Source organism: Eschrichtius robustus, chromosome 1 (assembly GCF_028021215.1).
Source record: "Eschrichtius robustus isolate mEscRob2 chromosome 1, mEscRob2.pri, whole genome shotgun sequence".
In the NCBI taxonomy this organism is placed as follows: Eukaryota; Metazoa; Chordata; class Mammalia; order Artiodactyla; family Eschrichtiidae; genus Eschrichtius; species Eschrichtius robustus.
The window spans coordinates 3,954,216-4,019,933 of record NC_090824.1 but is presented as its reverse complement, the minus strand read 5'-3'; the positions used below and the strand labels follow the sequence as shown (position 1 = coordinate 4,019,933).

The 65,718-nt window shown below is 45.1% G+C and overlaps 1 long non-coding RNA gene across 1 annotated transcript; it reads right to left on the bottom strand.

Moving 5' to 3' along the window:
* Positions 1–21,474: 21,474 nt before the first annotated feature.
* LOC137767710 (uncharacterized) lies at positions 21,475–56,815 on the bottom strand. Its single transcript, XR_011074561.1, has 3 exons — positions 56,305–56,815; positions 21,992–22,031; positions 21,475–21,819 (listed from the first exon to the last, which is right to left on the bottom strand). It is a non-coding gene; the product is annotated as an uncharacterized lncRNA (long non-coding RNA).
* Positions 56,816–65,718: the final 8,903 nt, after the last annotated feature.

The window sequence follows — 65,718 nt, the reverse complement described above, 5'->3', positions numbered from 1 at the left end:
GTTCATCCGTTGTGTCACAGAGGAAAGTTAACCTTGGCCTGCCACAGTTAATTTTTACCAAGCCCCTTTTGGTAAACAGGGGATTTAGCAGAGTTGTATTCTTCTTTCTAGACCAGAAGCCTCAATATGTTTGTAGTATAAGAAATAAAAGCGTTTTTTGGGAACCTCCAGGAAATGAATGGCTCATTTCTCCTGGCCGATGGACGTGAGGGTACTCAATTACCTTACACTGATTAAAGACAAGCACTGCTGCCTCTAGGTAAACAGAAAAAGAAAAGAATAAACGAAGCCCATTAGCAAAAGGGGGCAGTAATGTTAAGTGATGATGAAAAAGGTGGGTCTGTTTTTCTACTTGAGTGTGGTTTCCAGATGCCACAAGATGGGATCTGATGGAGCTGAGACCACATTTTGTGAGGAGACTGCCTTCTGAGAGTTCGCCTAAGGACATAAAAAGCGATAGTTAATTTCTAAGGACCTACTGTGCATCTGACCCTTGCACCTAATTTCCTAGCTAATTACTCAGCCATAAAAAGAAATGAAATTGAGTTATTTGTAGTGAGGTGGATGGACCTAGAGTCTGCCATACAGAGTGAAGTAAGTCAGAAAGAGAAAAACAAATACTGTATGCTAACACATATATATGGAATCTAAAAAAAAAAAAAAATGGTCATGAAGAACCTAGGGACAAGGTGGGAATAAAGACACAGACCTACTAGAGAATGGACTTGAGGATATGCGGAGGGGGAAGGGTAAGCTGGGACAAAGTGAGAGAGTGGCATGGACATATATACACTAGCAAACGTAAAATAGATAGCTAGTGGGAAGCAGCCGCAAAACACAGGGAGATCAGCTCAGTGCTTTGTGACCACCTAGAGGAGTGGGGTAGGGAGGGTGGGAGGGAGGGAGATGCAAGAGGGAAGAGATATGGGGACATATGTATATGTATAACTGATTCACTTTGTTATAAAGCAGAAACTAACACACCAAATTAGTTAAAAAAAAAAAAAAAAAAAGAAGGAAAAAAAAATGCCCTGCGAGGTAGGTTGTGTTGTCATCAACTTGCAGCTTCAGGAACAGACGTGGAGAGCCAGTTTCCTCCCTGCGTGGAGAGGTGGGACAAAAATGTGCGCCCCTGGGCCTGCTGGAGTGTGAACCACAGCTTTCAGGAAAATTTGTGCCTGGCGGGGAGCTCAGCACCGCCCAGGTGTGGGTGGATTTATTAGGTCACTGGAAGTCTCTGGAGTTAGGGGTAGATTCAAGGGGTGAGGGTGTCCAGACCTGTCATTTCCCCATTATTTCCTGCCCATACCACTGACAAACATGCACACACACACACACACACACACACACACACCATGCACACAGGTGGAAATATCCTGGATAAGCCCCCCCACCCCAAGAAAGGAGGAAGGAGGCTGAATGGTATCAGTGGAAAGAAGGCCAGTCTCAGGAATCGAGGGCTGACTTCTAAGTCCCGCTCTGGCTCTCAACAGCTTTGCCACATGGAATAAATCTCTCTGTCCCCCCTTCCTCTCCCCGTAAAATGAAGGGCTGCCCAGGGTAATTTCCAAGGTCTTTTCAGTGTTACATTCTATGATTCTATTAATACTGAGAGTGGATTTTAAATGCTAAATGGAGTCCATGAAGGCTGAATAGTTCTCGAGATTTAAAATGTCTCTCTGCTAATTGAAACTAATTCTCCGAACCACACATTAAAAGCCCCAGGCTGATTTTTCTATCTGATGGGCCCTGACAAAGTGGTGCGTGGAGACGGAGTGGCCCCGGGTGGGCACTCTCACGTGAGCCCTCTGCTGTTCCTCCCCAGCGAGGCTTCTGCTCATTTGTATTAATGCATCTCTGCTTCCCTCCCACCACCACCCCCGCCCCCCGGCAAGCCCTCACCCCGGCCAGCCCCACAGCCTGTGTCACTTAAATCTCATAATGCACCGCCGCTTCTCTCCCCTTCCTCTCACATTTTCCCCCTCCTCTATCTCTCGACTTAGAGCTTGGCAGACTAATGGCCATAATCACGATGATGAGCATTAACAATGACGGGCAATGCTCTCAACAGAATGCAGCTCTTCCTCAAGAGAAGGGACATTAAAATCCCAACTAGGTAAGTGGGCTCCACAGTGATGTCAGCCCCGGAGCTGGGAGTCTGCAGGAGAGGCTACTGGGAGCCGGACGTGGCAGCAGGTGCATCCAGGAAAACAGCGGTGAAACAAGACAGAGAAGCAGGGCAAAGATTTGAGGTTCTGTGTTCACCTTCCCCGGCCCTCAGTACCAGAGAGTCTCCGAAAGTGGTACCTTCCAGCCTGGAGGGGGTTGAGTTTGGAGCTGTTTAAATTCATGAAGAACCAAAGTTCATAAAGCAGTGTTTGGCTTTGATTTATGTGCTGCACTCTTTTAAAAATTGTGCTGAAATAAACATAACATAAAATTTACCGTCTTAACCATTTTTCAGCATACAATTCAATGGCACTAAGGACATCCACGTTGTTGTACCAACATCACCACCATCCATCCCCAGAAGGTTCTCATCATCCCCAACAGAAGCTCTGTACCCACAAAACAGTAACTCTGCATTCTGCCCTCCCCACAGCCCTGGAATGTGATGGACTCTTAAGTTTTGTGATTATTCTGGTCTCTTCCATTGAACAAATGCTGGTCAGGACTCAGTAGCAACCTACATTTTGAAACATTGTACACCACTCTTTCCAGCTGCGGAAACTGAGACACGGAGAGGGAAGCAGCCTACCCCAACTAAGCAGAGAGCCAGGGGCCATGAAAGCAGCAAGACAAGTTGCCAACTCTAAACCTAACCCTAGTCTCAATGGTCTTTTGACTTTCACGGCACTTTTGATATGGCCAACACGGGTTTGTCCATTCCTTTCTTTCACAGGAAATTAAGAAGATCTACAAGAGTGAAGAGAATGACATGAAAAACACTTGGGTGGCCACCATCTAGAATTGAGGAGTGTTAATATTTTCTCACAGTTGCTTGATGTTTTTCTAAAAGAAATGGAATATTAGCGAATGCTGCCTCCTGGTCCCCCTCCCAGGGCATCCTCTCCCCGTAGGTAACCTGAATTTTTCCCTTCTGAATTTGGTGTGTGTTTTTTCAGTCCACCATTTCCATGTTTACACCTACAGAGAAAGAGATTCATGAATAATTCATTGTGTTGTTTGCAGTGTGTTTTTAAACATTTTCATAAACGATATTACACAGGAAGCTTGCTTTTCCACTCAACATTATGTTTTGAGATGTAATCACGTTGTTATGAGAGAAGGAGTGTGTGTGTGTGTGTGTGTACTTAGGTTGTTTCCAATTTATTTCCTTATTACAAGCAATGCTGCAATTATGCACGAGTCTCTCTAGGTAATAGATCTAGCAGTGCAATTGCTGAGTCTTTGCGAACATGCATTTCCAATTCCAATTTTGCTTTGGATATTGACAAATTGCTTTCCAAAGTGGTTGAATTAATTTACACTCCTACCAGCAGTGTGGGAGAATTCCTATTTCCCCTTATCTTCACTAACTCTTGATATTGTCGGTCTTCTAAAATTTTATCCATCTGATTAGTGTGAAATGTTCTCTTGTTTGTTTTAAATCACATTTATCTGATTATTAGGAAGGCTAAGCATATGTGCATTAATAATTTTCATTTTTTTCTGTGAATTGTTTATTCTATTATTTTATTGCAAGGATTGTCAAACCACAGGCTGTAGACCAGCCCATGGGCTTTTCATACTGCCTGTGAGCTAAGAATGGTTTTTACATTTTAAAAGGGTCATAAAAGAAAAAGGAGTGACAGAGGTTATATGTGTCCTGTGAAGCCTAAAATATTCACTATCTGGTTCTTTAAAGAAAAAGTTCACTGACTCCTGTTCTGCTGGATTGTTTTGTCTTTTTACTGATATATATTTTGGATATTAACAATTTATTTGAACTAGCCCCTGCCTCCGCCTCTCCCTCATCAGCTACCCTGAGCATGCCAAGTTTCTACTTCCCTGGGACCACGGTCTATGTTTTGTTAGAAGCAAAATGTTTTTTCAACATCTTGTCAAGTTTCAGTTACATTTGGGATGTATCATCTAACTTTATCTCCCTCTCAAATACTCACAGTAAAACCAATTTAACGCTCTTTACCTTGTGAAATGCATACTGTAGAATTTTGCTTCTGGCTCTGATGGAATGACTGCTACTGAGCTTGCTTTCCTCTCATAAATAACCAGGAAAGTGGATAAAACATATGAAACAAATGTTTTCAGATATAGGAAAACAAACAGCAAAGATGGTAATCTCCAAGAGCAGGGAAAGGCATGAGATAAGCCTGATTGTTTTGACTTTCTGTCTAGAGGAACTCTAGACCATATCCCTGGGAGGAGGACCCAAGTGCAGTATGAAGGTGTCACAGAGGTAAGGAAACAGAATTTGGAATTTAGGGAAGCTGAGGCAGCAGGTACCCGTGGGCCAGAGCACCAGAGAGAAGGTAGCTACACAGAGAGGGATGGTTCCAGAATCTGGATAGGGGCTCTCTTTAGACACCGATTGAATAGTAAAGTACACTTGTGTAGTGTGAAATTTCTTGAGGCCAGTTAACAAACAACTAAGGAAGTTAAACAATTCCCAGAGCTCATTCAGGATTGAGATAAATTTTCATTCAGACTAGTCAGAGTGGAGAGGCCTCAAGGAATACCTAGGACATCCAGGAGACCTCAGAATGGCCATGGCAAAGTAGTAAGGCTAAATTAGCTCTAGAAAAGCCTTCTTTAAATACATCTTCATAACACTTAAAAACAAACCTTAAAAAAACAAACCAACAAACTGATGCTCAAGCAACTTAGCTGCCTGCTAAAATAAACTTCACCACTTTTTGGGAAAACAACAAAATCTAGACACAATAATGTAGCATGCACAGGTTCAGCATCCAATCAAAACTTAGTCAACATATTAACAATGAGGAAAAGGTGACCCATAACCAGGAGAGAAATCAATCAAGTGGAACAGGCCCAGAAATGATAGAGATAATAGAACTAGCAGATAATCACTTTACAAAATAGCAATTATAAATATGCTATGGGATTTAAAGGGAAACATGAACATGATGAGGAAAGATATAGAAAGTATAAAGAATTAGCAGCAAATTCGATACTGAAGAAGTGATCAGTGAACTTGAAAGAACATAAATTAAACAAACTAAAACAAAGTGAAACACAGAGAAGAAAAAAACAAATGAAGGAGCCTCAGTGACCTGTGAGAAAGTATAAAAATCTGACATATGTGTATTCGGAGACCCAGAAACAGAAGAGATGCGTGGAGACAGAAAAAATATTCAGAAAAATTGGGCAAAATTTTTCTGAATTATATGTAAACCATTAACCCACAAAGCTAAGAAACTCAACAAACCACAAGAATAAGCATACACATGCAAATCACATAAGACACATCATAACTGAACAGCTAAAATCCAGTAACAAAGGGGAAATCTTAAAAGGATCCAGAAAAGGGAAGAAAGAGAGAGAGAGGAAGGAAGGAAGGAAGGAAGGGAAGGAGGGAGGGAGAGAGGAAGAAAACATACAGGGGAACAGATATAAAATTCCTGTTGCTAATTTTGTGTCAGAAATAATGCAAGCCAGAAGACAATGGAAAATTTCTTCAGAATAACATAATAAAAAGATATCCATAGAATTCTACATCAGTGAAAATATCTTTCAAAAATTGTGGTGAAACAGAAACATTTTCAAATAAACAAAATCTGAGAAAATTCACCACCAGCGAGTCTAAATTATAAGAAATATCAATAATAAAGGAAGTTCTTTAAGCTGAAAGAAAATGATACAAGTCAGAAACTCAGATCTATACAAAGGAGTGAACAGCAATAAAATGGTAAAAATGTGAATAAACATAAAAGGTACTTGTTCTCTCATTTTAATATTTCTTTAAAAGATAATTGACTCACCGTTTCTGGTTCAGAATGTAAGGAGGTAAGAGCTCTTTTTAGATCTGCAATGAGGTGAGGACACAGGGCAAACCACTGCCCCCAATACTGGAGACAGACAGCAAATGCAGGTAATCACAGCTTCTCAGAGACAGACTCACAATTAGAAACCACCATGGGAACTAAGGCTGGGATAGAAAAACCAGAACCATGATTGACAAATTGCTGGAGGCTCAATGTGGACAACTCCAAGATTTAAAAACTCCAGGGGAACCCCACAATTGTGAGATTTACCTCCAAAAGGAGCTCAACCAGGTTTCCTTGTAAATATCAGAGAAAAATCCCTCTTGCTTCCTGAAGGGAGGGGGGAAAAGGAACCATTTTGAAATATGCCAGAGCATTCTGTTCTTCCTAAAAAGGCCTGCCCGTGAGAAATTAGTTAACCAGAGTGTAGCCTGCTGAGGTGTTACCAGAGCCTAACTGACCTAGGGGAGGGGAAATACCTGACTCCAATCAGCTCTAGCCTTTCACATGGGATAATGAAAACACCCAACACCAGCCCACTCTAGCCATTCTCTCCCACCTAAGGGAGTAGAAAAAAAAAACAAAACCAAACCTGAGAAACACTTACGAAGTTCACAGTCCAGGACATAAACTCACTGAAAGACCGAGATATACTCACACAATTACAGAATGCTTCTCCCACCACACCTCACCACCACATTACTAAAGGCCTATTTACAGCAATTACTTTTACCTCGTATATCATGTCCAGCTATAAGAAAAATTACAAGGAATACCAAAAGGTAAAAAAACACACTTTGAAGAGATAAGAGAAAGCATCAGAATCAGACATGGAAGGAATGTTGGAATTATCAGACTGTGAGTTTAAAACAAATATGATTAGTATGCTACGAGCTCTAATTCATAAAGTGGACAGCAGGTGAGACAGATGGGCAATGTAAGCTGGGAGATAGAAACCCTAAGGGGGAAGAAAAGGAAATGCTAGAGATTTTTTAAAAACATGGACACAGAAATGAAGAAAGCCTTTGATAGGCTCATTAGTACACTGGACACAGCTGAGGAAGGAATCATTGAGATTGAGTATATTTCATTGGAAATATCCAAAACTAAAAAACACAGAGAATAAAGACAAAACACAGGGACTTCCCTGGTGGTCCAGTGGTTAAGACTCCACGCTTCCACTCTAAGCTCTTCCAGCTTCGATCCCTGCTCAGGGAACTAAGATCCCACAAGCCACACAGTGCAGACAAAAAAAAAAAAAAAAAAAAGACTGAAAAAACAGAAAATCCAAAGACTGTGGGACAACTACAAAAAGTGTAACATATGCATAAAAGGGAATATCAGAAGGAGAAGAAAAAGAGAATGGAACAGAAAAAATATTTGAAACAACAGTGACTGAGAAGTTTCCCAAGTTAATGTCTGACACCAAACCACAAATCCAGGAAGGTCAGAGAATACCAAGCAGGATAAATGCCCCCAAGTCTACACCTAGACATATCATTTTCAAAGCACAGAAAAATCAAAGATAAAGGAAGAAATCATGAAAGAAGCCAGAGGGAAAAAATACCTACCTATAGAGGACCAAAGATAAGAATTACATCTGACTGCTCTCAAAAACCATGCAAGCAAGCAAGAGTAGAATAAAATAGTAAAGTATTGAGAGACAAATGCCATCAACCTAGAATTCAGCATTGTGCAAAATCATCCTTCAAAAGTGAAGAAGAAATAAAGATTTCATCAATCAAACAAAAACTGAGGGAATTTGTCGTTAGCAGACCTTCCTTGCAAAAAATATTAAAAGAAGTTCTTTAGAAAGAAGGAAAATAATATAGGTCAGAAATTTAGATCTACACAAAGATAAAGAAAGGAAAATTATCAAAAAAGGAATAAGTGAAGTTAAAATATAAACTTTATTTTTCTTAATTGATCTTACAGGTAAGTTTGTTCAAAAAATAATAGCAACAATGTATTTGATTATGCATGCTTATGTATATATAATACATGTATATGTATATGTGTATATGTGCTTATTTATGCTAATATAAAGGTGAAATAAATGACAGCAATAATACAAGGAACAGAGGGGAGGAATTGGGATTATTTTGTTATTATAAGGTACATTACCCATGAAATGGTATAGTGTTATTTAGTAAATGGTTAAGAGACTTATTTGGATTAGTTGTAAATGCATATTACAAAATCTAGGGCATCCACTAAAAAAATTTTTTTAAGATGTATAACTGATATGTTTTAAAAGGAGAGAAAATTAAACCCTATAAAATTCTCAGTTGAAACCACAAAAGGCAGAAGAACAGTGGAAGGCAAAAATAGGAACAAAGAACCAGGGTAACAAATAGAAAAAAGTAACAAATGTGGTAGACATTAATCCATACACATCAATAATCATTTTGAACATTAATGGTTTAAATGCACCAATTACAAGACAGAGATTGTCAGAGTGGGTCAAAAACAAGGTACAGCAATATGTTTTCTATAACAAATCCACTTTAAATATAAAGATGCATATAGATTAAAAGTAAATGAATGGAGAAAAATATACCATGCTAACACTAAATCAAAAAAAAGTAGGAGTAGCTAATTAATTTCAGACAGAGCAGACTTCAAAACAAGGAAGGTTATCAGGGATAAAGAAGGGCATTACATAACAATAAAGAAGTCAATTCTCAAAAATAATAATAATCCTTAAAAAATATGCACTGAACAACAGAGCATCAAACTACATGAGGCAAAACCTGCTAAAACTACAAGGAGAAGTAGATTAATCCACAATTATAGTTGGAGACTTCAACACCCTTTTTTCAGAAATGGACAGATCCAGCAGGGAGAAAATCAGTAAGGACATAGTTAAACTAAACATCACCACCAATCAACTGGATATAATGGACACCTATAGACCACTTTATCCAACAAAAGCAGAATACACAGTCTTCTCAAGCTCACATGGAATATTTACCAAGATAACCATGTTCTGGGCCACAAAACACCCCTTAACAAATGTAAAATAACAGAAATTAACAGTCTGCTCTCATACCATAATGGAATTAAAACTAGAAATCAATAACAGAAAGACACTGGAAAATACCAAAATACCTGGAGACTAAACAACACACTTCTAAACACACAAGGCAAAGAATTCTCAAGAGAAATTTTTAAATATTTTGAACTAAATGAAAATGAAAGCACAACTTATCAACATTTGTGGATGAAACAAAAGCAGTGCTTAGAGGGATTTATAGCATTGAATGAATGGAGAAAGATCTACAACTGATCATCTCAGTTTTCACCTACGAAAAAAAAGGGCAAATTAAATCCAAAGTAAACAGAAAAAAATAATAAAAACTAAATCAATAAAATTGAAAACAGGAAATCAGTAAAGAAAATGAACAAAACCAAAAGTTGCTTCTTCTTTAATAAAATTGATAAACTTCTAGCCAGGGTAATTAAGAAAAAGAAAGAAGACAAAACTTACTAACATAAGAAATGAAATAGAGGCCATCAATACTGATCCCATGTACCCTAAAAGAAGAATAAAAGAATATTATGAACAACTCTATGTCCACAAATTTGGTAAACTAGATGAAATGGACCAATTCCTTGAAAGACACAGCCTGCCAAAACTCACACAAGAATAGACTATCTGAATAGGCCTACAGCTATTAAAGAAATTTAATCAATAAATAGTAACCTTCCAATATAGAAAGCACAAGGCCCGGATGGGTTCCCTGGTGAATTCTCCCAAATATTTAAGGAAGAAATTATACCAATTCTCTACAATCTCTTTCAGAAGCAGAAGGAATATTTCCTAACTCATTCTATGAGAGAAGCATCACCCTAATACGAAAACCAAAGACATAACAAGAAAGGAAATCTACAGACCAATATTTCTCATGAATATCAATGCAAAAACCCTCAACAAAATATTAGCAAATCAAATCTAACAATATATAAAAAAAATTCTACACCATGACCAACTGGGGTCTATCTCATGTATGCAAGGTTCGCTATTTGAAAATCAGTTAATGTAATCCATCACATCAACAGGCTAAAGAAAAAAATCGTATATTCATATCAATAAAAGCAGGAAAATCACTAGAAAAAATCCAGTACCCATTCATGATAAAAAAAAAAACAAACCTCTCAGTAAACTTGGAATAGAGGGAAATTTCTTCAACTTGATAAAGAATATCTACAAAGAACCTACATCTAACACCATACTTATTGGTGAGAAACTCAAAACTTTCCCACTGAGATCAGGTACAAGGCAACGATGTCCCCTCTCACCACTCTTTTTCAACATTGTACTGGAGTCCTAGCTAATGCAATAAGACATGAGGAAATTAAATGTGTACATATTGGGAAGGAGGAAATAAAACTATCTTTATCACATGTGTAAAAAATCCAAAGATGAACAAAAAACTGTTTTTAATAGGTGATTATTAAAAAGTTGAAGGATACAAGGTTAATATAGAAAAGTTCATTGCTTTCCTATATACCATCAATAAACAAGTGTAAATTGAAATTAACCCAATAGCATTTACATCGGGTTACATTAACCCAGTACCAAAAAAGAAAGGAAGGAAGGAAGGAAGGAAGGGAGGGAGGGAGGGAGGGAGGAGGGAGGGAGGGAGGGAAGGAAGGAAGGAAGGAAGGAAGGAAGGAAGGAAGGAAGGAAGGAAGAAGGGAGGGAGGGAGGGAGGGAGGGAGGAGGGAGGGAGGGAGGGAGGGAAGGAAGGAAGGAAGGAAGGAAGGAAGAAAGAAAGAAAGAAAGAAAGAAAGAAAGAAAGAAAGAAAGAAAGAAAGAAAGAAAGAAAGAGGAAAGTAAGTCAGGTATAAATCTAACAAAATATGTACAAGATCTATATGAGGAAAACTACAAAACCTAGATGAATAAAATCAAATAAATAAATAGATATTCCACACTCATGAATAGAAAGACCCAATACTGTCAAAATGTTAGTTCTTCCAAGTTGATGTATAGATTCAATGCAATCCCAGTAAAAATTCCAGCAACTTTTTGTGTGGATATCAACTAACTGGTTCTAAAGTTTATATGAAGATGCTAAAGACCCAGAATAGCCAATAAAATGTTGAAACTTAAGAACAAAATTGGAAGAGTGACACTATTTGATTTCAAGACTTACTATAAAGCTACAGTAATCAAGACAGTAGTATTGGCAAAAAAAAAACAAATAGATCAATGGAACAGAATAGAGAGCCCAAAATAGACCCACATAAATATTGTCAAATGATATTTGACAAAGAAGCAAAGGCAATACAATGGAACAAAGATAGTCTTTTCATCAAACTGTGCTGGAACAACTGAACATCCACATGCAAAAAAGAAAAAAGCAAACTCAATCTGGACACAGACTTTACACACTACACAAAAATTAAGTCCAAATTGATCATTAGACCTACATGTAAGCAAAAAACTGCAAAACTCCTAAAAGATAATGTGGGAGAAAACCTACATGGCCTTGAGTATGACAATGACTTTTCAGACGCAATACCAAAGCACAATATTTGAAAGAAATAATTGATAAGCAGGCTTCATTAAAATTAGAAACTTCTGCTCTGTACAACACAATATCAAGATAATGAGGAGATAAGCCAAAAGCTAGAGAAAATATTTGCAAAACATATGTCTGAAAAAGAACTTGTATCCAAAATATACAAAGAACCCTTAAAACTCAACAACAAGAAAACAAACAGTACAATTAAAAAATGGGTCAAAGATTTACTAGACACCTCATCATAGAAGATATACAGGTAGAAAATAAGCATATGAAAAGATGTTCCACATCCAATGGCATCAGAGAAATGCAAATCAAAACAACAATGAATTACCACTACACATCTATTAGAATGGCCAAAATCTAGAACACTGACCACACTGAGTGCTAGTGAGGATGTGGGGCAATAGAAACTCTCATTAACCTGTTGATGGGGATTCAAAATGGTACAGTCACTTTGGAAGACAGCTCTCAACAAAAGTAACATACTTTTACCATGAAATCCAGCAATCATGCTTCTTGGTATTTACCCAAAGGAACTGAAAACCTGCATCTACACAAAAACCTGCACACAGGGACTTCCCTGGCGGTCCAGTGGTAGAGAACCCACCTTCCAATGCAGGGGACGCGGGTTCAATCCCTGGTCGGAGAACTAAGATTCTACATGCCGCGGGGCAACTAAACCCGCGCACCGCAACTACTGAGCTCGCACGCCTCAACCAGAGAGCCTGTGCGCTGCAAACTACAGAGACCACGCACTCTGGAGCCCGCGTGCTACATCTACAGAGTTCACGACCCCTGGAGCCCGTGAGTCACAACTAGAGAGAAGCCCACACGCCACAACGAAGAGCCTGCATGCCACAACTAAGACCCGAAGCAGCCAAAAAAATAAATTAAATAAATAAATTAAATTAATAAATATTTTTAAAAAGAATTTTAAAATTCAGATCATTAATAAAGAAAAACAAACAAAACAAAACAAACAAACAAACAAAAACCTACACACAGATATTTATAGCAGCTTTATTTGTAATCCCAAAACTTTGAACCAACCAAGATGTCCTTCAGTAGATGAATGGTGAACTGGGCTGATCCAGACAATGGGCTATTATTCAGTGCAGAAAAGAAATGAGCTATCAAGCTGGAAAAGACACAGGGAATGTAAATGCATATTACAAGCGAAAGAAGCCAATCTGAAAAGGCTGCATATTGTATGACTCCAATTATATGATATCCTGAAAAAGGAAAAACTATGGAGACAGTAAAAAAGATCAGTGTTGAGGGGGCTGGGGTGGGAGGGATGAATAGGAGAATCTCAGAGAATTTTTAGGGCAATAAAAATACTCTGTATGATACTATAATGATAGATTATACATTTCATTATACATTTGTCCCAAACCATAGATTGTATACCACCAAAAGTGAACCCTATGGTATACTATGGACTTTGTGATAGTGATGTGTCAGTGTAGCTTCATCAATTGTAACAAATGTCCCACTCTGGTGAGGGATGTTGATAATGGTGGATTCTATGCATGTGTTAGGGCAGAGCATGTATGAGAAATTTCTGTACCTTCCTCTTAATTTTGCTGTGAACCTAATACTGCTCTAAAAAATAAAGTTAGAGAGGATTGACTGTTTAAAGCAAAAATAATAGTAATGCTTTATTGAGTTTGTAACATTTGTAGAAATAATATATAGGACAACAATAACACAAAAGACAGGAGGGAAAATGGAAACATACAGTTTATATTTCTTACTGAACACATAAATTGATACATTCTCTTAAGATAGACTGTGATCTTAAGTGTGCATATCAAAACTCCTAGGTCAACCTTTAAAAAATTAAACCGATATTGCTAATAAGCCTATAGGGGAGATACAATGAAATGCTAAATTATTCAATCCAAAAGAATGCCGGGAAAGGGTAAAAGGATCAAGGAGCATTATGGGAGGGCAACAAATAGCAAGATTATAGAATTAAATAAGAAATACAAATGGTCTAAATGCACCAATTAGAAGCAAAGATTGTCAGACTGGGTTAAAAAGCAAGACTTGAGTCTTCCAATTTCAGCTCTGAGTGTAAAGTGCTTGAAAGTAATCACTCCCATTCTTACGACCAAAAAGAAAAAATTTGAACAAAATGAAAATCAATGGCTTTTGTTGGATCCATCAGAGAACTGAGGTCGCAGGGTAAACCACCACTCAGAAGTGGGAGAGACAGGAGAATACAGAGTCCCAGCTGAGATCTGCTTACTTGGAGCAAAAGTCACTGGAATAATGACTGGTGGAAATACTTATATGGTCATTGTGACAAGCTGCAGAGAGTGTGGACAGCATGAGAGAGAGAAACTGCTGGGGACTGCATTCTTGAGGGGGGGGGGCACAATTGAGTGGATTTTATCTCTAGTCCCACCAGACTCTCACCTTGAAGAGCCAAAAAAAATTCCCCTCCTGTCTCAGGTAGGAAGAGGGGAAGAAAAGACGCCTGAGATACTCTCAGAGCATCTTCACAACAAAGGCCAGCTCAGCAGGGGGAAGACTCTATCAGACCTGTACTTCAGCTAGGAGGGAGAACAATTACGAAACTTCAGCACCCTCCATCCTTCCTGTCTCACTTAAGTGGGGGGAAAAGGGAGGAACTTAAGAAGCACTTGTAAAGGCCACAGCCCAGGGACACAGGTGCACTAAAAACCTAAGATTTAATCAAAAGATTATAGAACGCTTCCCTCATCCACACCTTACTACCACGTCAACAGGGCTACGATATAACACTAGTGGATTACAGCTGAAAGAGCTGCAAGGCACAGACTATATTTAGGAAGTAGTTCCTAGAAAAATCCAAAGACAAGATGAAAGATAAAAACAAGGACACTAGAGGAATTTGAAGCCTCTGGAACTTATATCGATAGCAAACACTGAACACAATTCAACTCATAGATTAACATGAAACTTCACACTAAAGGCCTATTTAGTTTAGTGATTATCACCAGTTACATCATGTTGGGCTTTCATCATGTTGGGCAACTGAAAGGCAAGAAAAAAATACAGCCAAACTATATGCTGGCGACAAATACCCCCGTTTAAGTATAAAGACACAAATAAAAATAAAAGGATGGGAAAAGAGATATTATACAAACACTAATATAAGAAAACTGGGGTGACTACGTTACTAGGAGACAAAGTAGACTTCAGGACAAGGAATAATCCCAGGAAAAAGAGGGACATTTTGTAATGATAAAACTCTCAGTTCATCAATATGACATTAAAAAAAAAAAATGTATGCTCCTAATAAAAGAGCATCAAATTATGTGTAGGAAAAAACTGAGAGAACTGAAAGAAGAAATGAAAATTCACAATTAATTTGAGATCTTAATATTACTTTCTCAGTAATTGAGAGAACAAGTACACAGAAAATCACTAAAGAGCAAAATTAGAATTACACTGGACTTTTCTTCAGAAACTGTGGAAGCAAGAAGAGACTAGAGTGAAATTTTTTAAAGTGTGGAAAGGAAAATATCGACCAACATAGAATCCTGTATCCAGTAAAGTTATCCTCCAAAAGTGAAGTAGAAATACTTTCTCAAACAAGCAAAAATTTAGGGAGTTTGTCACCAGTAGACTTGCCTTGAAAGAAATGTTAAAAATAAGTTCTTCAGAGAGAAGGAAAAGGATATAGAACAGAAACTCAAATCTACAAAAAAGAAAAAGCATAAGAAAAGGAATAGAGGAAGGTAAAATAAAATATTTTATTTTTGTTATTCTCAACTGAACTAACATATAATAGCAACAATGAATTCATTGAGTTTATTTATGGAAAAGTGAAGTGAATGACAGCAATATTTTAAGGGGCAGGATGGGAGAACTGAGAATGCTCTGTTATAAAGTACCTGCACTCCCCATGAAACAATATCATGTTATTTGAAAATGGACTTGGATTTGTTGCAAATGTATATTGAAAACTCTGGGGCAGCGACTAAAACATGTTTTTTAAAAAGGAGTATAATTAATATGCTAAGAGAGGAGAGAAAATGGAATCATATAAAATGCTCAGTTAAAACTATGGAATGCAGAAAAAGAGTGGAAGACAAAAAAAGAAACAAAAAAACAAGGGCAATGAATAAAAATGAATTAAAAATAGCAACAAACATGATAGATATTAACCCAACTTCTGTGTTCTGAATGTTCGGGTCCCCCCCAAAATTCATAGGTTGAAATTCTTCCTAACCCCCAAGTTGACCCTTGAACAACATGGGTTTGAATTGTGCATGTTCACTTACACATGGTTTTTTTTTTCAATAAATATGTACTACAGCACTATGCAATCAGTGGTTGGTTGAATCCTCAGATGCAGAACTGCAGATACAGAGAGCTGATTGTAAAGTTATACTAGGATTTTCAACTGTGCAGGGGTCAATGCCCCTAACCCCCAAGTTCTGTTCTTCAAGGGTTAACTGTATTAGGACATGGGCCTTTGGGAGGTGCTTAGATCATGAGGGTTGAGCCTTTGTGAATGGGATTAGTACATTATAAAAGAGTCTCCAGAGAGCTCCCTCACTCTTTCCACCATGTGAGGGCACAGCAAGAAGGGTCTGGCTATGAACCAGGAAGAGGATCGCCACCAGAACATGACCATGCTGGAACCCTGATCTCTGACTCCCAGCCTCCAGAGCTGTGAGCCATAAACTTCTCTTGTTTTTAAGCCACCCAGCCTGTAGTATTTTGTCATAGCAGCTTGAATGGACTAAGACACGAACTGTATCAATAATCACTTTAAACATCGATGGTCTAAACACACCAATTAAAAGACAGAAATTGTCAGAGTGGATAAAAACAAGACCCACTATAAGTTGTCTACAAGAAACCCACTTTAAATATAAAGACTCCGATAGATTAAAAAAGGATGGAGAAAGTTACACAATGCTGATACATCAAAGGAAAGCTGAAGTAGCTATATTAGTTTCAGACCAAGCAGACTTCAGAGCAAGGAAAATGATCAGAGATTTAAAAAAAAGGGCACTGGATAATGATAAAGGGGTCAATTCTCCAAGAAGACATAACAACACTTGATAGATTAAGGAGAAATAGATTAACCCACTGTTATAGTTGGAAACTTCAACACCATTCTATCTGTAATGGACAGACCCAGCAGGCAGAAAATCAGTAATGACAGAGTTGAAGTGAACAGAACTATCAATCAACTGGATCTTATTGATATCTGTAGAATACGTCATCCAACAACAGCAGAATACTCATTCTTCTCATGGAATGTTCAGCAAGATAGATCAAATTCTAGGTCATAAAACATACCTCAACAAGTTTAAAAGAATAAAAATAATAAAATATGCTCTCAGCCCACAATGGGATTAAACTAGAAATCTGTAACAGAAAGACACTGGAAAATCTCAAAATACTGGAGACTAAACAACACACTTCTGAGCAACACATGAATCAAAGAATAAATCTCAAGAGCTATTAATAAATATTTTGAACTAAATGAAAATGAAAATACAACTTATTAAATTTTGTGAAATGCAGTGAAAGCAGTGCTTAGAGGAGACTTTTTAGCATTTGATGTATATCTTAGAAAAGAAGATCTAAAATCAATAATCCCAGTTTTTACCTTAGGAAACTAGGAAAAGAAGAGCAAAGTAAGCAGAAGAAAGGAAATAATAAAAACTAGGCAGAAATCAATAAAATTGAAAACAGGAAATTAGTAGAGAAAATTAGCAAAACCAAAAGCAGCTTCTTTGAAAAGACCAAAAAAATTGATTAACTTCTAGCCAAGGTAATTAAGAAAAAGAGAAACACAAATTACTAACATCAGAAATGAAATAGAGGCTATCACTACTGATCCCATGGACATTAAAATGACATAGTAAAGGAATATTATGAATGCCTCTATTCCCACAAATTCAATAACCTAGATGCAATAGACCAATTCTTTGAATATATATTTTACCAAAACTCACACAAGAAGAAATAGATAATCTCAATAGGCTTGTATCTATGAAAGAAATAGAATCAGTAAATAATAACCTTCTAAACAGAACGTACCAGACCCAGATGAGTTCACTAATGAATTCGACCAAACATTTAAGGAACAAATTACACCAATTCTCTACAGTCTCTTTCAGAAGACACAGCAGAGGGAATACCTCCTAACTGATTCTATGAGGCCAGCGTTACCCTAGAAAAAAAACAGAGAAAGACATTCCAAGAAAAGAAAACTACAGAACAATCTGTATTATACAAATCTGATAATACAGATTTATAATCATGAACATAGATGGAAAATTCTCAACAAAATATTAGCAAATCAAACCCAACAATGAGTAAAAAGAAGTATACACCATGACCAACTGGGATATTCCAGAATGCAATACTGTTTCAGCATTTGAAAATCACTTAAGGTAATTCATCATATTAACAGGTTAAAAAGAAAAATCTTACGATCATATTAACAGATGCAATAAAGTCATTTGAAAAAAAATCCAATACCCTGTCATGATAAAAACTCTCAGTAAACTAGTAATAGAGGGGAACATCCTCAATTTGATAAAGAGTAAGTACAGAAAATAAAACAGCTAACATCAGACTTAATGGTGAGAAAATAGATGCTTTCCTGCTAAGATGAGGCAAAAGGCAAGGTCCCTTCTCACTACTTCTTTTCAACACTGTACAGAAGTCCTAGCTAAGGCAATATGACAGCAAAGGAAATAAAAGTTACACAGACTAGAACTGAAGAAAGAAAACTTTGAAGATGACATGATCACGTATGCAAAAATCTGAAAGAATCAATAAAAGCTTTCTGGGACTAATAAACAATTACAGCAAGTTTGCAGTATACAAAGTTAATATACAAAAGTCATTGCTTTCTCATATACCAACAATGAACAACTGGAATTTGATATTAAAAAAACCAATGCCTAAAGCAGAAACTAACACACCATTGTGAAGCAATTATACTCCAATAAAGATGTCCAAAACAATAAATAAATAAAATAAAAATTAAAAAAAAAAAAAAGGAACAGCAGCAGGCAATAAGCCCAAAAGACAACTTAGGTAACTAGATTACTTAGGGCCTGGTAGACATGCGTGACAACTCTGTTCTTTGTGTGATGGAAATCTGTTGTAAAATTTGAGTGGAAAATGATGTGATCTGATAAATGTTTTCCAAAAAAAAAAAAACCAATGCCATTCACATTAGCACCAAGAAAACCCCACAAAGAAATACTTAGGTATAAATCCAATAAGATATGTTCAAGATCTATATGAGGAAAACAACAAAACTCTAATGAAAGGAATAAAAGATATAAATAGATGGAAGGCTAGTGCATGTTCATGAATAGGAAGACCAATAGTGTTAAATTGTTAGTTCTTCCCAACTTGATCTAAAGGTTCAACACAATCTCAATCAAAATCCCAGCAAGCTATTTTGTGAATATTGACAATCTTGTTCTAAAGTTTATTGGAAGAGGCAAAAGATACAGAACAGCCAACTTCATATTTAAGGAGAAGAGGAAAGTCAAAGGACTTCAATATCTACGATGGAGCTACAGTAATCAAGGCAGTATTGTACTGATGGGAGAATAAACAAACAGATAAATGAATAGAATAAAAAGCCCAGAAATACACCCCACAAATGTAGTCAACTGATCTTTGACAAAGGAGCAAAGACAATTCAATGCAGAAAAATAGTTTTGAACAAATCGTGTTGGAACAACTGGGCATACACATGCAAACAAATAAATCTACATGTGTACATACATCCTTCAAAAATTAACTCAAAATGGGTCACAGGCCTAAATGTAAACCACAAAACTAAAAAATTCCTAGAAGATAACATAGGAGGTAACATAGATGACCTTGGATATGATGATGACTTTTCAGACACAACAACAAAAGCGCAATCTATGAAAGAAAAAAATCAGCAAGTTGCACTTCACTAAAATTAAAACTTCTGGTCTATGAGAGACACTGTGCAGTGAGAAGAAAAAACAGACTGATAGAATATATTTGCAAAATATATATCTGATAGAGGACTTGTATCCAAAACATAGAAAGAACTCCTGAAACTCAACAATTAAGAAAAAATGAAAAACGGGCAAGAGATCTGAAGAGACACCTCCGCAAAGGAGGTGTACCAATAAGATACGGAGAAGTAAGCTGTAGTACATCCTGACAATGGGACATTATTCATCAATTAAAAAGAAAGGAGGGCTTCCCTGGTGGCGCAGTGGTTGAGAGCCTGCCTGCCAATGCAGGGGACACGGGTTCGAGCCCTGGTCTGGGAAGATCCCACATGCCGCGGAGCGACCGGGCCCGTGAGCCACAATTGCTGAGCCTGCGCGTCTGGAGCCTGTGCTCCGCAGCAAGAGGGGCCGCGATGGTGAGAGGCCCGCGCACCGCGATGAAGAGTGGTCCCCACTTGCCGCAACTGGAGAGGGCCCTCGCACAGAAACGAAGACTCAACACAGTCATAAATAAATAAATAAATAAAAGAACGTGAATTTCTTTAAAAAAAAAAAAAAAAAGAAAGGAGCTCTCAAGCCATGAAAAGATGCAGAGGAAATGTAAATGAATGTTACCAAGTGCAAGAAGTCAATCTGAAAAGGTTACATACTGTATGATTCCAATTCCATGACATTCTGGAAAAGACAAAAACTATGGAGACAGTCAAAAGGTCAGTTGTTGGCAGGGGTTTGGAGGGAGGAAAGGAGGGACGAATAGGTGGAACATAGAGGGTTTCTAGGGCAGTGAGACTATTCTGTATGACACTGTGATGGTGGACACATGACCTTAAGCCCTTGTCAGAACCTCAGAATGCACACCACCAAGAGCAAGCCCTCATGTGAACTCTGGACTTTGGTTAATAATGATGTACCAAGACAGGCAGGTCAATTGTAACTGCTGTGCAGACCACACTGATGCAAGATGGAAACCACAGGGAAACTGTGAGCCGGAGAGAGGGAGTGTGTGGGAACTCTGTACTTTCCGATCAATGTTTCAGGAAACTCGAAACTGCTCTAAAAATGTGAAGTCTACTAATTAAAGAGAAAAAGCCTCAAAGGTTCATCCCCAGCCCCAGGCCTGGCATTCAAGACCCCACACAACCCTGGCCCAGCCCGACACTGGCTTGTGGCCCCTACTGCGGCCACACAGAGAACGGGTCCTGCCACAAGTGGCACTGTCTATGACTGTCCCTGAAGGAAGGTCTGCACCCGCCCCTGGTCCTGGGGGTGTCCAAGAAGGAAGTGGTGAAGACAGCAGGAAGAGGGCCTCCCCTCACCTGGTTCTCCCTGGGCTGCATCCCCTGGGGCCCCTTTCTTATCTCCTCTCCCTGAGGTTACTTTCTCACTCCCAGCGACAGGCAGCCAGGAGGTGGGTGCTTCTCGTGTGCTACTTTCCCAAGCAACTTCTAGAAGGTGATGTTTCAATGCCTCTTTGCTATTCCTGTTAGTAATGTACCCACCTGCCCAGGTGGCTGGGGGCACGGGAAGCCGTCCTGCAGCGACACATGGCCATGCGTCTGGGTATTGCTCACCAGGTCCCTGTGTGTGCGCGTGTGCCTGTATGTGAAGGCGTGTTCTCTGCACCCACAACGTGTGCCCTTTGTCTCCCTGCCCGGCTGTGCGTGGGTGCGCGTGAGGGTGGCTGTGCCCTTGAGGTGTGTCTCCTTTGACCCGGCTGCACTGTCCCTGGTCTGCCTGTGAGTGGCCTCCCGAGCCTTGTCCCAGCTCTACTCCTGTTCGCTTTTTAAAATTTAAGAAGACAAACAAGCTAATTTTATAAATGGATAAAAGATTTTTTACAGACCATTAACAAAAGAAGATACGCACATGGCTGATGGCAGGCGGAAAGATACTCAGCATCGTGAGTCCCACGTGAAGGGCGAATGGAGAACCCCAGGGAGACACCAGGACACAAAACCACACGCTGGCGAGGACGCGGGCAAACTGGCACCATCCACACAAAACAAACCGAAAAACGCGCACGTGGCAGCTGTACACGGAAAATGGTACAACCAGTTTGGAAAGCAGTTTGAGAATGTCTTAATAGTTAAGCATACACTTATCCTGTGGCCCAGAAACTCCATGTATAAGATATTTACCCAAGAGAAATGAAAATACATGTCCATAAAATAACACCCATATAAGTGATATCATACGATATTTGTCTTTCTCTTTCTGACTTCACATAGTATGATCGTCTCCAGGTCCATCCACGTTGCTGCAAATGGCAATATTTCATTCCTTCTTATGGCTGAGCAGTATTCCATTGTGTGTATACCACATCTTCTTTATCTATTTATCTGTCTAAAAAAATGACACAAATGAACATATTTACAAAACAGAAACAGACTCACAGACATAGAAAACAACCTTGTGGTTACCAAAGGGGAAGTGGGGGAGGGATAAATTAGGAGTTTGGGATTAACAGGTACACACCACTATATATGAAATATAGGTATATATAAAATATACTTACTGTATAATACAGGAAACCATATTCAATATCTTGTAATAACCTATAATAGAAAAGAATCTGAAAAATGATATATATGTGTCTGTATAATGAATCACTTTGCTATACACCTGAAACATTGTAAATCAACTATACTTCAATAAAATTTTTTTAAAGTGAAAAAACATAACGCACCCAAATACTCAAAGCACAACTATTCATAATACCCCCAAACTGGAAATAACCTGAATGTCCACTAACAGGTGAATGGATAAACAAATGATGGCACCTCCATCATTTTATTGCTACACTTAGCAATAAAATAAAAAAACTGCTCATACACGCAGTGACATGGCTGCATATCAAAAATATTATGCTGAATGTAATAAACCAGACCTGAAAGCCTGCATTGTGTAGGATTCCGTCTTTTCTGTGAAAAGACGGAATCCTACACAATGTAGAGGCGGAGGAGGAGATGGGCAACAAGGAGGAGAACTTTGGGGGGAAAACGTCCTATCTTGATTGTGGTGGTAGCTACCACAGGTCACATTTGTCACACCTTATGGAACTTTCCCTTAATAAAATTAAGGAACAAAAATTTTTTATGTACATAAAATAGGTGGTTTACTTTGAGAAGGGATAGGGTGTCTCCAAAGTAAGCAAATAAACTCTGTCCCTTACTGTTTACAAATAAACATGCTTGCAATTACACCCTTCCCTACGGAGTGTACTGCAATAAAGCCAAACTAGATGAGCAACCAAAAGTATAGAAATTAAATAGAAAAGCTTCAAGTCGATCATGAAATGGAATCAATGAATGACAAATGCCTGTCTAAGAGAACGAGAACCTGGACTGATGTTTGTGTAGTTTGCAGCTGTGCCACAAGCCAACTCACATCACCCGAAATCAGCATCCCTGGATGAATGAGCCCCCCACCTCTCTCAGTCACCAACCAGATGTGAAGTCTCAGGCAAGCAAGTTAATGCTGGCTCAAAAGACGCATCAGTTTCAGGGTCTGAAAGCTGTAGTGCTATTTTGAAGGACGAGGATGAGACCAACGACTTCCATGATATGGTCATCACTGATTTTATTTATGAGGATTCATGGGAGACTTAAGAATCAAATAAGCAAGCAAGTCTGCTGGTGAGAATTTCCCCTAGCTTTCCTCTGAGAATGTCTTTATTTCACCTTCATTCCTGAAGGATACTTCCAGTGGATGTAGAATTCTATGTTGGCAGTTCCTTTTTTTTTTTTTTTTTTCAGCAGTTTACAAATGTTCCACTGCCCTTGACCCTCATGGTTTCTGTGGGAGAACTCTGCAGTCATGGAGTCACTGTGTCCACACAGGGGCAAGAAAGAACAAGAAACACACAGCAGAGGAGGGGGTTCCCTCACTCTCTCTGACTGTGGTCCCCAGACCAGAAATAGACAGCTTCCCTTGGGACTCTTTCTGTTCACACTCGGTATGTAGTTCTAAGCTTTCAGCTGCCTTGAGGCCAAACCAGGAGATGCTGGAAAACAAAGGAAAATGTATGGGTGGGGGGCACTCACCACCTGGGGAGGGCTTCCTCCACCAGCCTGTTACCGCTCACATGTAGGGGTCCCCAGAGACCTACTGCATGAGCTCTGTCCCAGGGTTAGTTTCATTCAGTGGGAGACACAGTGGAACGTGCTCACTCCATCTCCATCCCAATTACGTTTTCTTATCTTTCTTCCCTGACACATTTCAAGTTCTACCAGGGCAGAGACTGAGTCCAGCTGATTAACCAGTGCATCCTCTGACTTTGGCTGCGTGTTTTTCACAGAGTAGCTCCTCCTCTAAAATTCACCGACTAAATCAATAAGCAGTGCAGACTGAATTAGATGATGCTGGTAAAGCAACTGGCACGATGTCTGCCATGAAGATGTTCGATATCAATAAATGATTGCATCTATTATTACCTGCAGAGACTTGAAGTCTGCCACTTCTAGCTCCTTTAGTTAATGCAGACACATGCTAAACAGAGCTAGAAGTTCCTACAGGTCACGAACTTATTTGAGTCAATGAGGCACCTCTCCGAAAATGTTATCCATAAGCCTCCCCCAAAATCTGAGTTTATTGTACCAAATGTTTTACAGAAAAATAATGGGACTGTTTTGCATGCATGCACACACACACACACACACACACACAGATGCAAACGGTGTCTACATTACAATTCTTTGAAAGAGGACTTTCTCCATTTCTTGCATTGCTTCAAGTGACAGAAGGGAGATTCTATCTTTGCGGGGAGCTCTCGGTACCCAATACTTTGAACAGATGCGTGCCCACTCTCCTCCATGAAGTGATACTGCAGACTGTTCCAGAAGTGCATTTACATCGCAGCCTTTCATGTGAAAGGTGGCCCCAGGGCCAGGCAGTCTAGTGCCTGCTCAGCTACTAAACAATTCTGCCCCACGTGTGCTGTCCAGTCTTCTCCTTCTTCTGTTCACCAAAGAATGAGTGCCTCTCATCGGTGGAAATTAAACAGGGACCCTGTGGCAAGGAAGTCTGGGAAATGTAGTTTCCAGACTTCCAGCCCTCACACTATAGGGATGAGTCAGGTAGCAAGTCGGGTAGAGAGATGGTTGTATCATTTTTCTGTTTTAACTGTTATTATAGGGAATTACACTAATAGATATCCTACACTTGAACCAACTTTTCATTCCTAGGATAAACGTGGTCTTCTAATGCAGCGGTCCCCAACCTTTTTGGCACCAGAGAGCCGTTTTGTGGAAGACAATTTTTCCATGTTGGACGGGGGGATGGTCCAGGGGGTAATGCGAGCAATGGGGCGCAATGGAGACCGGCAGATGAAGCTTCGCTTGCTCTCTTGCTGCTCACCTCCTGCTATGCAGCCCTGTTCCTAACAGGCCACGGACAGGTACCGGTCTGTGGCCCGGGGGTTGGGGACCCCTGTTCTAATGTATTGCTGTATTTTCTTTGTTAAGGTTCTAGTTGGAACTTTCTGCACCATTTTTATAAGTGGGTGGCCTATATATATTCTGTGCTAGCCTTGTCCGGATTTAGTGTCAGAGATATCACTGAATGAACTGGAAACCATCTTTTTCTGTTCTATGGAATAGTTTATGGAAGTATAATATAGGTACCACCTATTCCTTAAAAATTTCAAGCATGCCTGCTAAAGTCGTGTGGGCCTGTTTTTTTGGTGTGTTTTGTGTTGTTTTGTTTTGATTCTCTGTGTAGCCCTCCTATTACCTCTTGCATTTTTTTCGATGGGTTGTTTTTCTTTTTAGAATTTTCCTCTCTGGGAGGTACACTTTAGTTCATCCGTTCTCAATTATTTCTAAATGGCTTTTAATTTTGTTTTTAATTTTCTTTTAAACTCAAGTTACCTAGAAAATTGTTTTTTAATTTGCAAGCGGATGGATGGATTCTTTCTTAATGTGGCAGAAATATTATTCATCGATGCTGACTGCAATTTCCTACTTCTTCTTTGCTGTAGGAATCCGCATTCTGTTCAGGGTGGCAATATGCCCAGCTCTAAGGCATGAATCACGATTTGTCTAAAGTGATCCTGGAACTCTTGCTTCCCACTGCCAGTTACTTTCCCAGTCCCCTTTGGGACCCGGGTAGCCACGTGACCCCTCTGGCCCCTCTCGTTCTGCTTTGGCTGGGAAAAAGCAACATCTGGACACACAGTACAACTTAGAAAGGTAATCACGGACTACGGGCTGTGTCTCGCTCCAGCTCCTGGCTCCGTCAACTAGGAATGATTCCACTTGGGACAAGTTACTGAATCCCTCTTGGCCTCAGTTTCCCCATCTTTAAATGAGAAATAATGGTACCTACCTTATGGATTGATGTGAATATTTAACGAGTGGAAATATGGGAGGGGCTTAGAACGATGGTTGGCACAAAGTAATTCAGACCAAGTATCTTTACCATTATAATAATAATTATTATTATTATTAATGCTATCATCATCATCATCATCTTGCGACCATGAGGACAAATAGCGAACATAATGAGAATTCAGAACAGAGGGCTTGGAAAGAAAAGAAAGGGCTTGGATAGAAAAGAAAGGGCTTGGATCCTTGATGAATACATTGAACTGGAAACCCCACCTTCAGACATTCGGAGAACGGTGAACATCCTGTCTTAGGTCCCGTGCTGATTTCCGTGGAATGCATTCTAACTGATATGCCTGATTATATTTTTCATTAATTCAAAGACTGGTACCACGATCTCTTCCAGGCTCTGATAAAACAACTGTGAACAACAACAACAAAAAACACCCCTCTGCCTCTTGGAGCTGATATTCATTTTATACTAATTTCCAACTGTATTTCCACTGAAGTCAGAGAAAGTAGCCTAGTGAGTTCACTGAAGCACAGGACACAACATGCCCTTCATGAGCTTAAAATCTTGCTGAAAGACAAGGACCCCCACTGCCATCATGTCCTCCACAGCTGAACAGTACAAGGGACCAAGTAATTGCATCCACGTGGTAAGCCTCAGCTCAGTCAGGCACAGTAATGCTGCCTAAAATCCCGTGTCATTTCCTGCCTAAAGCACTCTCACCAGGAGTTGGTCTGTGCCACGAGCACGCAGCTCTTTTTGAAACCGTCATCTTGGATGGCACCGCTAATGCAGCGTGTCGCTGAGGCAGGCTGTGGACCCCAGAGTGGTTGTTAGGGAACCAGCTAAGAAGTACTGAATGTATATGCCTGTCTACAGTATTGACAGAGCACCACAGAGCCCCTGCGAGCTCCTGTCGGGAGCGGGAAGTCTTCTTTCTTTTCTATGAGAGTGGAAAATTGCTCCATTCTCTCAGGGGAAAGCCACAGGGATTAACACCCTCAAAGGCACAGAAATATCCTGTGGTCAGAGCTTTTTCTGCCTCTTCTCTCTGTCTCTCTCCCTCTCTCTCCCTGAGCTTTTAGGGCTCAGAGAGGGGATGCTGGAAAGCCAGGCCCGCATCTTTCAATATTATTAGCAGAGATTAGAGAGAGAAAACTCTCACTCCCAACCCCCCTAGGCCCCCACCTATGGCCCAGGAACGTTTTGGCTTCAGTTGCAAAGAGCATGAATTATATGGCAGTGTGAGATTGGGGGCTAATGGGCCGAAGTCATCAAGAAGTAGTAAACTGTCGAAATCATCTAGATATAAACTTTCTTTAAAAGTCGTGCCATACAACTGTCACTTATGAATCACTATGTTCAATAATATTTAGTTGTTTTAATAAAGATTCCCATTTTTCCTACAATGGAAAATATCTAATATCACCACTAGGTAAACACCACAGATATAACACAGACCCACCATTCACGATAAAGGACAGAGGTTCAGGCCCTTTTACCATCTCGTGGCATTTTGCCTTATCTGCAATGAACAGTTCCATTGAGTTGAGTTAAATACCGAAATCTCCAAATTAAGCTCACAAAACATTGATAGTGTCCTGGCATCCCAGCATCATAAACAACCTGAGAGCGTGACCATCATACTCATCCGTGGTTCTAAGGGGCTCAGGGGCGTATACACACACACACACGCACAGGAGCTGGTGCCTCCTTCCAGGGCGGCTGTTATCCCCACGAGGGACCTGACTTCCTAGATCCAGACGCCCCTCCAGAGCATATCTATAATTTCCCAGAAAACCCACTGAAGCTGGAAGGGACCTCAGGTGTCATTATATGGGGGAGGTGGGGAATAGGGACCCGAGGGAAACGGTTTGTCCAAGACACAGAGAAAACCCAACGGGGCACAGATGGGACCAGCACCTGCCTCCTAGTCCAGAGGTCACCTGGGGAGACAAAGGGAGGGAGTTATAACATTCGCAGTAAGGTCCTGGCCTGAGCTTTCCACCTAAGCCCTCGGGGACCCTGAGACGGGCGCCGTTAGCCTCCACTCAAGGGTGGGGTGGCTCCGAGGTGTGAAGGGGTTTCCGGAGATCAGAGACAGGTAAGCGACTGGCGAGGGTCCAAAGTTTAGCCAACGTTGCTGCAATCACCCCCGCCTATGCCAACCCTCTCCTTAGAAAATCAGCTCCTTTCCTGAACCCAAGTCCATCTTTGAGGAGCTCTGCATGGACCTAGATGGTTCTGGATCCACAATGACCCACAGGGCCACGCCCAGGAGGACCACTACCAGGCAGCCCTGTGGGGTCGCCGGCCACTATCAGACCTTCTGCCTCGCATCCCTCCTGCCCCACCTTTGTCCACCACCCCCAGCCTCCAGGACCCCCAGGAGTCCAGAGTCCAAGGCTAGCTGTTGTTGACTTGGTTCCAATGAGAGATACATTTCCAGGAAAGAAAAAAAGTCCATTATCCAAAAATAAACATTTTCCCTGAGAAAACCATAATTCAAAAAGATACACGCACCCCAATGTTCATAGCAACACTATTCACGATAGCCAAGACATGGAAACAACCCAAGTATCCATCAGCAGAGGAATGGATAAAGAAGATGTGGTACGTATATGCAATGGAATATTACTCAGCCATGAAAAAGAACAAAATAATGCCATTTGCAGCAACATGGATGGACCTAGAGATGATCCTACTAAGTGCAGTAAGTCAAATATCACATGATATTGCTTACATGTGGAATCTAAAAAAAAGAGTACAAGTGAACTTATTTACAAAACAGAAGTAGAGTCACGGAGGTAGAAAACAAACTTATGGTTACCAGGGGATAAGGAGGCGGAGGGATAAATTGGGAGACTGAGGTTGACATATACACCCAACTATATATAAAATAGATAACAATAAGGACCTACTGTATAGCACAGGGAACTCTACTCAATACTCTGCAATGACCTATATGGGAAAAGAATCTACAAATGAGTGGATACATGTATATGTATAACTGATTCACTTTGCCGTACACCTAAAACTAACACAACGTTGTAAATCAACTATATTCCAATAAAAATTTTTTTAAATAAATAAATAAAAGAAGCACAAGAAATTGCAAAAAAAAAAAAAACCATTTTCAAGGGCCCCACAAGTGGGTTGTGCTTAAACCACTTCTGCAGGGCTTTCCCCTCCTCACAGCCGCTGTGCAGTCATAGACGGAGCCCCCAGGGAGCCCTCTTCAAGAATCTCAGCCCAAGTGCAAGTGCAGGCGCGGGAGGGTCCTCAGAGCAGCAGCTGTGGGTGGATGGCGCCCAGGCAGAGGAGGTGGGAGGGCGGCTCAGGTGGCCAAACAAGAATGCAGCTGTGGGACCCCAGACAGCAAGCCTGCTCCCTTCCTACCCCTGCTCCCGGAGAGGTGCGCAGTTTTCCCCCGAAGTCTTCTTAACACTCAGCTGTGTTTCACAGGGAAACACAGTGGAAAAGGCACGGATCTGATGCCTGTGTCAGAATGCCAGGGCCACCGTAGCAAAGTACCACAGACAGGGCGGCTTGAACAGCAGAACTCTATGCTCAGGGTTCTGGCAGCTGGAAGTCTGAGATCAGGGTGTCGGCAGGGCTGGTTCCTTCGGGGGGCTGGGAGGGAGAATCTGTTCTGGTCCTCAGACCCCACCCCCTGCTTCTGCTGTCAGTCTTCCGCATTTCTTGGTTTGTAGCAACATCCCCTTGATCTCAGCCTTCATCTTCACATGGTGTTCTGTGTGTGTGTGTGTGTGTGTGTGTGTGTGTGTGTGTGTGTGTGTTGTGTGTGTGTCCAAATTTCTCCTTTCTATAAGGACGTCAGTCATATTGGATTTGGGGCACACCTTATCCAGTAGGACCTCATCTTAACTAACTACATCTTTGGCAACCCTATTCTGGGTAACGTCACATTCTGAGGAAGCCGGGATTCAACATATGGGTTTTGGAAGATGCAGTTCAACCCATAATCATGCTGAACCGAAGTCCAGCTCTGCCACTTGCCTCGCTTGGGCACAAACTGTGATTGCATCAGCCCACAAAACACTCCCTTCCTCTGCAAGATGGGAAGGCTACACCTGCCGCTCAGGGTGTGAAGGCTACACCTGCCGCTCAGGGTGGGAAGGGACCAGTGAGACCTCAAGCACCTCTTATGTGTGTCACAGGCGTGAGGCTTCACATGTGCTCAGGAGACATAAATGGTGCGACCCTCCTCCTCGGGTGGCCCTTCCCGGCTCTCCAAGGCTGGGAGGCAGCACCCTGCCCCAACAGGTGCAAACCTGCCCTTGGCCATGGAGAGGCAAGCTAAGCATTCAAGAGCCATTTCAAGGGGCTCGACTGACTGCTCTTTCAAAGCCTTCTCCCTGAGCCCGCGTTTCTCTCTTTAACACATTTGTAGTGGAGCCGGGCTCTGGGTGCTTGGAAGAAAGAAGTCCTTTGCAGTGATGTCCGTATTCCTCTGCACGTGTTGAAAATGGATTTACTTGATTTATTCTTATATCCCGCCTTGCTCCAGAAAGGATTTGAGGGGGATATGTGTAGAATAAAATCCATTCCAGCTTGGAAGGTCTACCCTTCACGGTTAGTAGGACGGGCCTGAATAACTGGAAAATACAAATAATCCCTAACTCCCATTTGACCCCAAACCTGGCATCTTAGACTGGATGCACCTCTCTTAAAGGCGTGTTGTTTGTAAACTGTTGGTGCTCAGAGCTGTAAGGTGTGTGCACGTGATGATGATGGGGAGATAGATGATGAAGGTGATACCCGGCACATAAAAGCGCCTCTTACAGACTTCTTTGTGTTTTAAAGGAGGAAGGAAGAAGGAAGGGAGAAAACCAGCGCTGAGAACAGAAAGCAGGGGTGGGATGGGAAAGGAGGTGAAAGAGAAGAAACGGGCTGTGTCAGAGACCCACAGCGCCAAAAGCAGTGCCTTTGCTAAACTCTAACCAAATTAAATCCCTGAGAACACTTTCCTCTGTCTCTTCCAAACTGTGAATTCTTTCGGGGAGCTCTCCGGGGGTCAGAGGTTGATCCTGACGAGGCGTTCACCTCTGTAGAGCCAAGTTTGAGGCTGGCTCTTGCCTCCTGGCGCCGGTGATTTATAATTTTGGTCACTGGCAGCTCCTTTGCCACCTTAAACGCAGTCTCACCCGCAGGGAGCAAGCTGGCAGGCTCGGCTCCAGCGCCATCCCCCAGGGACGCCCCCGCTGGCCCAGGCCACAGTCAGTGCCCGGAAAAACGCTTCAGGAGAGACTGAGGGGCAGCTGCTCGCCTGCTCCCCGTGGCCCCCAGCCCCCCTTCCACGCCTGCCCCCAGCTCCTACGTGGCTGCAGTATCACGAGGGGCACTAGTTATCCTTGAGCTTCCTGGCGACCCAGAGAAAAGGGGAGGAAAGTGTGAGCTGACTTTGGGTTTCGGTGAAGCTGATGAGGGCGCTGTGCCCATTGCCAGGGCGCTGGGGTGGGGACGCTGGGAGATGCCCTGCCCGGTCCGGTGGGCACAGGCTCGCAGCCACAAAGACGCCTCGTGGGGCGCCTCACAGCTCTGCTCCCCGACTGGGTTCCAACAGCACTGTTCCTGCTGAGGGCCCCCCGGACAGCACACGCTGCCCCCGAGTTCTCTCGTAAGGACGGGAAGAGGGCCCCATCGTGACCCCTTTTTACATCAAGGAGGCTCCTGTGCAAATGCACCCACGTCCTCCCAGAACTTTCTCTGCAAACCCGTGTGGAAAGGGGAGGGTGGCCTTCGAAACGCCAAGGGAGCCCTGAGCCCCTTCCCGCAAGGCCTGGCTAATAAGCTTGTACAATTAAGAAGGGCTTGGCAAGGGTGAGAGGTAAGGACCAAGGAACTCCCAGGTGACCTCTGGTGTATGAAAGGACGCGGACGCAGTCGGTGGCTTTCCTCCGTCACAGTCTTAGGCTCTGCCTGGCTCACAGCCCCGCCAGGAGATATGCACCGTGCCCGGGCTGTATACTCCCATCCCATCCTGCCCTCCCGCTGGGGAAACCGAGGCACGGCGAATGGCAAGGCCTTGTCGCCTCGTACATGGGGAAGGTGGGATGCAACCAGGTCCAGGCATACCTGAGACCTCTCTTCCCTTTGACCTTTGGCAGAAAGGAAGAGCACGACCCACGAGAGAGGAAGCAGTCTGCAAAGGTCTGGTGGCAAAGGTCTGGTGGCAAAGGTCTGGTGGCAAAGCTGGGGCCCCGATCACACTCCCACGGCAATGGCTATCTGCCGTAGAGTCTCCCAGGCACCTCACACTGGGCAGAAAAGGAGCACAGAAAATCAGGAGGCCCCTCCCCCAAGACCGCAAACCAGGATGAACTGAGGCTACTTAATACATCCGTCCTAGTAATGCCTCATAATTAAGATTCCCAGGAATAAAGTAACGCCAGGGAGTTTCATGGAAGATCTGCCTCAGGTCAGCCTTAGGCACAGGCAGCGGATTAATGAACGGCCCCCTTCGGGTCCAAAAGAAAAGATGTAATCGGCACACACAGAGCACGTCCTGTGCAATTACAAGAATCCACATGGATGGGCTGACCTGTGACCTATAAACCAAAATGAAGATTTTCAAATATCACCAGGAGGTAGGGAGAGCAATGGCTGGCCAGCTGCTCCAGACTTCCAACTCCCCAGGTTGTAAAAAAAGAACAAGCGCTGGAAAGAAATGTGGCAGACTTTGAACAGCCATGGTGCCACTTTTCAGCTGTAGTTGTTTTTTGGGGGGGCAGGTGGCTAATGCTCACTTTTTTTCCACCAGACACCCAGATGCATATCACAAAATCACATTTCTTTGAAGAAGTTACTTGTTTCTAAAGAAACCAGACTCTCCAATAGCCAGAAGATGTGCTAATTACATTTTGCCAGAGTATTAAAGAGGGCATATTGGGGGCGGGGGGATGTGGGAAGGTGTTTGGTGTCATGGTGGGAAGCACAGTCATACTTGCTCTTTGCGGAATCGGAACTCCTGACCATGGGCTGATCCCCAGGTTCTAGGGCAGAATCAATTGAGAACAACTAAAGCTGTTTCTCCAGACTTGGGGAGCTGTGTCTCAGGAACCGGCTGGACACATCACGCCTCAGTGATTCATCTATCAGGGACCCCCACGCCCAGAGCCGGAAGGTCAAGGAGAGGTCACAGTTCCTCCTGGAAAGTCTGCACAAATGGGCCTTTGCCTCCACGCCACCGACCGGGAGAACCTGCAGCCAGCAGCGAGCTGCTCTCTCCTTCTCTTTTAAAATCAACACCCATTCCCAGATTTGCTTTTGGCAAACATTGCTTAACTACTGCTGTTTTCCCTGAAGTCTCTGAAGACAGAGAGTTGGATAATGAGCTGGCATGCTCTTTTGAAATGTTTACTGTGTTCCTTAAAGTAAGGGACATGCTGGTTCCTAAACTAATTTGGGGTTGCTAGATCTTTTCTACTCTTTTTTGGAGATCTCCGAAGTAAACACATAGACTTAAGGGTAATTATGCTGTATCAGAGAGTCAAATAAACAGTCACGGGGCTTCCTAAGGGATAAACCATTGCAGATCTGTCGATAGGTAGAGATGTTTTTCTTAATTCTCCCGGAAGAAAAAGAAAGAGAAATTAATGCACGAGCATTAAGATGATGCATGATAGCACACCCCAAAGATCAGAGGATAAAAGCCTAGGGGGTCTTGACCGTGGCATATAGAACGGACCCAGGTGTTCATGGACAGCCCTCCTAAATGCAAATTGGTTTTCGCAATGGAGCTTATATTCGAAAATTTTCTGAGCCTTGACCCGGCATATTTCACAGTCTTGTTGAAAAATAAATAAATAAAACTCAGGGCATCCAGTCGTGGGTAATTTCTGTGAGAACTATAATAAATGCGTCCACGTAAGCCCTAAATTCCCACTTTCGAAATGGACATCTGGGCTTAGGATGACATTTATATAAATCTCACTTTGTATTTTGCTTGCGTGTTTTTCACAAGGAGTTCAAAGGCATTTATAGACATTCTGATTAGTGCTTGTGATATCCTGCTGGGGTGGCGAATTCTATTAGCTCAGTTTTACAGTTGAGGATAGAAAATCTTAGAGCAGCCAAATGGTTTGGCAAAAACCATATGGCGTGTCACTGATAACGCTTTGAGAAGAAAACAGGGTTTTTTTTTCAGCATCTCTCCCCGCATCAGTCCTCTGTCCAATTTGCTTGTAGGATTTTTTTTTTAATATTAGATAATGTAGGGTGATTCCTAGGGTCTAAAATGTCACCTGCATCTTCAGCCTGCTGGGGCTGTGTTCACCTGGGAAGAGGGAGGGACACTGAGCCCCTCTCCTCCATTTGCTGGGAAGGACCCACTTCCCTGCGTCACTCCAGCCATCTGAAGAGCCCTGCGTCCGGAAAGCAAAGATGGGCATCCTGGCAAGTGATGCCCAGAAGAGGAGATGTGAGAACCCAGAGCAGAGGGTAATTGCCAAAGCCCCCTTTTCCCTGCACGACCCTCTCAGGATCGCTGCGCCTGAGCTAGGATGACTTTCTCCACTGCCGTAGTCCAAGCAAGAAGTGGAGAAGGGAGAACAAGAAGAAAGACGTGGGCTTGCTGTCTAGGGCAGATGGTGTGTTGGGAACAGATGCCAGGGACAAAGAAGACACTCGACTCCTCGGCGGCTGCCATCGCCTCTTCAAGGAGAAGGAGAAGGACCTCTGTCTGCAGAGAACAGAGCAAGTCGTGACCAGAGTGGAGGGGGTGCTGCCCGGGGCCACAGCTCGTGGGAGGAGGGTCTCCTGCTCCTCGGCCACCGGAGTCCATTCCCAGGTGTTTCAAGACCTTGCAGATGAAATTGTCCAACTGGTCCAGGAATAACATTTGAGGAGTTGTGATGGGGCAGCGGCCAGAGGAAGGTGCCAAAACACTGTTGCCATGAGGCAAGGTTTGTTGAGGGTCCAGGAGCACCCAGCCCTCCTCCGCCCCCACAGTCTGGCTCCGTGCACAGCCCTCCTCCCCCCTGGTCCTGGCCGCCTCCTTCTCCACAACCTGCCCCTTCGTGCATCGGGATCCCCAGGGGCCACGCCATCTGCTGGGAACACCCCTCCCCACCTCGGACACGTGCACGCATCCTGTTCAAACCCAAATTCCTCATGGAAGGCATCCTCCCCCAGCCTTCAATCTGGGGTCAGCTCTGCTCCTTGCAGCTTTCTCACCCTCTCCTGCAGGTGACCCACAACAACCGAGACGAAACCATTCATTGTGACCTGGTAGTGCGTTGGGTGTTTCCCCCACTGAGAGGTAAGCCCCACTGAGAGGCAGATTCACTTTCCCCTGATCACCACTGTCTGCCCAGTGCCAACACAGCACCCACGAAAACTCAGTAAATTGGTAAAATAAATAGTTCATCGGTTAAGTACAAAGAAACAACCACACAAATGGGGGGGAGTGGGTGGCAGTGGGGGGAGTGATGGATTTAACAGCCCCCTCATGAAAACATTTAACATGACATCATGAGGTTTTCCCTCCTCTCCCTTCTGTGGCCTGAAGTTTCCCTTTCTGGAACCTTGCCCTTCCAACTCCCATGCCACACTACTATCCCTCTCGTTTGCCCACACGCACTACCTAAGAGGAAAAGGGCAGGAAGGGAGATGTCAAGGCTCAGCCCGTGTTTTCTACGTGGGAATGAGTGGCGTGCTCCCTCTTGACGTCGGCCTTGGAAATCCACAAAGGTCTCCTCCCTAAAGGGATGTTCCCTCTTCTGCCAGAGAATAGTGAATTCAGTTGTATTTTCTGATATTCAAATTCTGTTCACAGTACATTTTTTCCAAGGAACTTTGTAGTCTGTGCTTGTTTGGGAGGAATCAATTAAGTTTGTTATATCATAGCCATGCTTCAAAATACACAGGAGATTCCAAATCTAATGGCTGTATTTTATAAAATTAGGATCGTTCATTCAATTATGAATAAAGGCTCCATCAGCATTAATGGCGTTGTTGGAAGCTTAGTTTTTATTTTTGTTTTTTATTTTCCCAAACAGAATTCAACATCTCTCCCTGGGAACTTCATAAAAATATCATTAGAAACGGAAAGGAATTAGCCTCTCTTCACAGCTCCCCCAGCTGCTTTTTTTCCCAAATAACCAGAGGCCCTTTTTCAAAAGCAGAGAAGTCCTCCAAGCAAGAAACTGCGTGGAGATCTGTCATTGCTGCTAGAACCTGACCACCAACCTTCACAAGTGGTAAAAAATAAATCTAGAGTAAGTTAAGCAAGAGGTAAATGGACTCTTAAAAGAGAGCGAGGGGGCTTCCCTGGTGGTCCAGTGGGTAAAGACTCCACACTCCCAATGCATGGGGCGTGGGTTTGATCCCTGGTTGGGGAACCAGATCCCACGTGCCGTAACTAAGAAGCCCGCACGCCGCAACTAAGACCCAGCGAAGCCAAATAAATAAATGAGAAAGAGAATAAGGGGAAAGGAGGAGGGAAGGGTAGGAGGCAGGGGGTCGAAGGGAAAGAGAACAAATAGAAAGAGAGGACAGGGCTGTGGACGTGTGGCCGATTCAGCCCCCAGGGCCGGGAAGCCGGCCAGAGTTGAGAGAAGTCAGTCCTGGGTGTAGTGGAAGTTACAGATTGTCACAGAGATCCTTTCTAATGATGTAAAATGTCCTGAAACTTTGAGACCAATGCAGTAGGGGCAGCAAACTTTCCCACTGATGCAATCATAAAGTCCGCAAACCTAAAACTGCGTGCATTATGCATTGCTCGATGTATCCAAAATTATCAGTTCGTAAAATGTGAAGGTTTATTTTATTTCGGTAATAAGTACACACTTAGAATTCACATTCACTTCAAATGTTTTTAATGACAAATGGCACATCCCTCTTTGCCAATTACCCAGAAGCAGACCCAAATCTGAGAACAGAAGAAGCCATTAGCACCATAGTGAAAAACAAATACAAGTCCTCTGTTTGCTCGACTTCCTATTTGCTGCAGGGTCAAGTTGTCATTTCCATAACAGGAAGGCAAGTGGAAAAGGACAGAGGGAAACCCGAAACTCAATGAACACATTTTTAGCAGGAGGGAACTTGATCTCATCTTTCTTGTTTGCTGAGCTACGAAGATGAGCAACTTCTGCTTCTTCAGAAATTCCTTTTATCACCTTCGCAGATTCTAGAAACTGAAGATTTCCACCCAGATTGAGACTGGCTCCTCTCCCCTTTCACATGTTAGTCTATTTTCGTATAATCTGTGAGTTTCCCAACATGCACCGAATCCCCCGCACCTGTTGTACATGAGGATGCATGTCCCCCTGGGCCGGGGCCCGGCCAGTGCGGGCGAGGGACGCCGTTAACAGACTCTCACCATCCAGCTCAGCGCCTGCATGACCCCTAACCCTAACCCTAACCCTAACCCGATGCTCCGCTCCTGTGTCCCCTCTGGTCTCCTAGTCCCTTCTTCTCAAATGTCAGCATGATTTCTGAACCACAGATCGCCCCCTACTTAAAATCTTCCCGTAGCTTCTGGGAGGAAGGTCCAATTCCTGAGTTTCAGGCTGAAGGCCCAGGAAAGTGTGGCCCCAGGGGACGTTCCAGCCCCATCTGCCACCCCTTCCCCAGCCGTGACCTTTGCTACAGCCACACACTGACTCACGTAATCCCCGAATCTGCCTGCTGGTCACCCAGCCACGTCTCCCAACCAAGCAACAGTCAGGGCTTGTCAGGCACTGTGATGGGTGCCAGATGTGGAGATGGCCATGGAGAGTTTGCAGTGCAGTGAGCTATGTGCAATGTTGTGGGGTGCTGGACTCAGCTCCTGGAGAGCACCCTGACCACCATTGCCCTGCTTGACTGAGAGGCTGTTCTTTCACAACTTCAGAAAAGTTTAAAGATTGCATATGTGATGCACCTCACACCCATTATGATAGCTACTATCCAAACACATAAAATAGCAAGGGTTGGTGAGGACGTGGAGAAATCGGAATCTTTGTGCATTGCTGGTGGACATGAAAAATGGTGCAGCTGCTGTAGAAGAATCTTGTGGTGCCTCAAAAAATTAAACATAGAAATACCATATAATCCAGCAATTCCACTTCTGGGTGTGCACCTGAAAGAATTGAAAGCAGGACTTGAAAAGATATTTGCTCACCATATTTATAGCAGCATTATTCACAATAGCCAAAAAATGGGAACAATCCAAATGTCCATCAACTGATGAATGGATAAACAAGCTGTGGTATATTCGTACAATGGAATATTATTCAGCTTAAACTTAAAAAGGAAGGAAATTTTGACACATTCTAAAATATGGATAAACCTTGAAGACATTATGTTAGTGAAATAAGCCAGATACAAACGGACAAACATTTTACGATTCCACTTATATGAGGTATCTGGAGCGGTCAAATTCATAGAGACAGAAAGTAGAATGGTGGGTGCCAGGAGCTGGGGGAGGAGGGAATGGGGAGTTAGTATTTAATGGGGGCAGAGTTTCAGTTTGGGAAGATGAAAATGGTTCTGGAGACGGATGGTGATGACAGTTGCATAACAGTGCAAATGTACTTCATGTCACTGAACTATTCTCTTAAAATTATTAAAATGGTAAACTTTATGTTATGTATATTTTACCACAATAAAAAAAAATAGCATATGTAGAATTTCTGCTTCTGACCATGATGTAGTCACGGGGACTAGATTTACCCTTCCACATTAACAACCAGATAAAACAACTTAAAAAAGAAAAAAGCAATCATCTTCAGATATAAGACTGCAGGCAGCGCAGGGCAGTGATCCTTGGGAAACAGGAACAAATAAAGCGAGCCTGATGGTTGCCTTCACTGGCTACCTGGAAAATGTTCCCAGGTCACACTGCAGGGAGAGGCAACCCAATCAGAGCCTGGGGTTCTGCCTCAAGTGAGGACACTGAGTTGAAAATCCTGGAAGCCGTGGAGGCTGGAACCGCAGGGCAGCATTCCGGAGAGGAGGGGCTGCAGAAGAGGAGCAGGTTGCTTGGAGAGAGAGCTCTGTAGTCCTGCAGAGGGCTTCCCTGGAGACTTCAGCTGAGTACCTGTCAGCACGTGCATATGAGACCAGGAAAGGCCCACCAGCAAGGAACCCAGAGAACCATCTTGAAGTTCACAGAGGGCTATGAATAGTTAGTGTTCTCACCAAAGCAGAGAAACCTTGTAATACACAGGGCGTCAGGAAGAGTACTCAGAAGGATATTGTCTTAAGAGTGGGGCAAAATTAGCCCTCTGCTAATGGCCATTCTGATTTTGCCTAACAAAGCTGAAAAGTTAGCCTCAAAAGGACCGAGCTCTTTCCGAGTAACGTAATGGCTCCCAAAAACAAAGCTCAAGAATATATAAGGGAATATAAAATATCCAGCACCCAAAACAAAATAAAATTTACAATTCCGACAACCGATCAAAAATATTAAGAATACAAAGTAACAGGAAAACATGACTCATATCAAGGGGAAAAAGTCAATAGAAACAGGGCCAGAAATGATACAGATGATGGAGTTAGTAGAAAAGGGGCTAAACAGTTATTATAAGTAGATTTTGTATGCTAGGAGCATAGAGGAAAATGTAAGAATTTTGAAAAGATATGTAAAGATTTTTAAAGACACAAATTGAATTGTTAGAGATTTAAAAAAAATATGTCTATACATGATGGCCAAAAAGCACATGAAAAGATGCTCAACATCACTAATTATCAGAGAAATGCAAATCAAAACTACAATGAGGTTATCACCTCACACTGGTCAGAATGGCTATCATCAAAAAGTCTAAAAACAATAAATATCAGAAAGGGTGTGGAGAAAAGGGAACCCCTACACTGTTGGTGGGAAGGTAAATGGGTAAAACCACTATGGAGAACAGTATGGAGGTTCCTTAAAAAACTAAAAATAAAACTACCATATGATCCAGCAATCCCACTCCTGGGCATATATCCAGAGAAAACCATAATTGAAAAAGGTACATGTACCCCAATATTCATTGCAGCACTATTTACAATAGCCAAGGCATGGAAGAAACCTAAATGTCCATCGACAGAGGAGTAAAGAAGATGTGGTACATATACACAATGGATATAACTCAGCCATAAAAAAGAATGAAATAATGCCATTGTCAGCAACATGGATGGACCTAGAGATTATCATACTAAGTGAAGTAAGTCAGGCAGAGAAAGACAAATATCATATGATATCACTCATAGATGGAATCTAACTAAAAAATGATACAAATGAACTTATTTACAAAACAGAAACAGACTTACAGATATTGAAAACAAACTTATGGTTACCAAAGGGGAAACACTGAGGGGAGGGATAAATCAGGAGCTTGGGATCAACATACACACACTACTACATATAAGATAGATAACCAACAAGGACCTACTCTGTAGCACAGGGAACCGACTCAATATTCTGTGATAACCTATATGGGAAAACAATCTGAAAAAGAATGAATATATGTATATGTATAACTGAGTCACTTTGCTGTACACCTGAAACTAGCGCAACTTCGTAAATCAATTATATTCTGATAAAAAATTTTAAAATTAAGAAGAGATGTCTAGGATTGACAGCAGATTACACAGTACAGAACAAAAATTTAGTGCCCTTGGAGACTAAATGGAAATAGATGCCACCCAAAATAAAACAGCAGGAGTAAAATGCTGGGGAAAAAAATGAACAGAGCTTTAGTGGAATAAATTCAAACAGCCTAATGTAGATGTGATTGAAGTCCCTAAAGGAGAGGCAGGTGGGGAGAAAAATATTTGAAGATACAATGGTTGAAATTTTTCCAAATTTGGTGAAAACAATAAATGCATGAATACAAGAAGCTCAATGAACCCCAATCACAAGAAATATGAAGAAAGGTACACCAAGGCACTTTATCATAAAATTGCCCAAAACCAGTGATAAAGAGAAAACTTTAAAAGCAGCTGGAGTGAAGGAGGGAGGTGTGCATTATGTGCAGAGGAACAAACGTAAGAGTGACAGCCAATGTCTCATCAGAAATAATGCATGCCAGAAGACAATACAGCAACATCTGAAAGTTTAAGAACTGGGAATCTAGAATTATTTATCCAGAGGGGAAAAATGTGAAAAAAAGGACTTTTTCAGGTATACAAAAGCTGAAGAAATTTATCACCAGCAGAACTTCACTCAAGCAATGATAAAGGAAGTCCTTTGAGCAGAAAGCAAATGATTAAAAAAAGTTTTTGATTATACATAAAGGAATGATGAGCATCAGAAATGGTGAATATTGGGTAAACATAAAAGAAATATTCTCTTATTTTAAAAAATCTTTTTAAAAGATAATTGATTAATTCAAGCAAACATAATAATAATATATTGTGAGGTATAAAACTCAGGTAGAAATAAAAGATGTGACAGCATGGAGGCTGGGAAGGGAGAAATGGAAGTACAGCCTTGTAAGATTATTATGCTATATGTGAAGTGCTCTGATATTACTTGAAGATATACTGTGAGAACTTTAAGATGTATACTATAAGCCCTAAAGCAAATTCTATTTAAAAAAAAAAAAAAGAGGTATAGTGAGTAAGCTAACAAAGGACATAAACTGAGATAATAAAAATCACTCAATTAATCTAGAGGAAGTCAGGAGAAAGACAGCAAATAACATATGAGACAAATAGAAAACAAATAGCAGTATAGTAGCTATAAACTCAATTATATCAATATTTTATTAAATGTTAATGCTCTAAACACCTCAAATAAAAGGCAAAAATTGTCAGATTGAATTTTAAAAAGTGAGAACAATCTACATACTGCCTAAAATAAACCCACTTTATTAAAAGATATAGATAAATTAAAAGAATAGAAATAGAATACACCATGCTGAAAATAATCAGAAGAAAGATGGCATGGCTACATTAATATCAGACAAAGTAGACTTCAGAGCAAAGAGTATTAACCAAGATTAAGAGAATCACTTACTGATGATAAAGGAGTCCATTCACCTCGAAGACATAACAACCCTAAATGTTTATGCCCCTAATAAGAGAGCTTCAAAATACCTGGAACAAAAACTGGTAGGAGTTAAAAGGAGAAATAGACAAGTCCACAGTTATAGCTGGGGACTTCAGAAACCCTCCTAATTGGTAGAAAAAGTATACAGAAAATCAGTAAGGATATAGATGTCTTTAACAATACTATAAGTCAATTTGACCCGATATGAGATTTATAGAATATGCTACCAAACTACAGAATACACATTCTTTTGACGAACACACAAACATTTACCAAGATAGGAACCAAAAAATGAATAAATTTACAAGAATTCAAATAATACAAGTTATGTTGTCTGGACACAATGAAATTAAATTAGAAATCAATACCTGAAAGATATCTGAAAATCCCCAAATACTTGGAAACTAAATAATATGCTTCTAAATAACTCATGGGTCAAAGAAGAAATCACAAGGACTATTACAATGTACTTTGAAATGAATGGAAATAAAAACATGACATGTTGAAATGTGTAAGATGCAGCTAAAACAGTGCTTAAAGTGAAATTTATAGCACTAAGCATCTAACTTTAAAAAAAGAAAATTCTTGAAACAATGATTTGAGCTTCCACCTTAAGAAGTGAGAAAAAGAAGAGAAAATTGATCTCAAATTAATCAAAAGACAAGAAATAATTAAGATAATAGAAATCAATGAAATGGGAAAAGAAAAATCATATAAAAGAACAATGAAACCAAAAGCTAAGTATTTGAAAAGATAAATCAAATTGAAAAACTTCTGGCCAAATGGATCTGGAAAAAGAGAGAGAGGAAAGAAATTACCAATATCAGAAATAAGAGAGAGGAGAGACATCACTACAAATCCTACAGGCCAAAAATAATAATGAGAGAATATTATGAACCACTTTATATAAATTCAGTAACTTAATGAAATGGGTAAATTACTTGGAAGACACAAACTCCCAGAGTTCACTCAAGAAAAAATAGATAATGTGAATAGTTCAGCTTTAGTAAAGACGTTGAATTTGTAGTTAAAAACCTTCTCACAGAGAAAAATCCCAGGCCCACATGGCTTAAGTGGAGAGTTCCAACCAGCATTTAAGAAAGAAACATAATCAATTCTACACAAATCCTTCCAAATAACTGAAGAGGAGGGAGCATTTTCCAACATATATGAGGCCAGCATTACCCTGATACCAAAACCAGAAAATGATATTACATAAAAACTATAGAATAATACCCCTCATGAACACAGATACAAATATTCTTAACAAAATTTGAGCATATCTAATCCAACAATAGGCAAAAAGATACTACACTGTGGCCAAATGGAGTTTATGAAAGAATGCAAGGTTGACTTAACATTTGAAAATCAAATAATGTAATTCACCATATTGTCAGAGTAAAGGAGTAAAAACAGGTGATCATATCAATAAATGCAGGAGACTCATTTCACAAAATCTAATATCTCATCGCTTATAAATACTGTCAGCATATTAATATTAGAGGAAATTCCTCAATCTGAGGAAAGGCATCTACAAGAAAGCTACAACTGACATCACTAATGGTAGAAGACTAAATGTTTCCCCCTAAGTTCAGGAACAAGATAAGGATGTCTGTTCTCACCACTTTTATTCAATGTTGTATTGGAGATTCTAGCTAATGCAAAATGGCAGAGAGAAGAAATAAAAGGCATACACACTTCAAAGGTACAAGTAAAACTGTCATATTTGCTTATGATGTGACCATCAACATAGAAAACCCTAAGGAATCTACAAAAAACAAAAGCCACCAGAACTAATAAGTGAGTTTACCAAGTTTGCAAGATACAGGTCAATAGAAACGATTGTATTTCTATATATTTACAATTGAACAAAAAACTGAAATTTAAAAAATAAAATCATTTACAATATAATCAAAACAGATAAAATGCTTGAGGTTAGATTTGACAAAAGATGTGCAAACAACACAAAAAACAACAAAATAATTAGAGAGGAAAAGAAGACCTCTGTAAATGGAGAGATACACTGCATTCATGGATTAGAAGATTCAGTGCTGTTAAGCTTTCAATTCTCCCCAAACAAATGTACAGATTCGATATCATCTCAGTCAAAATCTCAGCAGATTTACTGTAGAAACTGATTGGCTAATTTTAAAATTTATATTAAAATACAAGCACCTAGAAAAACTCCACACACACAAACTCTGAAAAAAAGAAGGACAAAATCAGAGGGCTTAAACTAAATTAATAAATTTCATGATTTATTACAAAACTACACTAATCAAGGGAGTATCATATTAACAAATAGATAGACATGTTTATATAGACAGTATCATAAAAACGTATATATAGGTCAATGCAGCAGAATAAAGAGGCCAGTAAATAGTGGTTTTCTGAGGATGGGGAGGATGGAGGGATGGATTACAGGGGAGCTCAGGGAAGCTTTAGGAAGTGATGATTATGTTCCATCATTTGACTGTGGTTATAGCTTCATGAACATATGTTAAAACTCATCAAATTGTACACTTTAAATATGTACAGTTTATTGAAACAATTTTATTTCAATAAAGCTGAAAATCACAATTTAAAAAGTACATCTAACCTCTGTTAACTATTAGGTGAAGCTATGTGTCCATTTTGAAGATTAAGAAATAGTCCTTAAGCAGGATACCAGGGTTTTAGAGGCTGTTCCTGGGTCCGGCTTGGCATCTGGTGGCTCCTAGAAGACCCAGCCTTGCCTGCTCTGCAGGACTCAGACTAGTACACGCTTCCCCTCCCTCTGCCCCAGCCACCCCTGTCTGCCCAGCTAATTGCTATTGGTTTGAGGAAACTCAGCTCAAAAGTTAGCTCCTCCTGGACCTCTTCCATGGACCGAGGCCGGATTTGGGACTTTGGCTGTCATTCATGATCAGCCTGGTGTGAGTGCCACCATCTGTGGGTCAACCCTAGGACACTGTGGACAATTTGATCCCATAGCCCCAGGTCACAGCACAATGCCTGGCCCTAGAAATGTGCTTGGTGAATAAATGACAAGCACAGGGGTAGGCCTAGGTCTCAAACAAGGGCAGGAACAAGGCTTCCTTTTGGAAGATGCAGAAACAGCTGATGTTGAAGGTCCAGGAGCCAGGAAGCTTGACCTGCATCTACCCCAGATGCCACCCCTCCTGCTGCTCAGAAAATGGGGACAGAGAAGTGACCCACTCAAGCCTCCAGATAAGCACTGGTATGTCTTCCTCCTTCTGGCTCAGGAGGGCCCTCTCAGGTGGCCAGGGTCATCTTTGGCCTTCCCAGGACCCACAGGAGAGGCTGCAGAAAGGGCTGGGCCAGCGTCAACCCTCACAGTAAGGAAGGTCTACAAGGAGAGGCAGATGCAACTGTACCAAACCCTTGTTTGTTCCCAGAGATGCCAAAAAGGAGATAAATGTCCACGTCAATGGGCTCGAGCTTTTGACCAGAACTAAGCTGACTCATGCAGCATCTCCCCTTTTGGACAGGGTCCCTCAGTGGGTTCCGGAAAGACTGAGTGCAGCACTGCCTGACCCTGCCCCCAGTAACCACAATTCATTCCTAAACGAGCATTCCTTTCTCTCCCCCACATTCCCATCAGTCCCCAGATCACCATCGCCAAAAGAGCCCTCGTGGGAATCTGGCTTACACCACCTGCCAACGCCCGCCTGGATGCCAGGAACTCGGGCTTCCTGGGCCGGGCAAGTTCCGGAATGCATGCCTCTCTGGCTTCAGTGCTTTGCTTTTGTAGGCGGTTGTTTCATAAATGCCAAAAAGTGTCTTAGATGGGCAAACTGAAAAGCGACTGGAGGCCATCTGGATACCCCAATTCACTCATCCCAACAGAAAGCCGTGCACCTGCCCTTTCTTGGGTGTTGTGCTACGTGGAGAAGAAGATGAGGGAGGAGAGGAAGGCCAGCCCAGCCCCAGGAGCTCACGGGTGGTGGAGGAGGCAGAGTAGGAAAGAGAGGAGAGACAGTCACGGGGGAAATGAGGCGAAGAGGGGAGGGGCCAGGAAGACCTTCCAGAGGAGGCGAACTCACCCAAGGTTTTAAGAAGTGAGTGCCCTAGGCAAGGCAGTACCAGAAAAGGCCCATCCTGGGAAAAGGCATCGGGGGCAAGGCAGGTCTGTAAACAGTGTGGTGTGATGGGTGGGGAGGGGCTGTGGGTACCAATACCCAACATGACCTGCTCAGAGCAGGGGCCCAAATGTATGACTTAGTGCTCTGTTTGCATGCTAATGCATACAACAGCTCTAATCGACCTTTTTGAATCACTTATTTTATTTGTGTACCCTGGTAGGTAATAAATAGCTATGGTACAAATTTCAAAGGGCATAAAGTGAAAACTAAGTTTCCTCTTTCACTTTTGTGAGACTTGGGGGAACACTATGAAATAACCAGATCCTGCACCTATACAAAGGAAAAAAGGAGGGAACCCCTTCTGGTGCATTGCTGGACTCACAGGAAGTAGTGAAATCTCTAAAGACCAGCCCCCCCGCCCCCCACCCCACACATACCAGTAAAAGAAGAGCCAGAATGAGGGGGAACAGGAAGAAACCTGGAGCTAAAGCAAGTGGGGGCTGAGGGAGGCCCCCTCCCTCAAGGCACCAACAGCAGCGCTGTCTCAGGACAGGGAGCTCTGCAGCGGTGGGCCAGCCTGGAGCCCCCGCCAAGTCCAGGCCCCTTGAGGATGGTGACGTGGCTGCAAGTACTCTTAGAGGGAAAACCCTCCCCGTCCGGGCCATCAGAACTCCCCCAAAGCAAAAAGCTTGTATGGGTTTACAAAGATCACCAAGCACAGAGGAGGTGGACCCACGTGTGTGAGTCAGTAGAAACGACGAAAAGATTCAGACCCTGAGGACTCCAGACACTAGAATTAGCAGAAACGGAATATAGGATAAGTATGCAGAATATGTTTTTTGAACAAAAGGATGAACTTCTAAAGATAAGTCAATAAGGGTCCGTATTAGGAATGACCGTGCAGATCTTAAAATGAACCAAAAGGAACTTCTAGAATTGAAAGGTATCATTTTGGAAATAATTAATTCAATGGATGAATCGAACTATATATATTAGACCCCACAACCCAAATGACTGTTTCGTGTCTCCTCCTTTCTCCTCAAATCCCAGCCCCTCTTCTTTCATCCTCTCTCTGCACTGACACTTCATCGAGAAGTGGCCAGAGTCAAAAGAGCTCTCCCACAACCCTCCACGCGCATGGCCACCTGCATGCCGGCACCTGCAACCACACGCTCAACCTTCATTCCTATTTCTAGTGACGGACTTCGAGAAATGCCCCAACCTGAATACCATTCCATCTGTGTTCCAGAACCATCTCTCCACATTCCCCAAGGGCACTGTTCCAGACACTCTCTTCTCTCTCCCACACTATTCACTTTCTCTCTCCACCAGAATATTTTCATCACCTTCTTATGACTTAACCCTAAAGTTAAACACTCAGAGCCAATTCTCTTCTTTCATCCCTGATTAGCTAAAATTCTACCTCTAGCAGCTTCTTCAAGAAAGGCTCAAATAAACCACACATCCCAAGTTCTTACATATTCACCAGGGTCTGTTGCCTTTATATTTGCGTGACACTTTGGTTGGGTATGAAATGACTTTCTGGTGTGTCATAGGTGTTGCTCCTCTCTGTTCTGGCTGGAAGACAACTAAATCCAGATTGATGTGTTTCCCTCCTAGGTGACCTGATTGTTTTCCTTGATTCCCTCTTTATCTTTGAAATTTAATAAGTTTAATCAGGAATGCCTTAGTGGTGATCTTTGTACTCATTTCCCTGGGACACAATATTTCCTTTCAATGTGCAGCTTCAAGTCTCCTTTTTATTTCCAGAAACACTTCTTAAATTATGATTTTTATTTTTACTTTTTTTCTTTCATGATCTTAGTTCTTTTATGCTTCAGACTCGTTGGGTACAAATATTTGGGATCCTTTTTATTGTCTCCCATCCTCAAATCCTCTTAAATGGCTTGTTTACTTCCATTTTATCTTGTGTACTTCCTTCTCAGTCCTGTCCTCCACATACCCTGTTATGTTTTTGGCAGTGTCTGTTGTTTGTGCTGCTACCAACATGCCTTTTACATCTGTGAATGGTTGCATTTTTCTCTTGCACATTTTCCTGAGTTCTGCAAATGCATATCTCATTTCCTCTTCTCTTTTGCCATGTCTTCCCTGCTTTAAGCTCTTGTTTTATAGAGGTCTCTGCTTTAAGTTCTTGTTTTATAGAGGTAATTAGTCCCTGTTTGCTTCTTTAATTCAGGACAGTATGTTTGGTCATAAATTCTATCTGTTCCATGACAGCATTTTTTGATTAAAAAAGGAGGGGAAGGAGAGGTTAAAAACATGCATGTACATTACCTATTTTCAAAGAAACCCAGTGGGCCTACATTCAGTGAGTACACTGATGGTTCAACAAAGCAGTGAGCCCCTCCTTGGGAAGGGGGTCTCTCTGGGTCTTCCTTCCATACCTTCTGCCATCCCCTCATTAAGGGTCTCTCCCTACTTCCATCCCTAAGATCCTCTCCATTCCTTGGCGCTCTGTGAACTGCTGTGTCTCTGCAGAGAGCTCTGGCTAGTTCCTATAATATGAAGCAGGAGGTTAAGGACTGCCCCCCCACCTCTACAACCATGTATATATCCTTCAGCCAGATGGCCTACCAGGACAGCTGATCTGTCACTGGAACCATGATCCGGTTGCCCTGGATACCCTCCAGCCTTTCTAGCTGGTGGTATAGAGGAGAAAGCTCAGTGCCAAGGGAAAAAGGCTAGGGAAACACCTTGACCATCCTGTGAGTGGACAGTCTTCTCTCTGCTTTGGGTGCTAAGAACTCAGCTGCATGTAAGAAGAATCAGGTAGCACTTCCTGTGCACTGATTTCCCTCTGACTTATTACCATGCACCCTTGCCTACAAAGCACAGCGTCTTGCTTTTCTTTATCTATTCTTGCTTTAGTGTGTGCCTATATCATATAAATAAATCCATAGCAACCAGAGGGGCTCGTCAAGGAAGGCATGGGGCTAGAAGTGGGGATGTCGTTTCAAAACCACTGACAATAAAACAGTGACAAGATGCTGATATCCTTGAACATCAAGCACAGTAGAGCTAATGTTGGGGAGATCATGAGTGGGAAATGATCTTTGACCTATTTTTCAACTTCTCGTGAGCAATAAAGACCAGACCAATCCTTATGCAGCCTTTTGCCCAGGCCAGTCGGGGCTGTAAGGGGCTTTCTTGGTTTATCCAAGGCAGACACTGCAAAGCTGCAAGTGGAACATCAGGAAACTGGGTGCTGTGACATTGCAGAGGGCGTCTTACCGCTGCCCCTCATCTATGTACTGCAGTTGAAAACACCTGCCTCAGAGAGTGGCTGGGAAGACTTCATGAGATATTACTTGTAAAAGCATCAAGTCCCTGGCACTCAGAAGCTTGAACATACCATCGGGCTCAACTGTCCTCTTTTGAAGCCCTGCAGAAGTTGGAGGACAGGCCTGCTGGTACCGTCTTCCTTTCTCTGATTCAGACCATCACACGTGCTACTCTTACCAGGCTGTTTTGATGCCAGGGAGTTTTTGCATCTATGTCAAAATGACCTTGTCAATTACTTAAAATTGGATGTCAATTACTTCAAATGTCCATAAACAAATCTCCCGGACACTTACTCCATCCAACATCCTTCTCCAAGTATGTCACGATAGACTTTCCCTTCCATTCTCTACATTTCTTTCCTTTTCCAATTCCACTTCCTATGTCTTCATTTCTTTTTTTTTTTTTTTTCAATCAGTGGCTCTCATTTTCTTTACGTTTGCTTTGTCCGAATTCTTATAAGTAGGTATTATTTTTATAATCAGAAAAAATCCCAAGCATCTTAAAACGAATAACACAATCGTGTTGCTGCGCATGTTTGACGGACCACTGGAAGTTTAACGGAGAGTTTCCTGTGTAGTGCACCGCTGAGAAGGAGAGCATTCAGTCACCCAACCTCCGCCACTACCCGGAAACCGCCGAGAAGCACAGCCCTGGGGCAAGAGTGCAGTTCTCTCCATTAGCATCTTTGAGTGCCTTTCGGCCCGCTGTGTGACTTTGGTTGAGCACTTCATCTCTTTGTTGCTCAGTTCCTCACCTGCCAAATGCAGATAAGAACAGCTCTGAGCTCAACAGGTAACCATTGAGTAAAGGACATAAGACACTCAGAACAGTCCCTAGCACATCAGAGCCATAAAACTATGCGCACAAATAAGGGCAACAGAGCCAAACAGGTTGGGTCCTTCAGCCATAAAAAGGAATAAAGAGTGGTTCAGGCTACAACGTAGATGAATCTTGAAAACATTGTGTTAAATCAATTACCACAGACTGCATGTTGAACGGTTTTGTTCATATGAAATGTCCAGACAAATCGATGAGACGCAAAGTAGATAATTAGTTACCCAGGGATGGGGGGAGGGGAGCGGAGAGAATAGGAGTAATGGGCGTGGCTGCTGAATGAGTGCGGGGTTTCGTGGGGGATGAGGGAAAAGTGCCGGAACTAAGAGTGGTGACGCCAAGTGTACATTTTAAAACAGTTAAAATGGCAAATTTTATGTTATTTGTACTTTACCATCCAAAAAAAAGAAATACAAGGGCCCAGCCTATGAATTTTCAAATGGAGACCAGAATAAGCTGCATGACGAAGCAGCCAATTCTATATCTTAACTGAAAATCAATGAGCAAGACCCATGGAGTGCCGAGGGAGGGATCGGACTCTTCACGAACCATGTCGTGAGCACAGCCTTGGCTTTGGGTGATTGTGGCTGCTGTGTCAACAGCTTTGCTGCTTAGCAAACAACTTCAGCGTTTCGTGTCTTGAAACAACGTCCATTTTTATTAAGTTCACGAGCGTGTGCATCGATGGGCTGCTGTGGTCCGGGCCGGCTTGGCTGATCTCCGCTGGGCTCTCTCGCGGGGCCGTGGTCAGGTGGCAGGTCAGCTGGTGGATCTAACAGGGCCTCGCTCTCACGCTTCGGCGTTGGGGGCTGATTGGCCAGGAGGCCTCCGGCGGGAGGGCTGGTCTCTGCTCTGCACGGTCTCTCGTGCCCCAGGGGGCTACGCCGCCTCCACGGGGCAGCCGGAGGGAGAAGCCGCAAGTCTCCGGAGGCCTCACGTCCCCCACGTGCTACTGTTCAGAGCAAGTCACCAGCCTAGAATCAAGTGACAGGGGAACGGACCCTAGTTCATAATGGGGGGGGGGGCTGCTGAGAGCCTGTGGCTCTTCGCCCCCTAACACCACACCCCTGAAATGAAGTGAGAAAGACCCCAGACACCTCGTTTCTGTGGTTTCCCAGAAGGTGCCTCACGCCCACTTCATCTCTTTGTCCACCATCCTTCCCACCTCCAGGTGGGCTTGAAAAGGGTGAGGCTCAGGCATGAGGTCTGGGAGTCCGTTTTGCACATCACTTAGCAAAATAATACAGCTGCAGATGTAACGGCTTGCATTGCAAGGATGCCAAAACAGCTGCATAAGAGGGCTAACATCAAAACTTCTTCCTTGGTTTTTCTTAAGACTCTACATTTCTCTTTGTTTCAGAACTAAAGAGGCTTTTCACCCCCTTTCTTCTCTCTCTGTCCTGAGCCACCTCTCCTCTTCTCAGCAGCTGATGAGACCTCTGAACATTCCCCGCGATCCCAGAGGGGTTCCCTCCAGGTGGGAGAAACAGAGTGAGCAAAGACGGGGAGAGGGGTGCATGAGCCTCTGTCCAGCGTGGCCGGAATCCAGGGTATACAAAGCAGAGTTCATGCGGCAATAGGGAGCCATTGAGGAGTGCGGAGGGCCACAGTCAGGGCCAAGTTTAGGAAAAGTCATCAGCAGCAGGTGGAGACAGATGAAGTTTAGAGAGCTCGGAGGCAGAATGGGCCGCCAGGAGGCTGTGGACACAGTCCGGGCGATGGGGACTTGAGCAAGGGCGTCACAGAGGTAGAATTGACGTGATTGCGCGACTGCTTCCATGTGGGAGGAGAGGACAGTGTGATGGGAGGGGGTGGGTGACAGGGAAGGCAAGGGCAAAAAATGAGGCCAGGAAAGACGCAGTGCACTTCCAGAGAGAGAGGGAAAAAAAGACGGTGAATTTGCTGCAACTTCTAAGAGGTCCAGAGCTTGGGACGTTACTGCCATGGGTTGGAGCTCCCGGGGCGGCCCACCAGGCGGGGGGGTGGGGGGGGGGGGCCCTGCGCGCCGCCTCCTCTTCCTTCTCGCCTGAGGCCAGCCCTGTAGTCTGATGTGCTGCCGGGGCCTAAAACTCAACTTTCAAGATTGGGCAATAACATTTTCTCCTCCCAGACGGAAACCTGTCCAAAAACTGGACCCAGATTTCTCCCCTGCTCTCTCCAACACTTGGAGTGCTCTGCGGTTGGCCGCAGCTGTATCACTCACAACAGATTTTACAAGGTTGTCCTGGTGCCAGGGTCCTTTTAGAAGTAAAAATAGCTGAAATCAGCCTGCTCTCCCGGAACCATGAAAACATTTCACCATACCTCAAGCTTTCACCTACTGCCGTGTCATCCTAACCCCCAACACGCTGCTTATGAGACCGGTTCCTGGAGCCTCGAGAGGCTGTCCTGAGGACGCATTTTTGCACACGCTTGGACTCAGGGCTCAGCTCTGAACTGGGGCATCCAGCTGGAGACAGAGCAACTCCCATCTTGGTGACCGCAAGGTGCACCTAATCATGCAAGACACACCGTTCATGTTCATGACAAAGAAATGCTTCTGATTCTTGATGGCACCCTGCTGGGGGTGGTTATTAACCCCTGGCTCGTTATTACACCCCAGCACGGTCAACCTCCCCGGTGTCAGGGTCCTGGACTTTGGTAACCTGCTGTCAGGTCAGCCAGAAAAATATCTCTAAGATTTTTCAGCCAACGGTGCGTTCGCGAGGTCATTCAAGGCTAAGACCAGGAGGATTAAAAGATCTGATTCCTTCCTGAGGCCCTTAGCTGTAAAGGAGCAAAGAAGCCATAAAACAAAGATTTATTCAGTTTCAGCCGGACAGCTCAATGGCGCAGCCCCTTAAGAACCAGGAAAAAAGAAACATCTGGCCAGAAAAGCACACTTGTTTACAAAAAAAAAAAAAAAAAAAGGGTTTAAGAGTCTTCTCCAGCTTCACCAAGTTCTTGGACTAAAATTAGGCTGAAAACTAAAAACAATGTAGAATTTTGAGAGCACAGAGGCGGCACGGGCAGGAGAAAGAACATGTTGTTTCTTCCCTATCCAGCTGCCTCTGGCGGCGGGTCCCCTCCCGAGCGCCCCCAGGGAGAGGCTTTGCCCTGATAGGTCGCGCTCCTGGGACAGCACAGCTGCGGCAAGTCCCACACAGGTGGCCAGGGCTGCCTCTGCTCAAACCCTCCTGTGTGGGAGAGTATTGGGGGAGCTCAGAGAAAGGAGAGGGCCTCGTCTGGCCGCACCCCCATGATCAAACTTCTCTCTTCGGAGCTCAATGCAAAGGGCCCTTGTGCCTCTGGCACTTAGATATTGACAACTGCCTCGACTGCGGATGGGTGCATCTTTGGAGGTGGGACAATGGGGGGAAGGGGGGTAGTGGGATGAATTGGGAGACAATGGCCGTTTTGTAAGGAAGGAAGCCTGCACTGGCAAAGCGGCCCTTGGCCTCAGTCGGGAAACTCTGCTTCTTTTCCAGGCTTGCTGTTGACTCAGCGAGGATTCTCAGGCCAAACCCTCTCTGCTCAAGTCTGCCCGGCCCCTCCCGACATGCATGGAGGCCGGGCGCATAGGAGTCACAGGACTGGGCGGGTGCCTTCCGCTCTCCCTGGGATGCTAATGGGATTAATGGGTTAAGGTTGGAAGATGCTTTGAATTTCTGAGCACAAAGCTGTCTCAAGCGCCGGTAATTAATAAATCTTATCAAAGAGGTGGATTAAGGTCAGAAGTCACTTGGGGGCCTGGGGAACAGAGTTGGCTCTGCTTTGTGGCCGGGTCTCCAGAGCCGATGGGGAGAGACAGGGCGTCTGCCACGTGCAGCCCTGTGCACAGCGCAGGAATGATGCGAGCAGGTGGGCCTGGGTCCCTGGGCCCCGCACATGAGCAGCCCAGACTCACAGTACTGGAGGAACAGAAAGGCACACTCTCACCATGAAAGCAAAGGCCAGAGGAGAAAGGAGAGCATGCTCCCGAAGGAGAAGGGAGTTCGCCAGCCTGACCGCCACTGGGTTAGGAGCGAAGTGCAACATTGTGGGAATCGGAGAGAAAGCTTCCAACAGCAGCCAGTAAGGAAGATCCTGAGCAGACATCGAACCACACAGAAGGTTGTGCCATGACCATCTTCAAAGAGGGCCTGGAAATCTTTGACAAATCTTGAGCAATCAGGACCTAAGTGTTCCCACATCCCACCAGAAAGACGACGTTGCTAGGAGCCTCGTACCGCCGGATGCCAAGTGGAGAAGACTTGAACTCAGCTGGCCTTCGTTACCGCGGCCGGTTCCCTTTCTCTGTAAAATGGGAGGGTCAACCAGCCACGGCCTCCATGCTCCGAATCACCCAGGCTTCCAGGCCTTTCTGCCCTGAGCCGCCCCCTCTATGGACGGTCACGCTTCGGCTGCCCTCCAGGGCCTTGGCGAGACGCTCGGGAACCTGTGAGTCCCGACACCCCGCTACCCCTGCAGGGGCCGGACCTGGGCCTCTAGGAGGAGGTCAACAGAGCGCTCCACCCATTCAGCTCTTCCAAGTGTTCCCGTGGCATCTCCTAATTCCTTTCTTGTGCCACAAATCACTGGCACGGGGACGGAAGGCAATGTTCCCTGCCCCTGAGTTCCCTGCCGTGAGCTGGAGTCCACGCCAGCCCGGCGAGCGGTGCAGGTTGCCACGTCCTCTGCACACTGGCTTCGCACTGAGTGTTCTCCTCCCCAGCGAACCTCCAGGGACCTGCGTTCCCTGGGAAGTCTCCCTAGGTCACCCTCAGCCAGCCCTCCCATCAGTGAATCACTCCTAAAACCTCTTGAGCATTCGGAGACACGCTGCCGATCGAGGGGTCTGGCCTTTGGGCTGACAAAGTCCATTCCCGCCCGTAGGGCACCGGTCCCCTCCCGATGGCCCTGAGAGTCCCTGCCCCAATGGGAATGTGTTTGCAGGCGTAGGATGGATTCATCCGAAGCCTAGAATTTGTTCTGCTCATTTGTCCCACCCCTTCTGATGTTATAGACAGCAGCTGTTCGCCATCAGCCCCCCTGGGGGGAGCTGAAATTGCCAAGGTTTGAGGAGCCCTGCGTGTTCTACAGCCCTTCGGCACCGCGCCTGGAGGGCTCATTAATTGTCCCTAAACCCCAAGAGGTGGGCAGCATCCCCCGCTAAGGGACAAGGACCCTAAAGGTCAACGATGTTACCCAATGTTTCACACCCTAGACGGCAGAGTCTGGATGTGAACCCGTCTTGTAACTCTGGGGCACACCCTTCCCACCAGACCAGCGAGGCTCTCCATCCCACGGCTACATCCCCCAACGGCGGCAAGCTCTGGCTAAACACGATCATCACAACCTGTGATGCCCACCTCTCAAGGCTTCCTCCATGGCCACGAGCTTGTTCCATCTCGAGCCCAGGCCACTCACCTGGCAGGACACAGCAAGATGGCCTCAGAGTGCTGGTCACTTCCTTGCCTGGGCCCAACCTCTCCAGGCCCTGGGCCCTGAGCACGGCCGCCTCTCTGCTCTGCACACTTACACGCTCAACCCGGCCGACCCTGCCACCCCTCGGCCACCGTCACTTCGGTCCTGGCCCCTCCTCCTGAGACACACATATTAGACTCTGTACGAGATGGCTCCTGTGCACTCCCCGGGACCTGAGGTTTCACACATCCAAGCCTAGAACTTTCGCCATCCCCTTTAGTCTCCATCTCTGGTCCCTGAAACTGGTTACTCCCAAGTGATCCTTGCCCCTCCCTCTTCCCCCCACCTCTGTCCCGTCCACCACGGCCACATCCACAGGTCGCCACGCCTGCTCTCTTCCATCTCCCACAATCTCCAGCCCACCTTCCCCTTCCCATCACCACCCCCTCCCCCGCCCCCAGCGCCAGCACAGTCTTTCCCAAACGCTTTCTCAGCGTCCCCAGCGCAGCGCCTGACCGAGGGTGTCCACAAGGAGTGCACGAGCCCAGCTGTCGACTGGACCATAGCGTCCTCTCTTCTTGAAAAGCCAAGGGCTCCTCTGGTGCCTTGAGGACTAGACCTGGAGCCTTCAGTGCGGCTTCAGAAGCTCTTGCAAGCTGACACCCGTCGCCTTACCTCTCCTCGACAGGCCATGTCTCATCCAGAGCCACCCCAGACCATTCGCCTCGCATGTCACACTCTGTTTCCAAGCTTTGCACGTACAGCTGCTTCTGCCCATGGCAGCCACCCCCGCCGCCCCCGTCACGGTCCTATCATCCTCACCCCTCAACCCCCCTTTCTCTGCAGCAGCTCTGCTGACCTCCCCAGAGGGACTGTCCCCCAGCTCCCAGCAGGGGCTGCACCAACCTCGGCCAGGCCACATTCACACCCGCGGGGGCTGAGGGTCCGCAGCCCGGAAGCCCTTCCGGGTCGTGTCGGCATCTCCTTGGTGGGGTGTGTCTCCTCCCACGAGGACACAAGGCAGAGTCCTGCGTGCAGAACGCGTCAGTGACCGCAGCCGGCAGCGTCCTCTTCAGCCGAGGCCCAGCGTCCGAGCCGGGCTCGCTGCCTTGGCTGGCTCCACAGCCAGGGGAGCCTCTCCTTTGAAACTGCTCTGTTTATGTGCGCGGAAGGCCAGCGTACTCCGGCTATCTCAACGTGGTTTCCATCTCACCAGAGAGTTACTACTAAAATGGAAAGGCCGGAGGGTGCCAGTGTGGCCCGCACACGAGCCAGATCGCTCTGCCCTCTGAACCGCTGGTTTCAGAGCCGGCCTCAGCAGCCTCCTTCACCAGGCCTGGGTGTTCCAAAGTTCATCGCTAATAACACAGTGTTCTGGAAAATCGCAGAAAGAGAATCAGCCCAGCTCCTACCCCAGGCTCCGAGGACGGGCTTGGCCTGGCCCTCCGATTCAGGCCAGTGGGACCGGGGCTCGTGGCTGGAGCTCTTCTCCCCCGTCTGTGTGGTCTCCCGTCCTCTCCAGACGGAGGGAAGAGATAGTGTAAATCATCTGTCCCCACCGTCCCTATGAAAATAGTAAAAATGCTCAGAATAGGTGTGGTTTTAGCCCAGAAAATAGCAGGGCCAGGCTGAGGTCCTGTGGAATTGCCAGCAGGAGTTTGAAAGCGCTGTATCAATGGGATTGCCGAGGGCTCTGCCCTCCATAAATCACCCGGAGCCTTGGCCTCCTTACCGGGCGCTTCCCGCTCTGGTTCACACGAGGGTGAGGGGGCTGCCGGCTGAGGACCCCACCGGATGCTGCAGGCCTGGGGCTCGACTTCACCCAGCCTGACCCCCGCAGAGGCCCACACACTCAGCGTCCCACACACCGCACGCGGCCACGGGATTACACAACTCCGTTTTGATGCTGCAGAGAACACCATGTCCAGGCAAGCCCAACCCCTCGGGCACGGCAGGGAGGAAGGAACCTGGGTGCTGCCGGCAGGCGGGACTCCCTCCAGCCTCAGCCCCGTCGCTCGCCGCCAGGCCACCATGGGCATGAGACGCCGCCTCTCCCACCGGCTGCTGCTTCCATAGGATGAGAATGAGCAGGACCTGGCACGTGGGGTGCACGGCACAAGCTCAGTGGACCCCGAAACTTCCCGAGGGGAGCATCAGACTTTGTCAGGATGAGGCAGATGGGGGAGGGGTACAGGATGAGAAGGAAGGACGTGGGGTGGGGATTTTTGCTGGATTCCCACTTAATCGGGATAAGCTGCCTGGAGAGAAGGGGCTGTTATAATCTCCCCTTTCATGTCTGGCCAGGAATATTGCTACTCAGAGCAGAAAGCTGCATCCAGGCTCCTAAGCCATCTCAGGAGAGCCCAAGGTCAGCTGTCCTGGGACGGCTCTGGCCACGGCCGGGGAGAGTCTCTGCCAGAAGAAATGGTAAAAGCAGAAAAAACAAGGAGCCTTCCTGCAAACAGAGCCTCGGAGCCACAGGAGCCTTTGTCCCCATCCCCAGAGCCACAGGAACCTGGAGGAGCTCTGACCTCAACCCCAGAGTCGTGGGAGCCTGGAGGAGCTCTTTCCCTGACCTCGGAGTCTGAAACCACTGGGAAGGAGGACCCGGACTTCAGGTCAACACGGCCTGTTCTTCTCAGGGAGGGCACAGGCACTGGAGTCACACGTGCCCAGCAGGACAGAGCTGCCGCTTGTGACACATCCAGCAAGCCATGCGTCTCCGTAAGATGGGGCGCTCCCGAACGGCCTCTTGTCTCTGAAGTCCCAGCACCTGTTCAGACCAAGATAAGGGCAGTGATGGAGACTCAGAGGATTTTTGGAGCCAGAACAACACACCTTTGACGCCCCAGCACCGCAGCCCTAGTCACTAGGTGACATGGGGCCCGTGACTAATGTCCCATCCCACGCAGGAGGGAGCACAGGGAGAGGACAGAGGACAGATGCTGTACAACCCCCCTTACGTGAGGAGCCAGAAGGGTCTAACTGGGAAGTTGGAGAGAACGGCGGGGGCGTCAGGGGGCCTGGGGAGCTAGCCTTTAGTGGGGACAGAGTCTCAGTTTGGGGGGCTAAAACAGTCCCTGAGAGGGCTGGTGGTGATGGCTGCATGGCATGATGAATATACTTCATACCAATGAAATGTACACTTACAAGTGGTTAAGATGCTACGTTTTATGTTCTATGTAGTTTACCACAATTTAAAAATTTGAAAAACATGCTCGGGGCCTTCTCCCTCAGTGGAATTTCTAGGGGTTCAGTGGCGTGGGGCACATGGAGATGACAATTCTGGAGTGAAGAGTCAATGGCTGCATCCTATCCCCAAAAACATCCAAGAAAGAGGCACAGAGCCCAGGACACCTCCTTGGATCCTGCAGGCGACCACCATCCTCCTCTGGGTGTGCTACTCTGGCCCGTGGGCAAGTCACCCGAAAAGCTGCTGGCTTTGAAGGGGGCTCAGGACCAGCGGAGCAGCGGGGGTGAGTGTTTAATGGAGACGGAGCTTCAGTCTGGGGAGATGACAAAATGCAGGAGGTGGATGGTGGTGATGGCTTCACCACAGTGTAAACACACTCAGTGCCACTGCACCGTGTGCTTAAAAATAGTTAAAATGATCAATCTTATGTTTGTCTATTTTGCAATTTTTAAAACCTAGGAAGAAGAGGTGGGCTACACTTTAAAGTATTTACAAAAAGATGACATCGCCTGGATAATTTAATTCAGGATGTTTATAAACTGTGTAGAACCTGCATAAACCTATTTAAAATGTTGAAAGTAACAAAAGCAATCATGAATAAAGGTGGGGAGGGGGAGGGGTGGCGTGAGGGAGACTGAACCGAGTCTCATCTTTTCTGGTGGGGAGTGGAGGTAGCAGATGAGTTAAAAGATCAACATCTGGGAGAAGTATTACCATTACAGCTATGGAGTAATTAAGGAGAAGAATCCGAAGCAGAAGTGGCGCGCTGGGGGTGGAGGTACGCTGACTTTTCCTTCTCGTACCTTTCTGAAGCACTTAATCATCACTGAAGCATGTATATACATTACCCTTAAAAATAATTTAAAACAGCTGTGACTCAGCCATCCGTGAAGCCCGCTAAAACTTTCACCTCCTGCGTGTGCGTGGCCCACTACTCCTTATCACCCAGGACACAGCTTTGGGGGAAGGAGGACTGGAACTAAGGATCTAGGGATCCCCCCACCTCGGGCAGGGGAGGGGCTGAGAAAAGCAGTGAAGCCCTGGGGGGTCCAGATGAACAGGGGCTTGAACACACACTTCGGTGGGAGAACAGGGGCTCGGGAGGACGAAGCAGATGTGTAGGGATGCTGGCGTCCAGGAGAGGACAGAAGGGGGACCTGGCCCCTGACTGCTCCGAGGCCCCTCCCCAGCCCCTGGCCTCCCCTCCCCCACGCACTCTTGGGCACCGCAGGCATGTGATAAACATACTGGCACCTCAGGGTGGTAGCTGCCACCACGTCGACCTCTGTGACGGGACATTTAATGGCCCCAACGTCGGAAGAGGTGCCGGCTCTCACTCCCGTGGGGCAGGGGCAAATGTTCACTTAAAGTCAGGGCCCCAGGCCCCGGGCGCCACGTCTGGCACTGGTGGGTCTCCCAAAGGTTGCTCACGAAATGAGTTTTATGCGCTGACCTCCGTCGGGCAGTTTAACTCCAACAGCTGCTGGTGCCCTGCAGTGGCCCTGCCTCCAGCAAGGGCTCTGAACTCTTCATACAAGGAGCTCAGACACCGAACGAGGTGCTACGATGGGCCAGCTGGGCTTCCTGCCACCGGGAGCTCCTGGGCACGGGAGGTAGACCCAGGAGCCCAGAGGCTGGAGCTGGTGCGGGGAGGGAAGCGCTGGCGGCCTGCACGTGGCACGTGGCGTGCGTGGGACACACAGCGGGCACAGGACACTCAGGCACAGGGCAGAGCGGGACTCCGCAGAGGAGCCCCCAAGATGCCTCTTTAAAGACACTCTTGTAGTATTAAATTTCCCTCTCCTGCACCCCAAGTCAAATACCTGATGACGTGGGGATGAGGAATGTAGATTTGTAAAACAGGACAGGGCCAGGGGACCCGTGCAGTCCCATCCTTCCTTCACAGATAAGCTGAACACAGAGGCCCCGAGGGCTTCAGTGCCCTGGCTCGGGTCCACGCGGGTGCGGGCCGGAACCATCAAGGCGCATTGGCACGCGAACTACTGCATGGACGGCCAGGGATGGTCTCTTTTCATCTTCCTGTGAGCCCCACAAGGGGAATGCTGGGGTCCTGACTCAGAGATAAGACGGCTCCCCAGGGTCCTCTGCTTCCGAGGGCCAGAGTCGGGGTCGGAGCCCGCATCCAGGGCCCCCAGCCCATGTCCTGCCCCCGGGGCCCTGCCCACCCCACCCTGCCTGCCTGCCTGCCTGCCTGGCTCGCCGGCTGTCGGCACAGTGTGACATTTCCTCTCAATGGGCGTCGCCCGTGAACCCTTGCCAGGCGGCCAGCTGGCCAAGGAGCTAGCCATGAAGGTCCAGGAACAGCCCCGCGTGGGATCCCCAAGGGCAGAGCAGTGGATGCAAGACTTCCTCCCCCGCCCGCCCGCTGGACTCCGTCGGCCTCACCTTCTAGTTTCATGCTGTTCCTTGGCTGCTGTTCCTTTGTTGCATTTTTCTTCCTCAGCACTTAATGATGAATTAAATTCTTTTCATTTTTGTTCCTGATGCAAAATAACAACTGAGAAAGAAAGCAAGAAAGCAAGAAAGAAAAAAAAAAAGCAGGCTAATGAAAACTCCTCATGTGTCTGGTAAATCATTTCAAAGCGCATCAGAAGTCAGCAAAAACAAGAGAGGCAGCCGTGCTGGGGGGGGAAGCAGAACAAGGCGGGGGGAGCTGGACCCATATAGCCCAATTCTGCCTCTCAGCTCTGCGAGGCCTTCAGCGTGTCCTTTTGGTTTGGGGACCCTGGTGTCCTCACCTGGGACATGGATGCAACCACACCCGCCTCCAGGCTGTCGTGAGAAGGAAAGGCAGCCGCTGGCACATGGTAGGGGCTCCGTGATAATAACTACCTTTGCTAAGGATTAAGTCCACGTTAGTCCTTCGAAGAGGCCACGAAGGCGTTTCCAGAGCAGGACGTCCCAGCCCGGAAGTCAGAGTAAGACGGTAAACCGTACAGTATGTGTGCTTCGCAATGTTTAAAATTAAAACAGCAATTAAAAAAGGATGTGTCAGAATCTCCCCAGCTCACTCTGTCTCCATTCCAGCCTTATCATTAGCTCCTCCGACACATTCTGGGTTCGGGTTTTCTTCAATGATTCTCTTTGGAGCCAAGTCCACACCCCTGAAGGCCGAGGGCCAACGGCAGCAGTAATGCCACGATTTGTGCTGCACCTGCCACACTGCCTAAGCCTCGTGACAGCCCTGCGGTGCAGGTATCGATATCCCTGATTCACAGAGAAGCCGGCTGAGCCTCGAAGAGGTGAAGTCACAGCCCAAGGCCACGAAATCAGTGAGGGTCTGAGGCCAGGTGCCCCAGCTTGAAAGCCAGGGGTCTCTCCATCCCAAACCCAACTCAGCCAGCCAGGCTGGGATAAGCGCCCAGCGGGGGTGATGCACGCTCAGTAAACAGAAGAGTCAATAGCAGCGCTACTTTCGTCTCACACCCGCTGTCTGACCTGTGCCAGCCCCGTGAAAAAGGCCCCCGTTTCTACACACTCTGCCACTTCGCAGAGTTGTTATGGTCACGGCATTAAATAAGCCATGTGAAAGTTCTTTCAAATTCAATTATTCTTTGGTCCATCCATCAGACATTCGCCGAGAGCCTATTATGTACCTGACATCGTGCGGGACACGGGGGACACCCAGGAAAGGGAGGCCTGGGTCCTGGCCTCAGGATGGCCGTAGTCTGGCCGCGGAGGATGGGGGAGCTACATCCAGGATGTGAAGCAGGTGCTCGCCCAGGAGGAGTGATGCTCTCCGGGCTGGTACACGGTCTCCCGAGGTGCAGGGCCCCCGGAGCTCCCGGGCCAGGTCCACGCCCCGGTGGACAGCTAGCGAGGGAGTCCAGGACTTTCTGAATGGGCCAGCGAGCCGCCACCAGCAGCACGCCCTCTGCACAGCTAGCCTTGCCCACCCTCTGAAGGAGAGCAAGAGGGACCCAGACAAGGAAGCAATGGGGGCCCAGAGCTGGGGTCTCCCCCAGTGGAAACCCAGGCCAATGGGCCTTCCGTGCACTGGGACCAGGGACGCCCCCTGGGACCTGGGTGGAAGCCCCATCACTTAAACAGTCGTCTGATGGAGAGAACACAGCTTCGCCTGCTTGAGTCTCTATTCCCTCGGCTGTAACTGGAGTTAATGCCGGCTACCTCAACTGCTGTTGTTTTCAAGATTTGAGATGGATATAAAGTGCCTGGCAAAGCACTTGGCTCTGTGAAACTACTTGATAAATGCCCACGTTAATTAGTCATAATATCCATAATAAGAACAAAAACAGAGCAGGTCACCCAGGAGAGTTTTCTGAATTCAGATCAACCAGGAAACAACGCCCAGGTTTCCTGGGGGCCCAGCCATCTGTGTGAAATTCAAGTGAAATTCAAGTGAAAGTGTGAATTATCCAACAATTTTAGCTAGCCACACCATGTCCCTGGCAAATGTTTGCGGCTTCTCTCTGCCCTCTCAGACCCGGTGACAAGTAGTATCAGAGATTCCCCTGCAGGAGCTGTTTCATTTCAGTTCCAGAAACCACCAGTTATCAGGCCGCTGTGGTGCACGGACACACCAGTGCAGGAAAGAAAAGAAAGTCACCAACTGTTTCTTGCACTGTGAGGGGCTTTCGTCAACCTGTAAGCCCGGCCAGGTCCCCGCAGATACACCTCACACACCTGCCCTGGGGAGCCCTTCCAGAAGACAATCTCCTCATGAAGCTTCCATCCCAATTCAGCAGGTTGTGTCATCCTGGCAACCTTTAGTCTAATGACCAAAGTCACAGAAATCAAACTACTCGAAAAACTAAAAGTCACCCAAACTTTTCCCCAAACCTCTCTGATCAGAGGTCGGCAAACCACAGCCCGAGGGCCAAATCCAACCCACCACTGGATTTTGTAAATAAAGTTTTACTGACACACAGCCATGCCCACTTACTGACATGTGGTCTATGGCTGCTTCTGTCGGTAGAGTTGAGTTGTCGGTTGTGTACTTTGGTCTGAATGTTTGTGTCCCTCCCCAGAATCTGTAGGTTGAGATCCTAACCCCCAGAGTGAGGGTGTTTGGCGGTGGGACCTCTGGGAGGAGGTAAGGACATGGGGGCAGAGCCTAATGAGTGAGATCAGTGCCCTTATAGAAGAGGCCCCAGGGAGCTCCCTCGCCCCTTCTGCCGCGTGAGGACACAGCGAGAAGACGGCCATCGATGAACCTGAAAGCAGGCCCTCACCAGACACCAAAAGGGCCAGTGCCTTGATCTTGGATTTCTAGGCTCCAGAACTGTGAGAAATTTCTGTTGTTTATATGCCACCCCGCCTCTGGTAATCTGTTACAGCAGCCCAAACAGACTGAGACAGAGGCCCACAGAGCCTAAGATATTTACCACCCACCTGGGCCCTACAGAAAGAGTGTGCCTGCTTTGCTCTATGTGAACACGGGGACACATGTGGTCTCCCCCAGCCCACACCTCATGGCCCCTGCCGTGGTGTCAGATGGCCTTCTGATCCCGGATGCAGACAACATCCTCCCCCTTGGCTGGCCCACCTGAGCTGCAGGTAGGATCCAGACTGGATTTCCGGGCTCGCTTGCAGGAGCTGAGCTGGTTGGGGCGGGGGGTGGGGGGTGGGCGCGGAGTGCCAGGGGGACAACAGAAACTCTTCAACTGAAGGCCCCAGCTGGTGTCTAGTGAACAATTTTCACATGGGGGTTAGAAATATTGGACTGTAGTCTTACACATTTAACCTATATTTTTCAGCTCCCTCCAATTATAGCGATAAAACCTTCCATTTATTGATTGCTTTTACATTTATAAAGGGGTTCCACATGCCTTGCCTCCTTTAGTTTTCACACCAATCTCATGAAAATGCCTTGCTGCCTAACTCCCGACTGAAGAAACAAGCTTGAAGGCATGGTAGGACGTGCATGGGGCCACCTACAGAGTCAGTGTCGATAGGCGACCAATAATCTAATCAGCTGATCACCTGGGTCTCAACCCTTTGTTACCTGAGCCTGAGCATCTCTGCAGGTCATCGTTATGGTCTCTGTGCAGAAGGGTGGTTCTAACCGACGGCTGGTGTTCAAAGCTGAACTTCCCAGCAACCCTACCTAAGTGACCGTGAGCAGAGTAGTGGTCATGGGTCCCATCTTGGAACTCAGAACAGCAAACAAACACTCCCTGGCAACCTCCAACTACACATGGGGTGAGCCGGGGAAGAGGGCATGAGGATAGAAGCGCCTGGTGGTACAGAGGAGGTGACGGGAGCAGAACGAGAGAGAGAGAGAGCCAGCAGGGACAGCGGAGTTGTCTGGTCCACCTCTGCCCTCCCCTCGGCTGCCCATTTTGCTGACAGTCCCAACTGAGTCACCAGAAGACAAGTGAGGCCACGATTTAAAATTCACACTGGGATTGCTGTCATTTTCACAACTAGATAATTTTGTGGATTGGTTTCCTGTGGCTGCTATGACAAACTGCCACACATGTGGTGGCTTAAAGCAGTAGAAACTCTTTCTCTCACAGCTCTGGAGGCCCCAAGTTCACAGCCAAGGTGTCGCAGGGCCACGCTCCTTCCTAGGGCTCTAAGGGAGGCTCCTTGCTGCCTCTTCCAGCCTCTGGTGGCTCCAGGTGCTGCATGCCCGTGGCAGCACCCCTCCAGCCTCCGCCTCTATCTTCCCATGGTTCCTCCTCTGTGTCTCTTTGCATCCTTTCTGTCTTTCGTAAGGACATCGGTCACTGGACTCAGGACTCACCCCACCCCGGTACAGTCTCATCTCCAGCCAAACCTTAAGTACATCTGCAAGGGTCTTATTTCCAAATAAGGTCACATTCTGAGGTTCTGGATGAACATGAATTTTTGGAAGACCCTCATATGCACTACATATTGTTTCAGATTTCCTCTTTGTTATTCCAAAATAGGTTTAATCCTACAGATCTGCGTCTGTGTGATGCAGCAGGAAACACTCTGGAGCTTCTGGCAAGGGGTCTGGTTTTATGATTGCCCTGGCCCCTGCCCACTGCATCAGAGAATCCTGGGACTCTGAAAGGAAGGAGAAGCGTCCTACTCCCACCCCAGGCATGGTGTACGGTGCATGGCAGCATGTCGGGTATCGTTTTGCAGTCTCGTGACTGGTTCACGCGTGTTTATCT